The sequence below is a fragment of the Nannobrachium achirus genome, assembly GCF_963921795.1.
Source record: "Nannobrachium achirus genome assembly, chromosome: 10".
Classification (NCBI taxonomy): Eukaryota; Metazoa; Chordata; class Actinopteri; order Myctophiformes; family Myctophidae; genus Nannobrachium; species Nannobrachium achirus.
In genome coordinates, this window is record NC_137819.1 from 67405433 (window position 1) to 67477521 (window position 72089).

Sequence of the window (72089 nt, forward strand, 5' to 3'; positions counted from 1 at the left end):
CAGCACAATCATCAGTGTATTTTGGATTCATGTCAATTTGTGTTTTCAGATATTTAACCACTGAATCGTCAATACTTCTCCCCTCTACTCCAAACCTCTTTGCCGAAAATAGCAGATCTACAAGCTCACAACGCCTCGCAGTGTGAGGCGTTGTGAGCTTGTAGATCTGCTATTTTTGGCTAAAGTTCTCAGAATCTGATTAAGAATCTGGCTAAAAAGGAGATTTGTTTTCTTCTTTCTATCACTCAAAGATTTGGAGGACCCCCTGTAGTAACTCCGAGGACCCCCTAGGGGTCCCGGACCCCCTGTTGAAGACCCCTGCTGTAAACAAACTGCTGTTGGTGTTTATGAATGGCATGAACACATCGTTCACAATATCTTTAATAAGTATTATTATTATTATAAGTTATAATAACTGTAAATGATCAAGCAGAGAAAGCAGTGAGTCTCATTCATTCTGATATCTTTTAAAAATAAGTATAAGTATTATAATGTTAATGATGAAGCAGTGAACGTCGATGCGACGCGTTGTGAGCTTGTAGATCGGCTATTTATTTTCCACTATTTCTGACATTTTTCAACATTCACGATTATGACAATTATGGCAATAATTGCGATATAGCCTGGGCTGGCTTCCAATTTCGGGCTTTTGATCCGGTCGGGAGCGGAAGAGCTCCTACGTTTTTCTGTAGTCCAAAACGGACTACACTTTGGCCGGAAACAACGACCGGAAACAGTTTTAACCAGGTTTTAACCCGTACTTACGCATGCGCTAACTACTTGCGCATGCGCTTGTCTGGTTTGAAACTGTTTCCGGTCGTTGTTTCCGGCCAAAGTGTAGTCCGTTTTGGACTACAGAAAAACGTAGGAGATCTTCCTGTCTAGACCGGATCAAACGACCTGTTTAGTAAACGCAGACCAGGCTTTCTCCCGGGCGAGAAAGCCTGGTGGGCGAGGTTAATTGCGATAATGTCAAATAATCACGATTAGACGATTATGTAATAATTGTGACAGCCCTACGTCTCATTCATTCTATAATAATAATTATAATAAATATTATAATATTAATGATGAAGCAGAGAGTCTCATTCATTCTGATATTTTTATAATAATAATTTATAAATATAATATTAATGATGAAGCAGAGACAGTCTGTTCATTCCAATATATAATAATAATTATAATTGTAAATATTACAATATTAATGATGGTTCATTCCATTGCTGTGCATCATAACGTGTCGGAGCTTACAGTTCATGTAAGTTCACCAAAGAATGTGCGCGTGAGTGTGCGTGTCTCAATCAGAGCGCGCGCGCACACACACACACACACACGCACGCACGCACGCACGCACACACACGCACAGCGACCACTTCCTATTAAATGTAAAGTCAGATTCCTTCCATAATGATCGCTGGGTAACAAGCAGATCAAACCAGTTGTTGCAACAATGTAACAACACATCATGTTGTAACAACACACACACACACACACACACACACACACACACACACACACACACACACACACAAATCATGTTGTAACAACACACACATCATGTCGTCGCCACGAGGAGAGAAAAACTCCTTCAGAAAACAATAAAAACACGAGCAACAAAAAGCAACAAACAGCAACAAAAAGCAACATTTCCACGCCTCGTGTTTCCACTGTAACTACAGTTATTAAACTACAACAACAACAAGCCATCCAAACTACAAGGCCTCAGATCAGATCAGATCAGATCAGATCAGATCAGATCAGATCAGCAGATCAGATCAAACTCCCAGAACTCTTCATAAAAACAAGCTAAAAATGACAGATCTTTGCAACAACGCAGCGCTGAAACATCATGACGGTCTGACTGTTGGTCAGGACCGTCATGGATCCTTCTCAACGTGGTGTAGAGCAGCTCAGTTCATTTACCAGCTTCCTCTACAGGAACGGTTACAATTAAAGACTAAAGTTCTTACTGAAGGCAGAATGATGTCACAATACGATCCGCTCCAGCAGAATTACCCGTATTTAACGTATTGTTTAATACAAAGCATTTTAATCCGATCGGTGGCCATTTTCTCGGATTTTTCAACCACGCGACCCTATCGGTTAGGAGGTTGTACTGCAGTATGATACATTAAAACGTTTTTCGAAAATGGCCACGGATCGGATTAAAATGCTTCTTATTAAACAATAAGGAAAATATGGGTAATTCTGCTGAAGCGGAACATATTGAGACATCTGGGAGCCTTCAGGAAGAACTTTATTTTTTAAATGTGAAGGATTGTGTAGAAGTACGGGGAAAATTAGCGAAACTGCTTAACACCAGGTTGAGGTGGATCCATGACGGTTACTTAAGATACAACCGTCATGTTTCAGAGCTGCCAAACGTCAATGTTTGCAACACAACGCAAAACGACAACAACATCGTTTCTCTGAATCATAATTTATGATCAGATGTGTTGAGATTGACAGCTGTCAGTCAGACGTGATGTTGTTTTAAGCCTAATGATAAACAAACAACAACAACATGACCGTACCTCATAAGCTCCGCTCCGGAGGGGGAAGAGCGGGGTTGAGTCTCTCTTCAGTCCGGCTCAGAGACGCATTCCTGCGGGGAGAAGCGGAGCGACGAGCCGCTGCTCGCTGGGAGCTCCGTTTGTTCTGTTTGTGTTTAAACTGTCAATAAACACACTTATAGATCTGGTTATTATAGATGTACAAGTCCTCACATGAACCCAGAGAGAGAGAGAGAGAGAGAGAGAGAGAGAGAGAGAGAGAGAGAGAGAGAGAGAGAGAGAGAGAGAGAGAGAGAGAGAGACGGCACTGTGTGTGTGTGTGTGTGTGTGTGTGTGTGTGCGTGTGCGTGTGGGTGTGTGTGTGTGCGCGCGTGCGTGCGCGAACGCCTGGAAAAAAAGTCAGAAGTTTCACTTCAACCAACATGGAGGACACACACACACACACACACACACACACACACACACACACACACACACACACACACACACACACACACACACACACACAGACAGACAGACAGACAGACAGACAGACAGACAGACAGACAGTTGTAGTTGCAGGTCTTGGTAGCTAGGGGGAATCAGAGAGCCAACATGTCAGCCTCGCCCTGTCAGATAAACTACAAATGAACTACAACTATGGAGGAGAGAGAGAAGCAGCAGCAGAGGACTGCTGTATGGCTCAGAACACTGCATGACTCTGACTGCAACAAGTGGAACAATGAGATCTATATCAGGGACGTGCTGGCCATTGGGAAAAGCGGGACGACTCCCGAACGGCCGGTTCATTCCCGGCCGGTCCAGGCCGGCCATTAGGAAAAAAATAAAATAAAATGTCGGCCTTCGTTCCATTTTGGGGGCTGGGCGGCCAACAAAGTAAATCGTCACTGTCGGGCAGAAACCTCGTATCTCCAAGTTTCAAATTTATATATTTATTTTTTCGCAAAGCAAAGCCCTGCTTCATCATACAAGGCCGCCGCACAAAAGTAGTGAAAACAGCAGATCGGCGCTGTGTGCTTGTAGATCGGCTGTTTTCACTAGTTTAAATCATTTTTAAAATGGTTTTGGACATACAAGGTTTCTACCCGACAATGACGAAATATAACTCATGTAATTGGCCCACTGGCTTGTCACTTGTCATGATCTGAAATGGTAAATCTTTGAGTAGCAGCAGCGCTATAGAGAGAGATCTCTCTCTATAGCGCGCAATGAGGGCCTCTCCAAACATTTTTCCCGGGCTGAATCAGGGACCCAGCACGTCCCTTATGGAACTATTTCATCATCCTTCCTGCTGTTGGTTTTTCATAGTGCCAGACGCCTCCATGTCAGGTGAATCGGCCTGTTATAGCGCCACCATGAGGCCGATGTTAAAAATGCAGGGTGGCATTTCTTCCTTGGCCTAGTCAGTCAGTGTGACCTTCACACAGACATGAACTAAGAGCCTGGTGGAACTTGTAGATCTGCTATTTGTAGAGCTTGTATATCAGCTATTTTCACAGAATCAGAGGTGTTGTGTTAATGATTCACCAGGATCTGGGATGACTTGATTCAAGGCTTAGAATAATTGATATCAACATGTTAGTAAATCTCTGTGGGAAAATGAATGGAGGATTTTATTTCGTGGCACCAGACAGTTAAACCACGCCCACTACAGTGACCTATGACCTATGACCTATGACCTATAGCCTATAGCGACTGATGCCTTATCCATGATGGTATTAAATTAATAATTATTATTTTCTACAATCAGTTCTATGAATGAATGAATGAATGCATGGATGGATGGATGGATGGATGGATGGATGAATGAATGAATGAATTAAACTTTATTCGTATAGCACCCTGCATACAAAAATGCAGCCCAGAGTGCTTCACACAACAAGATATATAAAAAAACAAAACAGCAATAATTACAATACAGCAAAACAAAAGTAAATAAAACGTTAACACAGAAGATAACAGCAATAACAATAGAATAGCAACAAGCAAAGACAGTTAGGCTGGGGTAGGAGTAGGATTATCTAAAAGCAATAGAAAAGAGATGAGTCTTAAGTTGAGACTTAAAGCTGTCCACCGAGGTAGACTGCCTTTGATATGTGGAGGACTCAGTTAACCATTAACCCTTCATGAACCCTGATGACACTTGGACTCATGTGTGATTTGGTCCAACTCCCAGTGAGCTACAGTTCACTCATAGCTATCAGCTTAACTCTGACATAAAGCTTCAACAAACAGGGGGTCCGGGGACCCCTAGGGGTCCTCAGGGTTACTACAGAGAAACTCTTTGTGTGATGGGAACTTTTATTTTTAACCACATTAAAGGGATATTACACTTTAAAAAAAAATACTTTTGGTCATTTTATCGTCTAATCAGGCTTTTATGAACACCCTGAACAGTTTTTAATTTGCTTGATTGAATATTTAGATATTTGATGTAAATGTTACCAGGCCCTCCAGGCCCAGGGCCTCTCCCCATACACACCCATTGAAACTTCAAACTCCATTTTAACCATGATAGATTCATTAAAAACACCAATTTCTTTTTTCTGGTGACTCATAATACCATCCTAATACATGATCAGGCCATGTTTTTTCAATAACTTGTATTAATTATATTTAATTTAATATTTAATTTGTATGGTATTACATTGTTCCATTTCCCCCAAAAAATGAATACAAATAATTGAAAGAAGTTATTGAAAAAACATGGCCTGCTCACGTATTAGGAGGGTATATGAGTCACCATAAAAAATAACTGGTGTATTTAATGAATCTATCATGGTTAAAATGGAGTTTGAAGTTACAATGGGTTTGTGTGGGGAGAGGCCCTGAGCCTGGAGGGCCTGGTAACATTTACATCAAATATCTAAATATTGAATCAAGCAACTTAACAACTATTCAGGGTGTTCATAAAAGCCTGATTAGACGATAAAATGACCAAAAGTAATTTTTGAAAGTGGAATATCCCTTTAACAATTTACAGTCTATGCATTTAGCCGACCCTCTTAATACAGACAGATTTACAATAAGCCTCAGCTCATCAAATGCATAGCAATAGAAGGCCTAATGTAGAATATAAACCCAGAACAAATAATCAGTCTAACAGTAGAATTTAAAACCAATAATCTATAGCAGACCTGGGCAATGTGCGGCCCGGGGGCCGTATGTGGCCCTTTGGTTCACTCTGACCGGCCCTTGTAGGGTTAATGGCAAATGACAAAATAAACACATTTTATAATTTTACCTCATGCGTGGACTAAAGCTGCATTTATTTTATTTTGAAGTGTTTTCTTCACATACATATGGACGCAATGCGCACATCAGCACGTGTGTGATCATTGGATGTTGTCTCAATAACAAGCAGGTGGTCAGACTGGTCACACGTCAAGATGAACTGCCTTACCTTAACCATCAAAAAAAGGCTAAAAAAATTAAAAATGAATTGGACTGTGGGAGGTAAAGCCGTGTGTTTAGTTTTCAGGGAGCACTGCCTTTTGGCCCGGCCCTCCATATTTTCTGTTGTTCATGTGGCCCTGTGGAAAACATAATTGACCATCCCTGATCTATAGTCTGTAGGCTACATTGAATCTATAGGATGTCAGGTCTACAATGACCTGCCATCAGTCTAACATGATATCTAAATGTCATTCTAGCCGTTGCATGAAGCCTACAAGGTCGTCTACGGGCAAAGTCAAGGTACACTTTATTGTCCACAAGGGAAATGTTACTTGGGCTTTCACCCCTACTGCAGCCACACATAAAACATCAATGAGAAAATACACACTAGAGATACAAACAGAGGGGGGGACACAACATTACACAAGTGCACAGAAGTAGTTAATCAAATCACACAGTCAATGCCATTTCAGAGCCTCGTTCAACATTTTAGTTGACACAGGGACAAAGGAGGGAAAAGCTACGGCAGGGACGTGCTGGGCCCCTGATTCAGCCCGGGAAAAAGAGTAGAGGCCCTCATTGCACGCTATAGAGAGAGATCTCTCTCTATAGCGCTGCTGCTACTCAAAGACTTGCCATTTCAGATCATGGCAAGTGACAAGCCAGTGGGCCAATTACATGAGTTATATTTCGTCATTGTCGGGTGGAAACCGACAATGTCCAAAACCGTTTGTTTTGTATTTATCATTTTAAAAATGATTTAAACTAGTGAAAACAGCCGATCTACAAGCACACAACGCCTCGCGGTGTGAGGCGTTGTGTGCTTGTAGATCTTCTGTTTTCACTACTTTTGTGCGACGGCATTGTATGATGAAGCAGGGCTTTGCTTTGCGAAAAAATGTACAAATTTGAAACTTGGAGATACAAGGTTTCTTTTTTTCCTAATGGCCGGCCTGGACCGGCCGGGAATGAACCTGCCACCTTCGCAACGCTCAACACGACGACGGACTCGCTCGTTTTAGCTCGCTCCGTGGTGTCTCGGGGACTGCCCATAAGTCCGAAGGTTCATTAATCCGAATTTAGTTAGGGTTACTGAGGTTAAGGTTAAGGTTAGGGTTAGAGTTAGAGTTAGGCATAGTATTCTTAACAAATTCTGACTAATGAACCTTCGGACCAATGCTATGGCACCGGTGTCTCACATGGCTCAAAGTTGCGTGAGACGACGCGTCCACCGAAAACAAGCGCTCCTTTACAAGGCATCGTGAAAACAATAGCAAACCTGCAACAGGCAGAAGCGCGTCGCTTTGTTTTGCCCCCCCTGTTTGTTTCCCCAATCCCTGTTTGAAATATCAAATCCAGATGTGTCAGTAGGCTGACATCTCTGGTCATCAAGCGTTGATTAACTTAGTTAGTTACTATTGGAGTCTTTTCATATACTAAATGCATTACCATAAATAGTATAATATGAGTTACATTTAGTTCATTCAAAGTCAATTAGATTAACTTCATATGTATTCAGTATAATGTGGTGTATTGTTTAACAGGACTACGCTACTGTATGTCACACATAACCATAAACAAACCAAATATGTCCATATATAAACATTCTATACATTCTACTAATGTCCACAAAAAGAGATTGATTGATTGATTGATTGATTGATTGATTGATTGATTGATTGAAGAGTTTATTAAGGAGGAACTTAATTCTGTCAAGTTCTCTTTGATGTCAGTTTGTTTTGTTATAATTGTGTATAATTCATTATAGTGTCTTTTGTGTTGCATCAACTGTGTGAAAGAATCAATCAATGTCTCCATTCATTTATTAAATATACTGTAGGCCTATAGACTGGTTAATAAATCTGCCTTGTGGTCTTGCACTGCCATCTGCTGGACATTATGGAGATCTAAGTGCATTAGAATTAGAATACAGTGCTGAAGTACTTACAGTTTTTCACGATTGTTAACATACAAAAATCTAAAATTCTGCACAATTTTCACAACCAATAACTTGACCTGTTTTGGCACTACTTCACACTCCCTTTTCTGCATTAGACTTGTATTTTCCTTCTTTACACTTTGATGTCATGTTGTTGCACACACTTTTCATGTAAAATCTCAAAGCATCAACACACAACTATTCAAAACTCTACACATTAAAGTCTGATGTCACTTACACAAGCACCTTGTTGTCTAAACACTACACACAATGTTCAGTTGTGCAACAACTGAACATTGAGAGGAACCAGAGGCAGAGAGATGGGCACAAAATACAAAAATTATTTGAAATACAAAGATACAAATACCAGGATGTTGTCACCATGATAGTATCCTGGTGACAACATCCTGGTCAATATTAGACCAAGTACTGACCAAGTATTTCGATTTTTTTCAAAATACTTTCTTGTATTTTGTGCCCATCTCTGACCGGAGGCATGATGCCTAAATCTACTGTAAATCATGCACCCAAAAACAACTTTTTGGATGCATATTTGTGTGCTGTTTTATTTTTGACTATAAAAAAGGTAGGCCAACACTGAATAATTTCACAAAAGGAGAAACAGCTCATTCTCCACAGTCAATGTCATTCATATGTGTGTTCCAATTCAATGGTGTGTTTTCAATAATGCTTAGTTGTGTGTACTCAATGAATGATGTGTCATTTGAAAATATGGTGTGTGTACCAAATGAAAACACAAGTTCCATTTTGTGAACACAGTTAAGTGATTTGATGGCAAAAGTGTCATCTTGGGAAGGGAGTGTGAGGTTTACCAAATTGTGTGAGGTTTTCAGTTTTGTGTGTGCAGTTTTTAAAAAGCTGTTAATGTAGTGAAAAACGTGTGTTAACAATCGTGAAAAACTGTAGATGGAAGAAGTATGCTATTTTACTCAAGTAAAAGTATCAACACAATATTATTATACATGACCAATGAGATCCAACCTAGTTACCAGGAAGACTCCCTAATCGTGAGATAAGCGACCGCCAGGTCCCAGCGTGATTTTAGGCCAAAAGTGTGTTCGAAAAAATCAGCCTGATGGTGGCGCTATTTGGGACAGATCCATGTTGATGACATGAGTGTAGACCTACTGTGTACCACTTTGCATGATTTTAGGGCAAAAAATTGTAGGCGCAGTGTCCAAAAATGTGTTTTGCAAGAATCGGCCTCATGGTGGTGCTAGAAGAGGGCCATGTGAGAATGGAGGTTGGAGGTTGTGGTTTGGTAGGCAAGGAGTATGTCTGCAAAATTTGGCATGGATCGGGGCAACTGTTGCGGAGATATGAGCAGGGCAAAAGTGTGACGTGTGACGTGTGACTGACTGACTGACTGACTGACTGACTGACTGACGGACAGCCGGTGGAGGTTTTGATAGTAAATGCGACCTGACGGTCGCAATTATACATGACCAATGAGATCCAACCTAGTTATTATACATGACCAATGAGATCCAACCTAGTTATTATACATGACCAATGAGATCCACCCTAGATATTATACATGACCAATGAGATCCAACCTAGTTATTATACATGACCAATGAGATCCAACCTAGTTATTATACATGACCAATGAGATCCAACCTAGTTATTATACATGACCAATGAGATCCAACCTAGTTATTATACTATACATGACCAATGAGATCCAACCTAGTTATTATACATGACCAATGAGATCCAACCTAGTTATTATACATGACCAATGAGATCCAACCTAGTTATTATACATGACCAATGAGATCCAAAATAGTTATTATACATGACCAATGAGATCCAACCTAGTTATTATACATGACCAATGAGATCCAACCTAGTTATTATACACTAGAAGCTCGGCCGCCCTTCGGGCGGCCGAGCGTCTAGTCGGCGCCCTGGCCAACTCGGGAACAATGTAAATAGGGGATGAATGCCCCGCCCTTTAATGCAAACCCCATTATACCTGTTGTCATAGGATCTGTTTTGACCATCTGTTTGCGTGTGTCCATTTATGCCCATGGCTTGTGAGATGCGTCGGTTATCTCCATATATAGAGATTCAACACGTGCAAAGTACAGGAGTGATGTCAGAATGAGTCAGCAGAAGTGATGTCAGAATGCCCATATGCCCATATATGGAGATCTCTGTATCTGTGTCCCCTTTATGCCCATATACGGAGATTGCGTCCATTTTATGTCACAATGAGTCAGCGCTTGCGCCGATACATCCATTTATGCCCATATATGGAGATGTGCGGCCGAGCATCTAGTCGGCGCCCTAGCCAACTCGGGAACAATGTAAATATGCCCATATATGGAGATCTCTGTAGGACCCGTTATGCCCATATATGGAGATGCGCGGCCGAGCGTCTAGTCGGCGCCCTAGCCAACTCGGGAACAATGTAAATATGCCCATATATGGAGATCTCTGTAGGACCCGTTTTGACCATCTGTTTGCCTGTTTGTCTTTGAGTCAGCAGAAGTGATGTCAGAATGCCCATATGCCCATATATGGAGATCACTGTATCTGTGTCCCCTTTATGCCCATATACGGAGATTGCGTCCATTGTATGTCACAATGAGTCAGCGCTTGCGCCGATACGTCCATTTATGCCCATATATGGAAATGGGCGGCCGAGCGTCTAGTCGGCGCCCTGGCCAACTCGGGAACAATGTAAATATGTCCGTGTTGTCATAGGAGTGTGGGGTCATGTGGTGTACGTGATGTCAGAGCCTTTTATGAAGTGATGTCACAATGACATGATTTCCTCCGGAACAGCCTGATGTCAACAATCAGCTCCGCATAAGGAGATTCCGAACCTTTTGCGCCGTTTCGGAAAAAACGCGCGTCGGGTCGGGTCGAGGCCGGGCACTGCACTCCGCGCCGCGGCGGAGAACGTGCGTGCCGAATCTGAAGCCGGTGGGACGAACGGTTCTCGAGATACGCGGATTACATACACGCAGACAGACAGACAGACAGACACGCAGAGACTTCTCGCATTTATAGATAGTTGTATCACTGTAGGAGCATTTATATATTTAATGATTCCTCTTACACAACATTGACATTGTATATATTAATTCAATTCAACTTATTTGGCTATAATGGTTAATAACAACAACAATAGGCCAAATAGGCCCTTAAGATTTTCTGTACACTATATTACATATTTGGGGTCCTTGCTCTTGGCATGAAAATGTTTGAGAACCACTGTTCTTAAACAATATCAGACAACAACGTTTCTGTTTGACTGACCTTCCCCAGTTTTTTATTTTTATAGACCTGTTTGCTGGCAAAAACAGGATATGGCAACACTTTTTTATAGACCTGTTTGCTTGTTTCTGTCGCAGAAACTAAATGGCAACGCTTCATCCTCCTTGCCGCTCTCTCAGAGAGCGAGAGAGAGAGAGAGAGAGAGAGAGAGAGAGAGAGAGAGAGACGCACACACACGTGCATTCTAACGAGCCTCGTTAAGCCGCACACAGCTGGCTGGCTGGCTGATTGTTGAAAACGCATTCATCTGATCACTTCTCTGGATTCTAATCCAAAAGAATGAAATCGTGGATTTTACTTTGAGATGACAACAGCTACAAAGAAGTAGGCTACTTATATTCTGATCTATCATGAATTATTCCAATGGTGTATCCAATATGTTTAAAACAAACAACTTTCAGCTCTCTCTGTCCCCCTCTCTTCTCTGGTGCGTGTGTGTGTGGTGTGGGAGGGAGGGAGGGAGGGAGGAGAGGGGGGGGGGGGATTACGTGGCTCACAGAGACAAGTGAACATGGAGCCGCACGCACACACACACACACACACACACACACACACACACACAAGAGAGAGAGGAGAACAGAGCTCTCCTTCGTCAGAAGCACGCATGCACAACGCGCACGTGAATCGAACGTCAACGTCTTTTTTTGCTTCAATGCCTTGATCGGCTCGCTTTGATCCAATTATGGAAACACCGATCAAAACCGATAGGGCTTTGATCGGCCGATCTGATATCTGCGCCGATCAATCGGAGCACCACTAGTCCCCAGACAGGTGGAGGTTGCCGTCAACTACTACTAAATGACGCGCTGTGAGCTTGTAGATCTGCTATTTTTGAAAAAGCATGAACATTTGTGCAAATCTTTGAATGGTATATTTCTCAAAGCCAACTTTTCTTCCGGGGGTCCCTGCAACAACACATTTTGAGATGGGGGTCCGTGGCCAAATCCATGTAATTTTGGGGGTCCGTGACATGAAAAGGTTCGAGGACCACTGATTTAGAAGAACGGTTTAGAATGGAATCGGGTCAAAGATATTCAAAGGCCTGCACAAACGTTCACGATAAAAAAAAAATAGCAGATCTCAGATCGCAGCACGGCACCACGAGCTTGTTGATCTGCTATTTTTCACACATGCACTCATGTAACCTTTCTTCTAGTGTTGATTTCGTTGACTAAAACTATGACGAAAAAATTTCGTCGACTCGCTTTTTTCAAAACGAAAACTAGATAAAAACATTTGTCAACAAATAAAAACTAGACTAAAATGTCAGGGAGAGACTAGTGGAGAAGAGATGCAGTAGAAATAAAAATAAATGTTGCTGAAAATAGCAGATCTACAAGCTCACAACGTGTCATGCTGCAGCACGTTGTGAGCTTGTAGATCTGCTCTTTTCAGCATGCAGCCAAGTGTAAAATCAGCCATTATGATACCAAGGTCGATCAAAATACATTTTAGTCGACTAAAACAACTGAAGATTTAGTGAAATAAATCATATGATGTTTAGTCGACTAAAACTACAACATTTCAGAGACTAAAATATGACTAAAACTAAATGGAGTTTTATTCAAACCACTATGACTAAAACTAAATGGAGTTTTATTCAAACCACTATGACTAAAACTAAATAAAATCTGCTGTCAAAATCAACACTACTTTCTTCCCTGCAGTTCCCTGCACACACACACACGCACGCACGCACGCACGCACGCACGCACGCGCAGGCGCACGCAGGCACGCACGCGCACACACACACACACACACACACACACACACACACACACACACACATTCTGAATCAGAGTAATTGATGTAATCATCAGCAGCTGTGTGACGTTCCTGTGCTTGGAAGCAGGGGCGTCACAAGGGGGGGGGGGGGGGGGATGGGTCTGAGTTACCAGGGCCCAAGGTGGAGGGGCCCTAGTAACTTAAGCTATTGAAAAAATAGCAGATATACAAGCTCACAGCGCGGCAACGAGTGTCGTGCTGTGAGCTTGTAGATCTGCCATTTTTGAAAAGTCGTGAAAACGTAGTCTTGCTGGTGTTAAGGACCAGGCCAAGAGCAGAGAAACCTGAATTCCCTGGAAGCTCTCCTGAAGAGTTTTCAGAACAGCATCTGGGGAGGAGCCAACCAAGCATACAACAGTGTATAAAATGTTAATGTGTGATATTGACACAGACAGACAGATACTTTGCTGAATCCCACTGCTCTCTGTCCCACAGTTCCACTGTGTTCCACTGTGTTCCAATGTGGCTGGGAGGGCCTGCCGGTTGCATAGGCTGCCCATTGGCCCGTTCCACTTGGATGGGAGGGCTCTGTCCCACTGAACTTCTTCGCCCTAAAGCGTCCGATTGGCCCAGAAGCATTCCAACTGACCCACTTTCGCCCTGCAGCATCTGATTGGCTCGTGTTCCACTGAGCCCAGCACAGCAGTGCTGCAGTGGCAGTCAGACAGACAGTGTGTGCACAGTGTTGGGAGAACTATACAGGAGGATTATAATCGTGGTCAATTGCAGAGTGCATTAAGGAATATAACTTTTACATCTTTTATCTGCTGAGGGTTAGATAAAGACTGGAGGAAACTGACGTTTTGGTGCTTTTTTCATGGAGTTCTCTCATCTTTTGTGTACTCAGAGGATTAACACATTGGTAAGTGCTTCCAAATCAACAAAGTTAACATTTTTCATTAGCCAAGGCTTAGTTAGGAAATCGAAGTGAGTTTGGAGTGCATGTGTTGCTTATTTTAATTTATTTTTATTTAATTATGGCCCAAGTGACAGGGCACACAAAGAGAGGAGAATTCATAAAATCATATAATATTGGCCAGTGCCCTAAACACATCAAAGTTTACTGTCTTTATCAGCCAGGTATTAGATGAAGCCCTGACAATTATAAATAAATCATTTGGTGCAGTTTCCACTTTGCTGTCATAAAGTTTGTCTGTTAGCCTCCGTTAGCATGTTTGGCTAGCGCCTATGTATATGTACCTTAAATGGAGTCATACAGGCTTCTGGTTAGCCATTTACATCCCCAAAATGCCTCGGTTAGAGAGTCATTGATGTTGTAAATAAATGGGACAGTAGGTGACACATTTAATGTCCATTTGGAGTGGGGATAAGTGAGGTTGTAATGTATGATGTGGTATCAGAAACAAGCCTATAGATTCAGCCTGCCTGTCTGCAGCTCAGAGTCAGTTGCAAAAGGGCATAAAGCATAACATGATTTAATTTCCATCTCTGCCCATGCAATGCAAGACGTGTATTGTTTTGAAAATAGCAGATCTACAAGCTCACAACAATGTGAGAATGGCAAATCTACAAGCTCACATTGTTTTGAGCTTGTAGATCAGCTATTTTCAAATGGCTGAATAGGGTTAATGTTATTGTGTTCATTCTTTGTATGTGAGGGACCGTACCTGTTCCCCAGGTTCTATACATAATGGGGAGAAATTACAAATACTAGTGGGTGGGTCAGGGGGGAACTAAGGACATCTGGGCACCATATTTGTGTTATGACTGGGCACCTGGACATCTGGGCACTAGGTAGGGACATGTGGGCATTTGGATGAGTGGGCACTTGGAAAAGTAGGCACTGTGGGTTAATCCTAATTTAGGTGCCCAGTTGCCCAGGTGACATTTTTGGATGAGTGGGGGAACATAGAACCTTTTTTAAGTCTTGTTTACAGCGTGCCTGCATTGTTCAACCCATGCCAACTGTCACCTAATGTCCTGTTTTTTTTCTTTACTTTGTTTTTATTTCAGAGATTTTGCCCCTTCCACCGACAAAGGCTTCTAGCCTCATGCTGAGGCTGCGCTGTCCATGATGCCACTGGTCCCATTCATGCCCCACTGTCCACGCTGCCCATGTTCAACACCATACTGGCTGTCCTCTCACGGCTGCTCCAGCAGGCTAATGCCACCGCACAACTCCATGCAACGCTGCTGGCCATCTCAACTCTCAACTGCTCAAGACCACTGCGGGCTATAGCCTAAATTATATTTCTATTATTATTCAGATTTCAGATTTTAAACTATTTCACTTTTTACAATCATTAAATGTTCAGTAGCCTAGGCTATGATGTTCTAAACAAGTGACTGAAGTGAATAAAATGAAGTGAACATTTTATTTCATATCTGGACCTCCATTTTATTTCATTGTCTCTGCCCATGCAAGATGTGTATAGTTTTGAAAATAGCAGATCTACAAGCTCACAACGTTGTGAAAATGGCAGATCTACAATCTCACAATGCTATTCTCTAATGGCTGAAGAGGCTTAATGTTATAGGCTTATTAATTGTATGTGAGACTTGTGTCTTACTGTTACTGTACATTTCTGTATGTTCAGGGTGTCACAAGGCAACCACAACAATGGCAGTAGTACAGCCAGATTAATAATGTGAACAATTATATCACCCAGATAGTGCTGTGATTACACCGTTATCATCCTTTTGTAAAATGACAATACCGTAATAAAAGATAATAAACCTTTCTGTTTTCATTTTTCCACTTCATTGGGAGAGAGGTTGATGTAGTGATGGCTTGATGGCTCACTTGATTAAAGACATTAAGTCTGCTAAATCATTGGTTCTCAAACTTTCAAGACACCCCAAAATAATCATGTGAACTGTGGTCCCTCACACTGACAAACAGGTTTGGAGGAACTCGTGGAGTTGCTGGAGTTGAGCCATTACATTTTGTCTTGATTCAACAGATGAATATTGTGAAAATAGCCGATCTACAAGCTCACAATGCATAATAATAATAAACTAGCTTTTGTTATATCTATATTAAATCTATTGCTGATTACTGGAACACTTGATTCCCCCGATTGAAATAACTAAACTCAACAGACAAATATTGTGAAAATAGCCAATATACAAGCTCACAATGTATAATAATAATAAACTAGCTTTTGCATTATGCAGATTACTGAAACACATTTGATTCCCCAGTCTATAGTTCTGGCCACAGATTATATTTCACTGGGAAAGTCACAATACACAATCTTTACATCTTGTCACTCATTCAATAAAGTTCACAGACAATGATTTGTATGTAAATAACACATTTTAATTTTATTACAAAGTGCACATGTAAAAAATAATAAAAGGGCAGCACAGGTCATGTTCTACTTAAAACAAATAGGAAGGAATTGATTAGGTGATTTTTGATGCTGGAGGGAGGGAGGGATGGGGAGAAAGACAGACAGACAGACAGAGTGAGTGAGTGAGTGAAAAAGGTTTTGAGCAATTTGTGCACGTTTGGGAACACATGGCTAATTAGAATAAAAAGCACATGGCTCATTTGCATATGCCATGCCCTCAAGACACGTTCTCTGGAGGTCATTTGGAGTTCAACTCTCCATTTCGGCAACTTTTTGGTTCCGCTGTTCCCGGACACGAAAAAGGACGGGGTTTGTTCCGTGGGAATTGGGGGGTCCCAGGGAGCATGCCTGGGAAAAATCAGGACGGGGGGCGTCCAATTTGGTGTTTAAATTGCGTGAAGCAAAACAGAAAAGATCCGCTGGGTTCTTGATACTTTGCTGAATCCCACTGCTCTCTGTCCCACAGTTCCACTGTGTTCCACTGTGTTCCAATGTGGCTGGGAGGGCCTGCCGGTTGCATAGGCTGCCCATTGGCCCGTTCCACTTGGATGGGAGGGCTCTGTCCCACTGAACTTCTTCGCCCTAAAGCGTCCGATTGGCCCAGAAGCATTCCAACTGACCCACTTTCGCCCTGCAGCATCTGATTGGCTCGTGTTCCACTGAGCCCAGCACAGCAGTGCTGCAGTGGCAGTCAGACAGACAGTGTGTGCACAGTGTTGGGAGAACTATACAGGAGGATTATAATCGTGGTCAATTGCAGAGTGCATTAAGGAATATAACTTTTACATCTTTTATCTGCTGAGGGTTAGATAAAGACTGGAGGAAACTGACGTTTTGGTGCTTTTTTCATGGAGTTCTCTCATCTTTTGTGTACTCAGAGGATTAACACATTGGTAAGTGCTTCCAAATCAACAAAGTTAACATTTTTCATTAGCCAAGGCTTAGTTAGGAAATCGAAGTGAGTTTGGAGTGCATGTGTTGCTTATTTTAATTTATTTTTATTTAATTATGGCCCAAGTGACAGGGCACACAAAGAGAGGAGAATTCATAAAATCATATAATATTGGCCAGTGCCCTAAACACATCAAAGTTTACTGTCTTTATCAGCCAGGTATTAGATGAAGCCCTGACAATTATAAATAAATCATTTGGTGCAGTTTCCACTTTGCTGTCATAAAGTTTGTCTGTTAGCCTCCGTTAGCATGTTTGGCTAGCGCCTATGTATATGTACCTTAAATGGAGTCATACAGGCTTCTGGTTAGCCATTTACATCCCCAAAATGCCTCGGTTAGAGAGTCATTGATGTTGTAAATAAATGGGACAGTAGGTGACACATTTAATGTCCATTTGGAGTGGGGATAAGTGAGGTTGTAATGTATGATGTGGTATCAGAAACAAGCCTATAGATTCAGCCTGCCTGTCTGCAGCTCAGAGTCAGTTGCAAAAGGGCATAAAGCATAACATGATTTAATTTCCATCTCTGCCCATGCAATGCAAGACGTGTATTGTTTTGAAAATAGCAGATCTACAAGCTCACAACAATGTGAGAATGGCAAATCTACAAGCTCACATTGTTTTGAGCTTGTAGATCAGCTATTTTCAAATGGCTGAATAGGGTTAATGTTATTGTGTTCATTCTTTGTATGTGAGGGACCGTACCTGTTCCCCAGGTTCTATACATAATGGGGAGAAATTACAAATACTAGTGGGTGGGTCAGGGGGGAACTAAGGACATCTGGGCACCATATTTGTGTTATGACTGGGCACCTGGACATCTGGGCACTAGGTAGGGACATGTGGGCATTTGGATGAGTGGGCACTTGGAAAAGTAGGCACTGTGGGTTAATCCTAATTTAGGTGCCCAGTTGCCCAGGTGACATTTTTGGATGAGTGGGGGAACATAGAACCTTTTTTAAGTCTTGTTTACAGCGTGCCTGCATTGTTCAACCCATGCCAACTGTCACCTAATGTCCTGTTTTTTTTCTTTACTTTGTTTTTATTTCAGAGATTTTGCCCCTTCCACCGACAAAGGCTTCTAGCCTCATGCTGAGGCTGCGCTGTCCATGATGCCACTGGTCCCATTCATGCCCCACTGTCCACGCTGCCCATGTTCAACACCATACTGGCTGTCCTCTCACGGCTGCTCCAGCAGGCTAATGCCACCGCACAACTCCATGCAACGCTGCTGGCCATCTCAACTCTCAACTGCTCAAGACCACTGCGGGCTATAGCCTAAATTATATTTCTATTATTATTCAGATTTCAGATTTTAAACTATTTCACTTTTTACAATCATTAAATGTTCAGTAGCCTAGGCTATGATGTTCTAAACAAGTGACTGAAGTGAATAAAATGAAGTGAACATTTTATTTCATATCTGGACCTCCATTTTATTTCATTGTCTCTGCCCATGCAAGATGTGTATAGTTTTGAAAATAGCAGATCTACAAGCTCACAACGTTGTGAAAATGGCAGATCTACAATCTCACAATGCTATTCTCTAATGGCTGAAGAGGCTTAATGTTATAGGCTTATTAATTGTATGTGAGACTTGTGTCTTACTGTTACTGTACATTTCTGTATGTTCAGGGTGTCACAAGGCAACCACAACAATGGCAGTAGTACAGCCAGATTAATAATGTGAACAATTATATCACCCAGATAGTGCTGTGATTACACCGTTATCATCCTTTTGTAAAATGACAATACCGTAATAAAAGATAATAAACCTTTCTGTTTTCATTTTTCCACTTCATTGGGAGAGAGGTTGATGTAGTGATGGCTTGATGGCTCACTTGATTAAAGACATTAAGTCTGCTAAATCATTGGTTCTCAAACTTTCAAGACACCCCAAAATAATCATGTGAACTGTGGTCCCTCACACTGACAAACAGGTTTGGAGGAACTCGTGGAGTTGCTGGAGTTGAGCCATTACATTTTGTCTTGATTCAACAGATGAATATTGTGAAAATAGCCGATCTACAAGCTCACAATGCATAATAATAATAAACTAGCTTTTGTTATATCTATATTAAATCTATTGCTGATTACTGGAACACTTGATTCCCCCGATTGAAATAACTAAACTCAACAGACAAATATTGTGAAAATAGCCAATATACAAGCTCACAATGTATAATAATAATAAACTAGCTTTTGCATTATGCAGATTACTGAAACACATTTGATTCCCCAGTCTATAGTTCTGGCCACAGATTATATTTCACTGGGAAAGTCACAATACACAATCTTTACATCTTGTCACTCATTCAATAAAGTTCACAGACAATGATTTGTATGTAAATAACACATTTTAATTTTATTACAAAGTGCACATGTAAAAAATAATAAAAGGGCAGCACAGGTCATGTTCTACTTAAAACAAATAGGAAGGAATTGATTAGGTGATTTTTGATGCTGGAGGGAGGGAGGGATGGGGAGAAAGACAGACAGACAGACAGAGTGAGTGAGTGAGTGAAAAAGGTTTTGAGCAATTTGTGCACGTTTGGGAACACATGGCTAATTAGAATAAAAAGCACATGGCTCATTTGCATATGCCATGCCCTCAAGACACGTTCTCTGGAGGTCATTTGGAGTTCAACTCTCCATTTCGGCAACTTTTTGGTTCCGCTGTTCCCGGACACGAAAAAGGACGGGGTTTGTTCCGTGGGAATTGGGGGGTCCCAGGGAGCATGCCTGGGAAAAATCAGGACGGGGGGCGTCCAATTTGGTGTTTAAATTGCGTGAAGCAAAACAGAAAAGATCCGCTGGGTTCTTGTGCGCTGAGGATTAAGCCAGTCTTCTCCTCCATGTTTCACTCTGTAGGAAGTAGAACAACAATGCATCAATGTCTCAGTGTCTAACACAACGTCTCCACTAGCTGACACTACAGTGTTTCTCCTATCATTATCTAGCTGACACTACAGTGTTTCTCAACAATACAGTACAGCATGTTATAGTAGGATAGTAGGTTCATTGTTTCTTTAAAGAATGTATTTAAATAGCATGTTGTTTAGACAGATGTTAGTTCACTGTTTAGCTGGTATTCTAGTTAAGTTTTCGTGTGTGTAAAATAGCCGATCTGCAAGCTCACAACGTGACAAGGATGCAATGTGTTGTGAGCAGCTATTTTTGGCATGCAACACGTCTTACGACCAAGTCTAAGGCAGGCTTTATTTGGGATATAATAATCTATATGAGCTTTTTCTGTGGCATGTTATGTTTAATCAATTAATTAATAAGCTAAATAAACATTTACTGTAAGGGACATTAGGTGGGCAACACAGTGTTAATAAGCTATGAACATTTTTTATGTGGCAAATTTAATCAAACCTACAACATGTTTACCTCAGCGCTTGGAGTGGAAATCGCTGACACTAAAAGGTGTTAACTGGTTATTATCACGTTAACTTTGACAGCCCTATTAAATACACTAATATGTACACATCTATTAGTGACTTTGTGTCAGAGTGAATACTCTGTTCAGAGACACATGAGGGAAACACTGCACATTCAGGGCACTAACATGGACACAGCTCAAGTCTACTCACTTGCAGTTCTCCAGGACTGGAACATTCACCATCATGTTGGAGCTCAGGTCCAGCTCTCTTAGGGAGGGATGAGAGCTTACAGCTGAGACCAGAAGTTCACAGCTTCTCTCTGACAAGTTGCAGCGAGCCAGTCTGAATGAAGAATGAAACACCACATTGATTGATTGATTGATTGATTGATAATCATATTTGAACTGGGGACCCCCACCCTGACAAGCACTTGGAACAATGCCTCACAGTGAGCTTGTAGATCCATTATTTTCACAATGTTTTCCTCTTCCTTCCGCAATATTTGACAATTTGGCCAATTTAGTTTTAAAAAGGTATTAAAGGAGTAGTTCACCCCCAAAATGACTTTTTTTCTATTGATTAGTCACGCCATGGAGACTAGAGTTCAATAATATTTTTAGTTTTTTGTCGCATTCCTAAGACAAAAATGTGATAACAATAAATTTACCACCATTCGTTCCGGATGGGGATCCGTTTCGAAACGGGTCCCCATCCGGAATGAATGGGGGTAAATTTACTCAAATCACATTTTTGTCTTAGGAATGCGACAAAAAAAATATTATTGAACTCTATGGCGTCCATGGCGTGACTAATCAATAGAAAAAAAGTCATTTTGGAGGTGAACTACTCCTTTAAGTCATTAACCTTTATAAATGTGCAGATACCCTGTTAACACTTGTACGGTATGTTGCACATTAAGGTAATCAACTGGGGACCCCCCAACATAATTAGGGGACCCAGGCCCGGATGTATATGACATGAGGCCCCTGGGCAAGGGGAAATAAAGAGGCCCTCGTGCGCGCGCAAAAATTCCACCTCCGGTCCACCTGAGGTGGACAAGGAGCTGTATGTACGTAATCAACGGGAGTCACACAGCAAACAAACCCCCGAATTTCAGTGAAAACAGGCGCTCCTTGTTTGCTTTTCTTCTGTTACTTTGTGGTGATGTGGAACGTAACCCAGGCCCGGTACTGACGAGGCAAGCAGCTGCTCGCCTTGCACGAGAACAAGAGTTGGACGCCGCCGTGTACAACTCGCCGCCGCGAGCCACGGACCTACGGATCTTCGAGGGTCACTCGGCCGCCGCACACGACATCTCCGCGGAAACAGCTCGGCGTGAGGTCAGCCGTGTCGCCGAGCCCGAGACACTGGCCATCGACCGTGACGCCCTTGACTCACGGACCCCCGGCGAACACTCGGCGATCACACCCGCGACCGAGTCTCTGGACCCAGGCTGCAACATTACCGCGGAAACAGGTCGACGCGAGGTAAACAGCAGCAACACGACACTAGACCTGGGCGTGCAGACCACCCAGCAGCCCACCACGGCGGCACCCTGCACCGAGGCTTCGGATCAGAGGGTCAACAGGGATCGTAACCATTCATGGCTGGCTACATTTTTAGGATGGAAACCATTCTGTGCCACTTTCCCCATCCCCCGCACCGAGGAATTATCCTGGATATCTCACTGTCTAGGGTCTCAGACAACAAAGGAACTTGACCTCCCCCCCACCCCCAGCGCCCCCCGGCCCCCCCCACCCCCACTACAGACGGACACTCCAGCTGTGGACGTGAACAAAGGGGAACCCTCCTCCCCCAGCCCTGACAATGGTTATTTGGACACCTCCAACATGAAAAGTACTTTTGTGAAAAGAGGACTGAAAATGATTCATCTCAACGTCAACAGTTTGAAACCCAAACTGGAACAAATCCAAGCTATGTTTCTTGATGGTAAGGTCCAAATTTTAACCTTCTCAGAAACTAAACTCGATGACTCATTCTCAGATGCTAGCATTGAAATAGCCAATTACACTGTCATTCGGAATGATAGGAACAGGAAGGGAGGTGGTGTTTGCATGTATATTCACAATGATTTAAATGTTATCCCTCGCCCAGACCTACACCACAGCTCTCTTGAAACTGTATGGGTCGAGATAATTTTTGAACATGCTAAAAATATACTAATATGCGCTGTCTATAGACCCCCTGACCAGAATGACTTCTTTGAGCTGTTTGAAGAGAGCTTAGCAAAGGTGGACGGTATTGAGTACTACAGTTTGGGCGACTGGAATGTCGATGTTTTGCGTAAAGAAACACCCCTGTTCAAGTCCTTTAATGGGTTATGTAATCAATATGGCCTCACTCAGCTTGTTACCGTACCCACTAGGGTGACGGAGCACTCCCAAACCCTCATAGATCTCATTGTAACCACAGACAAATCCAAAGTCACCGCTAGCGGGGCTATTGTATGCGGTCTTAGTGATCATTACATGATCTACTGTACGCGTAAAATACACAAACCCAAGGCTAGTGGCCACAAAACAGTTGTAGCTAGAAGCCTCAAAAACTACTCCAGTGAGGCTTTAAATCACACTCTAGCGAATACAGACTTTTCCACTGAACTGCAGTGTACAAATGTCGAAGGAGCATGGTGTGGTTTTAAAACCAAATTGACCGATGCTCTAGACAACGTGGCCCCCTTGCAAACCACCAGGGTTAAAGCCCGCCAAGAGCCATGGTATAACTCAGATATTACCGAATCAGCTAAACTCAGAGACAAAAAGTACGATGAAAAACGTAAGTGCTGCAAAAAGCTTAGAAAAAAATTCAACCATGACCTCCAAATCCAAATCAAATATCTCACTGCTCAGTGTAAGAAGCTCAGAAACCAGACAATCGCCCTAATTAGATCCGCCAAAAAAGACTACATCGACGTCAAAATTGACGAATACAAAAACAAACCACGAGACCTATGGAAGTTGCTTAACAACCAATTAGGCTTAAAACCTAAAACCATATGCCACAGCATAAACATCAAAACAGACGCCGCTCTCATTTCTGACAAATGTGAAGTGGCTACCCATCTTAACAAAACCTTTACCACCATGGCCCATTCACTGGTTGAAAGACTGGTCGCCCCATCTGGGAGGTATGGTGTAAAATTTGTTAAGAAATTCTACAATAAACTGGGCGTCAGAAAAGACAGTTTTAAACTTGCCACAGTGACAACTGATGAAGTGTTTAAAAAACTGAGCGCCCTACCTCAACACAAGGCCACTGGCCTTGATAAAATTCCAGCTAGATTTCTCAGAGATTCAGCCGCCACCATTGCACCGATCATTACCCACATAATTAACCTTTCCATCGAACAGGGTCATGTCCCACAGGACTTCAAACTAGCAAAAGTAACCCCCCTGCATAAAAAAGGTAGCAAACTAGACCCTGGAAACTACCGTCCCGTTTCCATTCTTAGCTCCATATCCAAAGTCATGGAGAAAATAGTCTACGAACAGATAGCAAGATATCTCGATGAGAATAATCTGATTTACGAGTTCCAATCTGGATTCAGAAAATCTCATTCCACTGACACATGCCTTCTGTATTTGACTGACCAAATCAAACGCGAAGCGGATGAAGGCAAATATAGCGGCATGGTCATGATGGACCTCCAGAAGGCATTTGACACCGTAAATCATTCTATTCTGATTGAGAAACTAAAAGCCATCGGTCTTGACAGCGCAGCAGTGAGTTGGATGCAATCTTACCTGGTGGGGAGGGAACAGGTGGTGGAGATTAACGGTACCCTGTCCCCCCCCCTCCCAGTAAGCTGTGGTGTTCCTCAAGGTAGCATACTGGGACCTCTGTTGTTCCTAATATATGTGAACGACATGGCATCTGCTTGTGACTGCAACCTGTTCCTGTTCGCGGATGACTCGGCTCTCCTAGTCTCGGGCAAGGACCACTTGCAGGTTGAAAAGACACTTAACTCTGAACTAAGTAAGATCTGCACATGGCTTAATGACAACAAATTATCAATTCATCTGGGAAAAACTGAGTCCATCCTCTTTGGATCAAATCATAACCTCAAAAAAGTCGATAACTTCACAATCAAAGTGGGTGACAAGGTCATAACACGAAAAAACGAAATCTCTTACTTAGGATGTATCCTTGAAGCTAATCTTTCCAGTGAAAAGATGACTTCTAAAGTAATAAATAAAATCAACCAACGGACTCGTTTCCTACAGAGGATCGCCCCAATGGTCAATTTCAACACACTGAAGACCATAGCTGGTGCAATAATCCAGCCCCTCTTTGACTACGGAGTCCACGTATGGTATCGTGACGCCCCACAAGCCCTAAAAACTAAACTCCAAACAGCCCAAAATAAACTAATTAGGGTCCTACTTCACCTTCCCTATCAGACTCACCTCACCGCTACTCACCAGTTAAGAGTGGGGTGGCTCAGAGTAGATGACAGAGTACAGCAACTTGCAATGGGCCTGGTGTACAAGATACACTACACCACTATGATACCCAAGTACCTGTCAAAATACTTTATAAACATTAAGGATGTCCATAATTACAACACCAGAGGCAGCGCCACAGATCACTTTCAACCCAGAGTCAAAACCAACAAAGGGTCAAACTCCTTTTTCTGCTATACCACCAAAATGTGGAAAGCCTTACCGAAGGTCATAAAGGAGTGTGGATCACTAGCATCCTTTAAAATTGCCCTGAAGAATCACTTACAGGCAGCAGCCATTCGCAACTGGTAAAAAACTAACCTAGCCCAACCCTACCCTCCCCTGCCCCTTCTTTGTATATACTGTTTATTTAGACTTACTGTTTTCTATTTTGTTTTTCTTTACATATCTACTGCATAGTACTGTGTTCTATTTGTCTGTCATTCAATGTTATATGAGATACTTCAATGGTTTCCAGTGGAAATAAGCTTAGTCTTTTCATGGATCTCCTTTTAGTAGACCTTGTACCAGTGAACTGTACCGTCATGAAACTGTACCTTTTCCTATGCAAACTTCTAATAAAGTCTTCAATCAATCAATCAAAACCACACCGTGACCTCACCTTCGGACTGGCCCGTGCATAATCTGACTGTGTATCCTCATTGGCTCATTGGAAGGGTCTAAAGCGGATACAGAATTCACCGTTTGTCAGCCTTCTGATTGGTCCCTGAGACTCCCTGACTGGCCAACCAGAAAAATACATTCACTTTTTGCAAGCGGGGGTGTAGTTCTGCAGTCGGAGAAAGTGGGAGCCGTCTTTCACCGGCTGTCCGCACTGCGGAGCACGGCCAGGCCGCTCGCGACCATAGCGTTTGCGATCATTGTAATGAATAAGCTTCAACAGACTAGTTCACATGGACCTTATCAATGGTCTAACTTGTTACGTTTGGGTACATATATTTTAAATGGGCAGAATTACGAAAAGCCAGCCTATTATGTGAGGAGAACAGATTATAGTTCTCCTCTTCCTACCCAAGATGCAATGCGCGATTTCTATTCTCTCTCTGATCCAGAGGATTAAACTAATTAAAACATATATTTTCGGGGGAGAATTACTGTTTTGCTATGTAATTACTGTACCTTTTTCTTCCCTTTTTATTAATATCACGTAGATGTGTTTTTTTTGGTACTTTATATAGCTGTAATGAGGCTATGAAGGAAAAAAAATCCCATCCACTTCCACTATAAAAGAATCTGCAATAGTGATTCTGTCCCACTGGGATTAAACAAATTAAAACATATTTTCGGGGAAACCCCCTGTTTTGCAATGTAACTACTGTACCTTTGTCTTCCCTTTTTATTAATATCACCTAGATGTTTTTCCTTTGGTACTTTAAATTGCAATAATGAGGCTATGAAAAAAAAAATCCCATTCACTGCCTGTTACGCCCACAGGGCCTAGGGGTGTTTGCAGGGGTAACAAAGGCAAGGTGGTATATGCCAAGAAGTAGTTTTATTACAATAATCAATTATATTTACAGAGTATAATACAGATAAATGTAAATGTTGAAGGTTGCCTTCTTGCAGTGGTGAGACAGGGCGGGGCGGGCACCCGGCATAGGAAAACAAACAAACAGAATTCTACTCCTGAGCTAACAATGTTAATTCCCAAAACTAACTGACTTAACACCCAACACTTCCCTAACTGACTGCTCTACCTAATCTAACCAAAACGTGTACAGAGTGGTAACCCAGCCCCCTAAGTGATCTAACAGAGTGAATGCTACAACATGGAAATACTTACTAAACTTACCCCTGCTCACCACTGTTAACGTGGACTCTGAAGAACAACCTGTACACAACACCAAGGCTAACAAAGATGGCTACATTTTACACCTGCTCCGGTGGGCACGCTGTCACTAGCTACACTCAAGCTACCCAGACAAGAGTGACAGCGGCCATGACTGACTTCTTCATGGTGCCTTTATAGGGGACGGACCGAGCTCTGATTGGCTGGAGGTGGCAGAGTGACAGGAACCTTCCTCCAGCAGGAATCTGCAGACAGGGACCTAGACAGGCGTGCACACATGCAATAGAACCCAATGCAAATCCCCACTCTAATGTAGTCTTTAATAACCTTGTCCGTAACACTGCCACTATAAAAACAATCTGCCATCATAGTAACAGGGCAGAATGGGGCGGGATTTGCAAAAGCCTGAATTGGAGTTTGCGTGCATGTGTGTAGCCTATGTGTGTGGAAAGTACCGGATACATAGAGTGTGCAGGCTTTAGACTGCACTAAGCTTTCAGAGCAGCTACATGCAGTGCGGCCAGCAGAGCAGAAGCTCTCAATAATAAAACAAAATGTACTGTAACTAAACACAAATATCACTTTATTTGGATTGCAATACTTTAAAATGTCATCATTAAATTTACTCATTCAGGGTCTTTTCAAAATGGCTTCCAAGTTCCACAACGCCTCCCTCTCCATAGACTTCTATGTAATTCATAGTGCACGGATCATGCACGCCCATGCCTAGATCATGCACCACGTGTGTCCACACTGTTCACAGCTTTCAAACAAAAAAATCAGAATGGAAATCCGTTCAGGCATTCATGAGCTAGCAGCCATTATGTTTTCTTGAAATGTAAATGTTTGTTGGTATGGGGGTTAAACATGGAATTTCGCGATTGCGATCATGCCTACTAAATTCTTTGGGGTCCAAAAAATCTTTTTTGAAAAAAAATAAAAAAAAATTTTTTTTTGAGGCCCCCCTCCCCTGAGGCCCCTGGGCTCGTGCCCACCCTAGCCCAATGGTAAGTCCGGCCCTGAGGGGACCCCCTTGAGGTCAGACGTCGAAAATAGCCAATCTACAAGCTCACAAGCGATGTGTCCTCGTCGCACAGATCACCTATTTTCGAATCCTGTTGTATGACGAAGTAGCCTATACATTTGCCTTAAAGGGATATTACACTTTCAAACATGTCTGGGGTCATTTTAACGTCTACTCAGGCACATAGGCTTGGGTTACCATGATATCAAGCTTTTTAATACATTCTCACCACAGCATTCATAATATATTCACATAATACAGTACATAATAAAACAGAAGTGATAAAAATAAATCATGTAAATGTATCTTACCGTAGAATCTCCAGCCTACAGTGCAGACTCTTCAGTCCTTCACAGAGCAGCTCCACTGAGTCGTTCAGGTTGTTTTCACTGAGGTCCAATTCTCTCAAATGGGAAGGATTAGAGCTGAGAGCTGAAGCCACAACTTCAACATCTTCCTGTCCGAGTTCACAGCCAACAAGTCTGTAAATGCCGATTAAATAAGAGATTATCAAAACACATTATACATAGTTCACTGTCATGGGAGTTAAATAAAAGAAACCTATCTAGTTATCCAGACATAAACAGTATTTAGTGGAGCAGAGTGTGGAATAGACGACACCACTTGACAGCACAGAATGACTGTACGGAGGAAGATTTCACCCAGCAGTTAAAGGTGTGAAATGAAGACTGAACTACATTGCATATTTACTGTCTAAACTGTGTAAAAGCTTTCCAAACAAGCTGCTAGAGACCAGCATTCAGTCTCTCTATTTCTCATCCCTGTCTCCTCAAGCTGGGCCACAGCTGCAGGCTTTGATCTGGCTTCGAGGCGGAGCACCGACACAACGTTAGTTTGCATTTCCACCAATATTATAACATTTCATAAGCTACAATATGGAGGTTATGAGAAGAGACAAGAGACAGAACCAGGATATGCAAGTGATGCTCCCACCAGCTGGACAGTTGATTATAATAATGATGAAAACACTATATTAAATATAGTATGCCTATGCAATTTGGACCAAAGGTACAGATAGCAAATATCCAATGAGGTGCTAATAGTTTTTTTGTCAAACCCCAGAAAAGGGAAAACAGCAGTTCCAAAAAATGCTGCAAACATACAGTATGCACAGACAAAAGTGTCTTATATTATTGTTCTGTAACTGTATATAGGTTTAAAACAAGAAAAAAAGAAAAGGGTTTATGGTTTTATGTCCCTTTAACGGAGTAAAGAAGCTCAACTATTGAAGTGCGTGGAAGTTAATAAAATGATTGAATCTGAACCTTGGAAAAACATACATTGTTTACAAGTCGAACTTGTACTCCAGAGCGCTTTCACCACAGTGAAGCTAGTTTAACGTTGGATATTTCTGTTGCCTTTTATGTTGTTAAACAGGGGTGTGGAACAATGCAATTTTTTCCCAATTATTAGAAATTAATGTAAAATAAAAATTTGTTGAAAAAACATGACTTTCTCACAGAGGGCAGTTTGAGTCACCAGAACCAAGGACAGGTGTTTTCATTGAATCTAACATGGTTAACCCATTTTGACCGGGAACGCAAAATGTGTTTCTACCTTTCAGGCCGGGAACGCAAAATGCTGTTTATCCTTTCAGACCGGGAACGCAAAATGCGTTTCCTGTAGTTTTTACCCTCTTCTGGTCTCGTGGCCAATGAAATGCATCAGGAGGCGATGACGTATGCTTCCCTGACTACCGCAAAGCATTCTGTTTTTTTTGTTGTTTTTTTCGCTTTTTTTTTTTTTGTCTGAGAATCCCAGTGCAGCTTCTCATAGCGGCGAAATGGAAGACGCGTTGAGCGAAGGCAAACCAGGCCCGCTGGAATTGGCATTGTTATTGTTACGTGATATGTTTGAAAACAACGACGATGATGAAGAAGTGTTTCATGGATTTCATGAGGACTGTATAACTTTTCACAGACGCACTTTGACACGGCTAGTTTCAGAGACCTACTCTTTGCAGCACAGAGTCAACCCCAAACTCCAGAACAACAGATTCGCAGCTATCTGGAGGTAATAACACTTATAAAATGATTATGATGATATGGTTCATTCATTCACATACACAGGCGCGCACACACACGCGCGCACGCACATATAATAATAATGACAAATGTCGCTCGCCAGATTTACCGTTATATGGAGCTAAAAACAAGAATTGACACAGTCAATATAAGATCTGGTGGAATGGTGTGGTGAAAAGTCAGGGACTTTGAACAGTCTATCCATAATGAGTGGGGCATGAACACAGCAATATTAAGAAAGCGAAGAGAAGTAATGTTGCATAGTTGTGGTGAAACAACAAGAATTGAAATATTCAATATAAAGGCTGGTGGATTGTTGTTTCTTGTCAAAGTGGTGGCCTATGGTGTAAGACCTATGGTGTAAGGTCTCAAATATTTGCTAATTATGTTTCTATGTGCTACATAGGCTGAGAAATGTATTTTTTTATTAGACGTTTTATAAGATTTATTAAAATTTTTGAGTTTGCAGATTTAAAAAAAAAAAAATGATAAAGGTCTGGACCATGACAAGTAATTTCCCATGAAAGCCAAAGGTGTAAGCTATCAAACAGTTTTGAAATTTTAGTTTTAGTAGACGTTGACACCTCTGTGAAGTTTTCCATAAAATCTCAGGTTTTAGGGGTATTCTTCCAATCGGCCATAGGTTTTTAAGGCTTTTTTCCAGGCGGACTTAGGTCTAAATGGGTTAAAATTGGTGTACAATGGGTTTGTATAGGAAGGGGGCGTGTCTGATAAAATGAATATCAAATATCTTAATACTTCTTTCTTCTTCTTTTACGTTAACCTTAATTTCTAGTTATAGTGTTAATTGTAAGATGTTTCTATTCACATGACTACTAACCGAGCCTTTCTGCAGTTCCTCACAGCTGGGATGAGTCTCTGTCGCCCCCTCCAGACTTGTATGTTGTATTTGTTCGGGTCAAACTCATCCAGAACATCCTCTGACAGCATGAAGGCCAGAGCTGAACACTGGCTCTCAGACAGTTCCTCTGTTCTATCCCCTGACTCCAGGTACTGTTGGATCTCCTGAAGTACTGAGTGGTCGTTCATCTCCATCAAACAGTGGAAGATGTTGATCATTCTCTCAGGAGAGTCACCTTCTTCATCGGTCATCTTCTTCAGGTTGTTGATGACTCTCTGGATGGTCTCTGGACTGCGCTGACTCAGTAGACCTCCTAACAGACTCTGGTTGGACTCCAGTAAGAGGCCATGAAGGAAGCGGACAAAGAGGTCCAGGTGGCCATTTTTACTCTTCTGGGATTTTACCATGACTCTCCACAGGAAGTCTTCTTCTTTTTCTTCTTCTCATCCTCCCATCATCCTCCTCCGTTGCTCATTCTCCCTTTCTTCTTCTTCTCCCAGGAATGTCTCCAGTACCTTCATGTTCTTCTGTGTGTAACAGTGGAGCAGGTAGACTGCAGCCAGAAACTCCTGGATGCTCAGATGAACAAAGCTGTAGACCTTTCTCTCAGATTGAACAGTCTCTTCTTTGAAGATCTCTGTGCACACTCCTGAGTACAGCAAGGCTTCTTTCACATCAAGGCCACACTCTTCCAGGTCTTCTTGGTAGAACATGACACTGCCTTTCTCCAGATGTTCAAACGCCAGCCTGCCCAGCTTCAGAAGAACCTCCCTGTCCTTCTCCATGAGCTGCTGTTGATTCACGTCATGACGGTCATCATACTTCTTCCACTTCCTCTTTGTCTGGACCGACAGGAAGTGGCTGTACATCTGAGTCTGGGTCGTGGGCAGCTGTTCTGTCTCGTCTGTCTTCAACATGTCCTCCAGAACGGTAGCGGTGATGGAACAGAAGACTGGGATGTGACACATGATATGGAGGCTCCTTGATGTCTTCATGTGTGAGATGATTTTGCTGGCCAGCTTCTCATCACTGAATCTCTTCCTGAAGAACTCCTCCTTCTGGGGGTCTGTGAACCCTCGTACTTCTGTCTCCATGTCAACACAATCAGGAGGGATCTGATTGGCTGCTGCAGGTCTGGTGGTTATCCAGAGGAGGGCTGAGGGGAGCAGATTCCCCTCGATGAGGTTTGTCAACAGCAAGTCCACTGATGATGTCACTGTGACATCAGAAACAATGGCATTCTTTTGGAAGACATGAGAACCAATGCAAATGTTCTTGAATTTCAGCGGAAACCTGCTTTCATCCAGACCATCAAAAATGAAGCCAACCTTCCAGACAGCGAGCTGCTCTGCTGTGACCTTCTTTAATTCTGGGTGGAAACAATGGATCAGTGAGAGAAGACTGTGCTGCTCATCTCTGACCAGGTTCAGCTCCCGGAATGAGAAGGGAACCAGGAGAATGACATCTTGATTTTCCAAACCCCTTGCCCAGTCCAGAGTGAACTTACGCACAGAGAAGGTTTTTCCAATGCCAGCGATGCCCTTGGTCAGAACTCTTCTGATGGATTTGTCTCTGCCAAGGAGGAGGGGCTTAAAGATGTCACAGCATTTGATTGGTTGGTCATGGAGGATTTTCTTCTTGGAATATTTCTCAAGCTGCCAGACCTCATGTTGGGTATTAACCCCTTCACTCTCTCCCGCTGAGATGTAGAGCTCTGTGTAGATGCTGCTGAGGGAGGGCACTTCAGTGACGTATGTCACACGATCAAGACGGTTCAAACCGACCTTATAATCCTTTAGAACCTCCTGTGGACTGACACCTGCTATGAGAAGACAATGAAGACATTTTAAACATTCAGTTGAATTTATAACTTTACATCCTTACAGCTGTGTATGCACATTATTAATTTAACCACTTAAAGAGGTGGTGCCATGATTTCCCCCCCCCCCCCCCCTCTAAAACATGATTATCAGGTATTATGATTATACTAGGACGAAGTTTTTTCCAAAAAAGTGTACAGAAAGAGTTAAAATTATGTTGTTGTTATGTGGCCACACCCACCAGTTCATTGGTATGCGTGGTTGTCATGGTGGGTGGTGACCCAGCTGAAGTTAGCCACACCCACGTATGTTGGGTGAATGGTAATTGGGGGAGGGGTTGATTCTGTGATGTAATAAGTATGTGTGTTTTTGGACCGGCACAAGGTGGCAGCCTACAGCTAAAACCCAAATAGAAAGGCAATACATAATTGCTCATATCAACCACACCAGGGGGTCTAATGAAGTACTGTCAACCTCCTAGACCAGGGATGTCAAACATACGGCCCGCGGGCCGGATCTGGCCCGCGAGATGATTCAATCCGGCCCCAGGCTTGTAGAGCATACATTTCTGAGCATTTAGGGAAAAAAGTAAGTCTCTAGCCCATTCCTGTCAAGAGTTATGATTGTTTTAAGAATTAACCTAACTAATTCCTGCTCACTGCAGGCTAGATTTCAGTGGGGTGCCTGGACACTCAGTCATTTCAAATTTGTGTTAAAGTTTATTTTTCACTTCCAATTTGTAGATTATGGTCTATAAAACAATTTTGGTTCGAGTGTCAAGACAGCAGATTGAAGAAAAATATATTTTTTACCCTGTTAACACAAATAACCAAAATCGGAATTAAGATTTTTTTACATGTCTTAATTTTCCCACAATTGCTTGTGCAATATATTGTTCTATTGCTATATCAAGTCAATACTGTGTGAGGAATCAACTGGAGTCAAATATTTGTTTTGAATATTCTGATATTTCACACAAATTAGACAATAACATGGTTATTACACTCAACATCAACAATACAGTTACATTTGTTTTAACTGTACCACAATAGTACCATTGGCTTTAACAACTACTAGAACAATATTTTAACAAAGAATAAACATTCTAATCTAATATATAGTCTGTTCTGGTCTAGCAAGTTCTCACAAGTACATTTGCACAGACGTGTGCATTTAAACATTTCTTTCATGCAACTGCACTGAGTGCAGGTTGGCATACAAGCATGTTTACAAGTGCACTCCATACTTTAATATATCCTTGGCAAGGGGCAGAGTGGTCCAAATGGGACCACTAATCCCATAATCCGTGGGACTGTGGACGGTCATCATGGACCTGAATGAATGAATGACATAGTACTACAATACATTCATGCAGATACATCGTTATGTGCAGTCGCCCAGGCGCTTGCTTGGAAGATGCTTCTGTTCAGATGTTGATCCAAAGCATCAGTTGGGGGGGGAATCCTTTGCACGTCCCTAGTTTTATGTGAGAATTGTGTCATTCGAACATGATCAACATCATTGCCCACTTTTTTCAGCCTTGGAGATGCTTGTGTTGGAGTGTCAGCGAGGGTTACAAATTCTTCCATGAGGGATGGCACTTTGCGCATCACCTTGTAGCAGGATCGCTTACCCTGCCATGGATTTGAATGACGATGTGCTGTCTGAGCCAGTGAATGCATGGATAGAGCCATGCCCTTGCATGTTGTCATGCCCAGGTTTGTGGTGATGGTATTCAAGGAGATCATTCTAGTAATCTTTCCAGCTTTGAAGGAGATCCAGATTTCCGCAGCCACATTCAGAGCCTGGATGTGATTTCTGTTGAGGAGGTTTCTGTTCAGGAGGAGTTAGTTGTGCCAATTGTGTATGACTTTTGTTATTGATGGTGGAGTACCGAAATTGGCAAAAGTTTCTGGCAAACATTGACAACAAAAGGAGCTGTTAAGTAAGAATGAGCTGTACTCATTCCTTTCAAGTAAGTTAACAGATTCACAGTTTCCAGATGACAAGGATGTCTACATTACGGCAGTTGATCAAGTCCACCACGACTGTGTGTGTGTGTGTGTGTGTGTGTGTGTGTGTGTGTGTGTGTGTGTGTGTGTGTGTGTGTGTGTGTGTGTGTGTGTGTGTGTGTGTGTGTGTGTAAAAGGTACAATTATACAGAGCCTTTATCCAAGGCACTTTACAGAGAGTGTGCAGTACATTCACCCATTCACACACACATTCATTACATTCACCCATTCACACACACATTCATTACATTCACCCATTCACACACACACACACACACACATTCATTACATTCACCCATTCACACACACATTCATTACATTCACCCATTCACACACACATTCATTACATTCACCCATTCACACACACACACACACATTCATTACATTCACCCATTCACACACACATTCATTACATTCACCCATTCACACACACACACACACACACACACATTCATTACATTCACCCATTCACACACACACACATTCATTACATTCACCCATTCACACACACATTCATTACATTCACCCATTCACACACACACATTCATTACATTCACCCATTCACACACACACACACACACACACACACACACACACACACACACACACACACACACACACACACACACACACACACACACACACACATTCATTACATTCACCCATTCACACACACATTCATTACATTCACCCATTCACACACACACACACACACACACACATTCATTACATTCACCCATTCACACACACACATTCATTACATTCACCCATTCACACACACACACACACACACACACACACACACACACACACACACACACACACACACACACACACACACACACACACACACACACACACATTCATTACATTCACCCATTCACACACACATTCATTACATTCACCCATTCACACACACACACACACACACACATTCATTACATTCACCCATTCACACACACACACACACACATTCATTACATTCACCCATTCACACACACACACACACACACACACACACACACACACACACACACACACACACACACACACACACACACACACACACACACATTCATTACATTCACCCATTCATACACACATTCATACAGTGATGTCAGAGGAAACCATGCTTGGCACCAACCTGCTCATCAGGAGCAGTTAGGGGTTCAGAGGACACTTCGATACCAACTCTGGGGGAGCCCAGGATCGAACTGCCGGTTGCCAAGTGGTCGCTCTACCCCTGAGCCATGCGCCCCTCTGTTTACAGCAGATTAGACTGTTTACGGCAGATCAGACTGTTTACGGCAGATCAGACTGTTTACGGCAGATCAGACTGTTTACGGCAGATCAGACTGATCAGACTGTTTACGGCAGATCAGACTGTTTACGGCAGATCAGACTGTTTACAGCAGATCAGGACCATAAATGATGGTGACTCAACAAAGCCTGTGCAGGAGTAGGCATCCTTGGGCACGGTGCCAACCTTGGCACAGGGAGGAAGATCACTGATCACGGATCAGTGATCAGTGATCACTGATCACTGATCACTGTTCACTGATCACTGATCACTGTTCACTGATCACTGTTCACTGATCACTGATCACTGTTCACTGATCAATGTTCACTGATCACTGATCACTGTTCACTGATCAATGTTCACTGATCACTGATCACTGATCACTGATCAATGTTCACTGATCACTGTTCACTGATCACTGATCACTGATCAATGTTCACTGATCACTGATCAATGTTCACTGATCACTGATCACTGATCAATGTTCACTGATCACTGATCACTGATCAATGTTCACTGATCACTGATCACTGTTCACTGATCACTGATCAATGTTCACTGATCACTGTTCACTGATCACTGATCACTGATCAATGTTCACTGATCACTGATCAATGTTCACTGATCACTGATCACTGATCAATGTTCACTGATCACTGATCACTGATCAATGTTCACTGATCACTGATCAATGTTCACTGATCACTGATCAATGTTCACTGATCACTGATCACTGATACTGATACTGATCACTGATACTGATACTGATCACTGATACTGTTCACTGATCAATGTTCACTGATCACTGATCACTGATCAATGTTCACTGATCACTGATCACTGATCACTGATCAATGTTCACTGATCACTGATCAATGTTCACTGATCACTGATCACTGATACTGATACTGATCACTGATACTGATACTGATCACTGATACTGTTCACTGATCAATGATCACTGATCAATGATCACTGTTCACTGAGCACTGATCACTGATCACTGATCATTGATCACTGATTAATGATCACTGATCACTGGCAGAAGAATGATAAAATAAAAAAAGTTAAATAAAGTCTGCTCACATCGATATACAAATGACATCCTGTAAGATGAGAGTGTATCCTTTAAGCCTTGCTTCTCTAAACTTTATGCCAAGGACCCCCAAATGTATGTTTGGCCGAGGACCCCCATCTGAAAATGATTTTGACCAGGGACCCCCAGAAGATAGCAATTGTGTTAAACAATTATCAAAATGATTCAAAATATTCTACAAACTAAATCTGTGAGCTTGTAGATCTGCTATTTTTTTTAATAGCCAACATACAAATGGATAAAGTGGTTCAAATGATTGAGATGCTATGTTAACTACTTTTCCTGGGGACCCCCTGGAACCCCCCCCCCCCCCCCCCCCCCAAGGACCCCTGGAGGTCCCCAGACCTCACTTTGAATACCAATGGTTTAGAACATCATGTTATGCCATATACAGCGCCACAATCATTACCTATGGTATACTTCTTCGGCTATTCACAAATAGCAGATGTACAAGCTCACACCGCATCACAAGCTTCAACTATTTTTGAAAGATTAAAAACACATGCACAAACAGACAAACTAAATCTAATAAGCTATTATAATGTGTCATATAAATAATAACAGTAACATCAATAACAATTAAAGCAATGCTAAAGTGATCATACATTATTGAGTAAAACAAACACATGCACTACTGCTGTGTAAGGATAATCTTTGGCAGACATGTGTGGTGGACAGAGTCGCAGCCCCAGCCTTGAAGCCTCAAAAGTCTAGTATCTCCCTTGTTCCATAAGGATATCCCTTTGGAGTAATGGTTAAGATATTGGACTTTTGCGTGGGAGGCCCGGGTTCGAAGCCCGGGTGGGGAGGTCCGATTCACCTCTGTTACACATGTACCAACAGCGATGCTTGAAGAGAGCCACTGGCATCATGGGGGACAGCACCCACCCTCTGGTAGGAGATACAGGAGCATCATGGGGGACAGCACCCACCCTCTGGTAGGAGATACAGGAGCATCATGGGGGACAGCACCCACCCTCTGGTAGGAGATACAGGAGCATCATGGGGGACAGCACCCACCCCTCTCACGGCCTGATCTTCCTTCTACCCTAGGAGATACAGGAGCATCGGTGCCAAGACGGAAAGAATGAAAAACAGTTTCTTTCCCCAGGCAATCAGACTCTTGAACGCCAATCACCCTAGGAGACAATGCTGAACGTCATGAGGGCATGCATTGCTAAAAGAGATGAACTTGAATTCATTCAGTTTTTTATACTGTTTTTATGTGGGGCTGCTTTTTAATGACACTGGTTTTTAGGATTCATTTATATTTATTCATGTTGGTTATTTAGAGTATATTTAGGGTAGATAATTATTTCTGCACTGTTTGGTTTTATTCTTTTATGAATTATCAACTGGGAGAAACTTAATTTTGTTTGTTTTTTCTAACGCTGCTTGCAGACAGAAAAATGAATGACAAATAAAGCAATCTTGAATCTTGAATCTTGTTATGACTACTAATGATGACAAATATGCCTCTTCTACAATGAAGCTGCACTGAGATGCCACCCTATGGTCACATTGGGTAACTGCACTTCAGTGAGCACAACAATAATCAATGAATGATGAAAGTCATGCAAACAGCAACACACTGACTGAACTGAGACGCTTGGTTCTGGAGAATGAATAAATGGAAACACATGGACCTGTAAGGGTCCATTTAGAACCCACTGGAGGAACCCTGGGGGTCCCTGGACCCCAGTTTGAGAAGCACCGCACTGAGCTAATTTCAAAGGTAGAGTTGAGCTACTTTAAGAGTTTAGTAAAAGTGGAAGCCAGGCTTTGTTTATGATTCCAGGACTTCTATTGTGATCTTTGTTCTTTGTGTGTAAAAAACACTTTAGGTTAAATGTGGAACTAGAAAGGTGTAATTATAAAAGTGTTGGAGTTTGGAAGCGCTTGTAGGAAATCAACCCTAACCCTAACCCTGGTTCTAAATGTCACATGATGCAGGAGGCAGGGACAGGGCGTTATAGAAGACGAGCGCTTACGAAGTCTGCTCGGATTTGACATGAAGTAACTCTCAATGGTGGATTTTTCTGAAACACTTTGCTGATAGAAAGAGGATTATTCAAGCTTTCCATAGAGCCACAATATTACTGAGTTTGACATTGTTTAAAACAGATAGCAAAAAAGAAAAAGAAAAAAAAAACGTTTTCATGCATTGACCCTATCCCTATGGGAGGTATTGCAACCTTAGATTGCAATTTGCGGCTGGTTCTAAAAGTCATATGATGCAGGAGGCAGCGGGACGTGTTATCGAAAACGAGTGCTTCCAAACTCCAACACTTAGAAAAAAATATGAAGAAAAATAATCACCTACAGGGAATTTCTTTACAGAAAGTAGCTCAGTCATAATATGTCTACGCTGGATTTTTATGAAACAAACACTTTACAGAGAGAAAGGATAATTCAAAGAGGGACACAGACCACATGTAGCTGCTGGTTGTTGTGTTGTGGTAGTGTTGTTGAAAGAGTTTTCATAGTAACTCACTCCACCCTGGGTCCAGGACTCCAGGGGGTAAAATAAAACGTACTTTTTAAATATAAATCCATGAATGTCTCTTTGTCTATCTGTGCTGGTTATTATGTTGTTAAATTACAGTAAAATAACTACAAATGCAACATTTAACAAAATGGTCACTTTAACAAGGTATAATTATATTCTCCACACTTGTATTCTCCCCATCTTGACAAAATGGTATATTCCCAGCCGGGTTAGGGTTAGTACTCAAGTAAATGTACTTATTTACTGTATGAAAGTGGAAATATCCCTCCAAGTAGATAGTTAGTACTCAGGTAAATGAACTGTATGAAAGTGAAATATCCACCTAAGTACATAGTACTCAAGTAAAGGATCTTATTTACTGTCAACCACTGCAATCAAGAGACATGAGACCAGTTATGATGCTTTAAGGATGATGTAATCATTCATAGTGTATAATCATCATCAACGTAATCATTAATGTAATCATTAATAGTGTATAATCATTAATGTAATCATTCATAGTGTATAATCATCATCAACGTAATCATTAATAGTGTGTAATCATTAACAACGTAATCATCATGTAATCAAACCTCCAACACTGAACACAGTCAAGCCACAGGCATCACGGGAGAAACATGTATAATAATAAATAATAAATGCAACAGAAAATATCACATCATCGATGTGATTCATCGTTCTCTTTAGAAGCCACTGACTGTCGTACAGTGAATGAAACATTAAAGTAGGAGGTTTACTTCATGATGTTCTGAGTGACTGACGCGTCGTACAGTAGAGGTTTTCTTCATGACGGAGTGTAGGAGGGATAGGGTCGTCATTAAGGTTGTTGTGTTGGAGTGTTGTAGGAGGACTTGTAATGTCCTTCATCCACGGTGGTGAAGATGTGTCCTTCTCTGAGGAGAAACCTCACAGCGTCTCTGTTCACAGGAAGAGTCACAACGTTATGTTACCATGAAGAGTCACAACGTTATGTTACCATGAAGAGTCACAACGTTATGTTACCATGAAGAGTCACAACGTTATGTTACCATGAAGAGTCACAACGTTATGTTACCATGAAGAGTCACAACGTTATGTTACCATGAAGAGTCACAACGTTATGTTACCATGAAGAGTCACAACGTTATGTTACCAGGAAGAGTCACAACGTTATGTTACCATGAAGAGTCACAACGTTATGTTACCATGAAGAGTCACAACGTTATGTTACCATGAAGAGTCACAACGTTATGTTACCATGAAGAGTCACAACGTTATGTTACCATGAAGAGTCACAACGTTATGTTACCATGAAGAGTCACAACGTTATGTTACCATGAAGAGTCACAACGTTATGTTACCATGAAGAGTCACAACGTTATGTTACCATGAAGAGTCACAACGTTACATTCTACAGATGACAGCTTTTGTATATTTCTGGGTACAGGGCTGGATTATCACCTCTGAGGGCCCCTGGGCACTGGAACTCCAAGCATCATCACTTTAACCAAATGCACCTAGGAGGTTTTTATATTATCATCACTTTACCCACATACAGCTCAATGGAGTTAGGGGTTTTTATATTATCATCACTTTAACCAAATGCACCTCGATGGAGTTAAGAGGTTTTGAACTTTAATGTTCAAAAACTTGGTCATTCTAATCAACAACTCCCTCCACAAGTCAGAGTTTGACTGACAGATTGTCACTGACCTTTGAAACATTTTAAGAACATAAATCTGTGTGGAGGTTCCTGGCACCACATATTTTCAGATGGGGTCTGCGACTGTGGACAAATATGTTTATCTGGGGTCCTTGATATGAAAAGATTTGGGAACCACTTGTTTAAAAAAATATTAGAAAGTAAGCCCAATAAGCAACTACATTATTTTTTTTAAAGACACAAATTGCTTATTACAAGCAGACATGGCAACCCAGGTACATACAGAGCCCAGAGCGCCAACTACTGACACTTTAATGCAAGGACAACAGGAAACCAAATGCTGTTTTTCAGGCCAGCTTTTTCAGCCTCCGCCTCTTTCAGGATATGAACAGGAAGCCGGGGGCGGGGCCAGGAATAACGTGAATAGAGTTAGGAGGTTCAGTCAGAAGAGTCTTTTAAGACTTCTCATTGGTTGAATATTAGTAAAACCCACACACAGACGTAAAGGATGTTCAATAGCACCGATTCATTAAACAACTCAACTTTCCAGAGTGTTTACTGTAGTTCCAGGATGAGTTTAACTTGTATTTAATATGATGTTTGGTTCCTAAGTGTCCCCCCCAAAAAATGCTTCCCGTTTCTACCAGAAGTGGAAATATATAATATTAGATCTACAAACCTGATGGATGGAGACTGAAGTTTTATAGTAATATTAGATCTATATAATAATATTAGATCTACAAACCTGATGGATGGAGACTGAAGTTTTCTATTAATATTAGATCTATATAATAATATTAGATCTACAAACCTGATGGATGGAGACTGAAGCTTTATAGTAATATTAGATCTATATAATAATATTAGATCTACAAACCTGATGGATGGAGACTGAAGCTTTATAGTAATATTAGATCTATATAATAATATTAGATCTACAAACCTGATGGATGGAGACTGAAGCTTTATAGTAATATTAGATCTATATAATAATATTAGATCTACAAACCTGATGGATGGAGACTGAAGCTTTATAGTAATATTAGATCTATATAATAATATTAGATCTACAAACCTGATGGATGGAGACTGAAGCTTTATAGTAATATTAGATCTATATAATAATATTAGATCTACAAACCTGATGGATGGAGACTGAAGCTTTATAGTAATATTAGATCTATATAATAATATTAGATCTACAAACCTGATGGATGGAGACTGAAGCTTTATAGTAATATTAGATCTATATAATAATATTAGATCTACAAACCTGATGGATGGAGACTGAAGCTTTATAGTAATATTAGATCTATATAATAATATTAGATCTACAAACCTGATGGATGGAGACTGAAGCTTTATAGTAATATTAGATCTATATAATAATATTAGATCTACAAACCTGATGGATGGAGACTGAAGCTTTATAGTAATATTAGATCTATATAATAATATTAGATCTACAAACCTGATGGATGGAGACTGAAGCTTTATAGTAATATTAGATCTATATAATAATATTAGATCTACAAACCTGATGGATGGAGACTGAAGCTTTATAGTAATATTAGATCTATATAATAATATTAGATCTACAAACCTGATGGATGGAGACTGAAGCTTTATAGTAATATTAGATCTATATAATAATATTAGATCTACAAACCTGATGGATGGAGACTGAAGCTTTATAGTAATATTAGATCTATATAATAATATTAGATCTACAAACCTGATGGATGGAGACTGAAGCTTTATAGTAATATTAGATCTATATAATAATATTAGATCTACAAACCTGATGGATGGAGACTGAAGCTTTATAGTAATATTAGATCTATATAATAATATTAGATCTACAAACCTGATGGATGGAGACTGAAGTTTTATATTAATATTAGATCTATATACTATTAGATCTACAAACCTGATGGATGGAGACTGAAGCTTTCCCAGTTTGATGCAGAGCTCTTTGAAGCTGATGCCTTCAGTCACATGACCTCCGGTCACATGACCTCCGGTCACATGACCTCCAGTCACATGACCACGGTGTGTGGGTGGTCTCCATGTATGGATCACATTCATCACCTACAAATACAATAAACATCACATTCATCACCTACTAACACAATAAACCATCACATTCATCACCTACAAACACAATAAACCATCACATTCATCACCTACAAATACAATAAACATCACATTCATCTCCTACTAACACAATAAACCATCTGTCATGCACCAGGAGTAATGCACCACAAAAGAGGGAGTCCACACAAGTCAAAAACGTTTAAATTATTATTTATTACTTAAATTAAATGATATAAAGCAATAGTCAAACATAAAGGCAAGTGAGGTGTGAGCAAGTCAGTAGTCAGTGGTGTCTGCAGTGTATGCGTGTGTGTAGTGTGCCGTGTGCGTGTTGTAGTAAGGTGTGTAAAAGAGAACTAAACAAAAGGCTTAGGCCACAAACCAGCCATGTGGCTCCCTGAGCATGACCTGCTCCTGGGAAGAGAGAGAGAGAGAGAGTGTGAGCTGGGGAGGAGGCCTTCCTTTTATACTCCCCAGACCACACCCCTCCAAGGTGTGCGCAAATGAGCTGACGGCCTGCTCCTCCCTGCCATGACACCGAGGCAGGCGCCTAGCCAACAGTGAGGCAGAGAGGGGCAGGGCCGTCACACCCCCCCCCCATAAGAATGGGGTTCCACCACATTTATCTATGAAAAAAGCAAAACAAAAATTAGCAACAAAGCCAAAACACAACTAGGGTTTTCCAAACACTTTCTTAATAAAGTTGAATATTCAATTGAAATAGACACTGTCTTTAATTCACAAATCCAAGCCCCTACAGCCCAAGCAATCCAAAATGTTCACCTGTATCCTATGCTACTGTATACCTCTACCTCTCAGTTCCTCCATTTCGCCACGCCGTCCTGCCTCCGGCCTCAGCAACCTCGTGCACAGGAGCAATCTAAGAGAGCCAGAGACAGGACGGCCTATAATGGAGCATACAAGAAAGGTTAGTATACATAGCAAAACCAGGTCAACCAAATTTAATATGCACGTGACAGTGCATCTGCCATCACATTAGCTGTACCTTTGATATGGCGGATATCCAAATTGTATGGCTGTAAAAATAATGCCCACCGCATTAACCTCTGATTTGGATTTTGCAGAGACTTCAAAAACGTCAGTGGGTTGTGGTCTGTGTAGACCACCAGTGGAGTCAACCCAGAACCTAAATACACATCAAAGTGTTGCAATGCCATCAGGAGCGCTAAAGCTTCCTTTTCAATGACGGAATAGTTAAGTTGATAGCTATTGAACTTTCGAGAAAAGAAAGCCACCACTCTATCAACCCCCTGTTCATCTGCCTGCAAAAGAGCAGCTCCTGCCCCCACATTGGAAGCATCCACCTGTAGTGAAAAGGACTCCCCCAAACGTGGAGCAGCCAACACAGGAGTTGAACACAACAGAGCCTTGAGATTCTTAAATGCCAACTGGCAATTAGTTGACCAGACAAATTTAGCATCCTTTTTAAACAGCCTGGTTAATGGCTCAGCCACGGACGAAAAGTTTCGACAGAAACTTCTATAATATCCCACACAGCCCATAAACCGAAGTAACTCTTTCTTTGTAGTGGGAGGAGGATATTCAAGTATTGCCTTAACCTTATCCTGAACCATGCGAACACTTCCTTGCCCGACCACCTTGCCCAAATACTTTACAGTGGCTCTTCCGAACTCACATTTAGCCAAATTAATTGTCAATCTTGCCCAGACCAACCTCTCAAAGAGAGCCTTAGTACGTTGCACGTGCTCAGACCATGTGTCACTGTAGATGACTACGTCATCAAGGTATACGGCGCATCCCTCCAAACCAGCCACCACCATGTTCATGAGGCGCTGAAAAGTAGCGGGCGCATTTCGCAAACCAAATGGCATAACGGTGTATTTGTATAGCCCAGATGGTGTAATGAATGCGCAGATGTCCTGTGCCCGCTTTGACAGAGGGACTTGCCAGTATCCTTTTAAAAGGTCGTACGTGCTCACATAAGTCGCTGATCCCACCTCATCAATGCAATCTTCCATTCTTGGAAGGGGAAAAGCGTCTGACTTTGTGATGTTATTGACCTTTCGATAGTCTGTACACAGTCTGTAGGTCTTGTCAGGCTTACCAACCAATAGGCAAGGTGATGCCCAGCTCGAGTTGCATGGTTCAGCAATATGGTTTTCCAACATGTACTCAACCTCCTTGTTCAAACTCTTACGTTTCTCAGGGGATACCCTATAGAAACGCTGCCTTATGGGCACTGTATCATCAACGTCCACATCATGTTCAATCAGATGTGTACGTGTGGGCACATCATTAAACAAAGTGGGATATCCGTTAATAAGAGCCACCAACTCAGATCGTTTTTCATTATCCAAATAGGCCAAATTAGACTCTAACTTTCTCAAGGACTCTGAATTGTTCAACCTACCTTGTAAAATGACCTCAGGCGTTTCACCTTCCTCTGGAGCAGATACCACCGTTGAAGACCCATCTACATTGGTTGTACAAAGACAGGCATTAACAGACTGGTTCGAATAATAGGGCTTTAGTAGATTCACATGACAAAGTTTAGTCTTCTTCCTATTGTCTGGAGTATCTATGACGTAATTCTGCTCTGTCTGTTGTTTCACAACGGTGTAAGGCCCAGTGAATTTTGCCTGGAAAGGAGAACTCACAACAGGCTGAAGGAGCAAAACCTGATCTCCAGCCTTAAACTGCCTAGGCTCTGTACGCCTGTCATAAAGAGACTTCATTTTTCTCTGAGACTTTCCCAAATTCTCCTTTGCACTTTCTACTGCCAAAGTCAATCGGTGTTTAAAACCATTGACATAATCCAGGAGACTTTTTGGGGTTTCAGCTACTTTCCAGCTGTCCTCTAAAATAGCCATAGGACCTCGAACTTTGTGACCAAACACCAAGTCATTAGGACTGAAACCAGTGCTCTCCTGGACTACTTCTCTAGAAGCCAACAAAAGCCATGGTAATCCCTCCTCCCAATCTCGCCCCAGTTCTGTACAGTAAGAGCGCAACATGCATTTAAGAAATTGATGGAATCTTTCAAGAGCACCCTGGGACTGAGCATGATACGCTGAAGCAATGTTATGCTTAACATTAAGCTGCTTGAGAACTTCAGCAAACATACGGGAGGTGAAATTTGAACCCTGGTCACTTTGGCAAATTTTCGGTATTCCAAAGACTGACATGAACTGTGTTAGAGCTTTCACAACTGACCTAGTGGTTATGGTTCGAAGTGGATAAGCTGCTGGGTAACGGGTTACTTGGCACATAACTGTGAGCAAATATAAGTGGCCCTGCTTTGAACGAGGCAATGGCCCAACACAGTCAATAATGAGATGCTCAAAAGGTTTCTCCACTGCAGGGATTGGACTCAGTGGAGCTGGCTTAATTGACTGGTTTGGCTTACTCGTTAACTGACAGGTATGACACTCTTTGATGTAAGCGGAAATGTCACGCTTCAAACGTGGCCAAAAACAATATCGCAGGACACGATCGTAAGTTTTCCTTACACCCTGATGCCCAGCAATATTGTTATGACACGTTTGTAACACCAATGTCCGAAATTTCTTTGGAACCACAAACTGAAAAATTGGATCCCCTCCCAGAGCTTCAGCTTGAGGACTAAACTTGCGAAACAGCAAACCATCTTGCAGAAAATACCCACATACACTGCTGTTTGCTTTGTCGAGAGACATGGATTTGTCAAACAACTCTTGCAAACTCGGATCATGTTTCTGTTCAACAGCCAAATCAGCGTGTGACATGGATTTAAACTGCTGATTTAAACTGCTCAGGTTTTCTCCAGTTACGGAAGCGCTGCCTGTAGGCTTCTGGCACCAACTCGTATATCTTTAAGACTGCTGCCTTGACTTTTGCGTAACTTCTGCTATCAGCAGGCGTTAAGGCGGCAAACGCCTCTTGTGCCTTGCCTGTGAAAACTGACTGTAACATAAGAGTGCGCTCCACATCAGGCCAATTTCTTGCCTCAGCCACTCTTTCAAAAAGTAGAAAGAATGTATCCGGATCCCTTTCATTGAACCGGGGTATAAGCCTCATGTTACTGCCCAAGTCAAAATTTTGTCATGCACCAGGAATAATGCACCACAAAAGAGGGAGTCCACACAAGTCAAAATGTTTGGCCCCACCCCTTTCAACAGTGCCAGGGAACAATGCCTCAGGTGTTAACACCCCTTGCTGGATCATCTCCAATTTTTTGTACTCTACATCTAATTTTGCCATCTCAACCTGTTGTTTGACTCTTTCTAACTCTACTACATGCTGTTGTTTTAACAGTAAGAGTTCCCTTTTTTGCTGGAAGCCAATCGAGCTTGTCTGAGCCTCTTCTTCCTCCTCATCTTCCTCATCATCTTCCTCCTCAACTTCATTCTTACCCTGAACCTCCTCAGCCTGAAGAACACCATTTTCCACCAATTTTTGAAGAAGGCAAGCCCTTTTTGCATCCTTAAGCGTTCCAGTCACTGTGATCCCAAATTTTTCCCCAATTACCAACAGTTGATCAACAGTGCATTTATTAAGCAATTCCACTGATGGAGCTTTACCAAAGTCTTCTACCACTGAAGACATTGTGCAGAAAGAAACTGACCAAAAAATAAGGAAGTGTTGGGGATGCATACAAGGGTGTAGTTTACCTTTAACCAAACTGAAACAAATCCCACCCTAACTAACTTATAACCTTAATCTACCTACCTTTTCCTACGGCCGACACCCGGGTATGAGGAATGGTCCCCTACATCACTTATTGTGAAACCCAAGATCCGTCGCTAACAAAATCACCACTAAGGGGAAATAAAAACTTAACAAAACAACCAGTACCCTATTGGCACTGGTGACTGAGGGATTTGCTCCACAAAAAACCTACTACCCCCCTGTATTAACAATCCCAACACTTACCTGAAAAACTGCACAACAGCTCTGGGGCGCAATGCTCCCTCTCTCCGGCCTAACAAAAACAGACACTTGTGTGAAACTCCCAAAAACAAATTCCAAACAACTTACATAACTGACAAACTAAATTTCAATTTTCCAACAAAACTAAACAAAACTAAATGGTTTGACGAGCCCCCATTTTGTCATGCACCAGGAGTAATGCACCACAAAAGAGGGAGTCCACACAAGTCAAAAACGTTTAAATTATTATTTATTACTTAAATTAAATGATATAAAGCAATAGTCAAACATAAAGGCAAGTGAGGTGTGAGCAAGTCAGTAGTCAGTGGTGTCTGCAGTGTATGCGTGTGTGTAGTGTGCCGTGTGCGTGTTGTAGTAAGGTGTGTAAAAGAGAACTAAACAAAAGGCTTAGGCCACAAACCAGCCATGTGGCTCCCTGAGCATGACCTGCTCCTGGGAAGAGAGAGAGAGAGAGAGTGTGAGCTGGGGAGGAGGCCTTCCTTTTATACTCCCCAGACCACACCCCTCCAAGGTGTGCGCAAATGAGCTGACGGCCTGCTCCTCCCTGCCATGACACCGAGGCAGGCGCCTAGCCAACAGTGAGGCAGAGAGGGGCAGGGCCGTCACACATCACATCCATCTATACTATAATTTTGCGAATGTCTGAGTGAGTGTCTGTCTGTCACAGCATTTCTCCTCAGTGGCTGGAGCAATTGATCTGAAATCGCATCACAATTAGCATATGAACACACCTAACATAACTGTGAAGCCCGTTTGTCACTTTCACAAATCGTATGCTGTATATTAGCATTTTTATGGCGTATCTACTATCTATTCTGCATCTAGCTTGAGGCTCATCTATTCTGCATCTAGCATGAGGCAACATGTTTAACCAGCTCTCTCTCTCTGTGTGTGTGTGTGTGTGTGTGTGTGTGTGTGTGTGTGTGTGTGTGTGTGTGTGTGTGTGTGTGTGTGTGTGCAGGCAGGCGGGTGTGTGCGTGGGCAGGTGGGCGGACGGGCTGGGGGAGGGGGGGGGGGGGGGTAGCCATTAAACAAAACGGGTATTTCTTACATTGATGCTCCTACATATTATCATGCAAGCACCAGTTAAAGTTACTTTCCATTAGAGGTCTTCGGACCTGCCCGAGATCCGAAATTACCCGCGATCCGAACCGCCCCGAGCCGGGTAACGGGGCCGTTTTCGAGCTTTTACCGCGGGGCGGGCCGGGGCCGGGGCCGTCTGCCCCGGTTCCCCGGGTATCTCCTGTTACCCGAGTGGAGCCGAGACAGGCCGAGATTGAAGTGAAAGCGAACGCAACAACTGCACCAAATAGATAACGCCACACGATGGCACTAAAGATGCAGCATGTAATCTGTTGCATTGGTTGTGAGAACTGACTCACTCAGTCACAACAACACTGACTGTATCAGTTGGATTGTTATTATTATCAAAGATATTAACGTAACGTTTTGGTTATCGGTTTACAATGGAGTTGTCATTGCGTGTTGTCATGCTCTGCAGAGCAAAATGGACACTCAAAGCAGAAAGATATAATGAACAACACATGCGACAGAAAACGATAGCATTAGCATTGGCTTGCCAAAGAAGAAGGAATAAAAACATGGATTTATTTGTATTTACAAACTGTCCGCATTGACTTACTGGTCTGGGAAAAGATCATCTTTTGGCGAGAGGCACAGCGCCGCTGACAGCAACAGCAGCACCGTGGCGACGTTAGGTAAGAAATATGTCTGATACAACTCTTAATATAATAACGTTGGCATTCTTTCATTTCGGGGCGACAGGTTCGGGTCTCGGATCTCCCGTTCTGCTCGGGTTTCGGATCCAATTTTTCTAATAACAGGCGGGGCCGTTCGGATCGGATCCATCACGTCTCGGGGCTGATCGGGTAACGGTTCTCAAATTCCAAATGATAGACGGGGCCATATGGGTCCGGGTCCATTTCCCCCGGGTCCTTTTGGGTTCGGGTAGTTCAAATTGGACCCGTGAAGACCTCTACTTTCCATCCCTCATATACTGTATGCACAGTGCACATCCCATAACCCACACACTGCACATCATTTTGGAGCTCATATCTTTGAACGGGTAATGTCACTTTCACAAATCATATGCTGTATATTAGCATTTTTATGGTGTAACTACTATCTATTCTGCATCTAGCATGAGGCATATCTATTCTGCATCTAGCATGGGGCAACATGTTTAACCAGCTCTGTGTGTGTGCGTGCGCGTGTGCGTGTGCGTGTGTGTGTGTGTGTGTGTGTGTGTGTGTGTGTGTGTGTGTGTAGGCAGGCGGGTGTGTGTGCAGGCGGGTGGGCGGGCGGGACAGTATCTCTGTAGCCATTAAACGAAACGGGTATTTCTTACATTGATGCTCCTACATATTATCATGCAAGCACCAGTTAAAGTTACTTTCCATCCCTCATATACTGTGTGCACAGTGCACATCCCATAACCCACACACTGCACATCATTTTGGAGCTCATATCTTTGAACGGGTAAGAGCTATCACTTACAAATACAATAAACCATCACATTCATCACCTACAAATACAATAAACCATCACATTCATCACCTACTAACACAATAAACCATCACATTCATCACCTACTAACACAATAAACCATCACATTCATCACCTACAAATACAATACAGACCTGCCAACCCTGGCAAATTTTTTTGAGTACTCATGCGCGGGCACGAAGTGCCCGCAGCGCCCGCGCAGCGCCCGCGGTGCAATTTTTGTTGTTTTCCCGCACAAAACAGCGTATATTTTGGGGGGTTCCATGCACCTTTTTGGGTGGGACCTTTACAGTTATGTTAACAAAATTTCACACCAGAAATGTAGCACATTGCATGTCTTGACTTACACTAATAGGAGGAGGCAAGATGTTAGAACAACCTCTTAAATAAAAATGCCATTTGGTCTGGAGGCTAGTATTACCAGGCAATACAGTAATGTTGCTTTGGCAATATTGTTGACAAATCTTTAATAAAATATACTAACTGCACTTGCTCAGAGTTAGTTAACAATAGACTCGCAAAACAGTCACCAGTGACTTCAGGAATGAACATACATCAATATAATCCTGTTATTCAAATTGCAAAATAGCTTTTCATTGTAGGCTATTTACATAAACCTGTGTCTTTGTTAATTGAGCAGCCTAAATAAAACCATATGTCTGTGCATGATTTGCATGAAGTTGAAGGTATTCAACTCATGTAGGTTTCTATTCCATCCATGATATATAGGCCTACATTGTGTATAGATCACATACAGCCTAGTCTGTATATTCATTCATATAGGCTGCAGGCTACTCATTGTTGATAGACCATTAATGTCTTCATATATTCAAAGGTGATAAATAATTTGTTCACTGTTAATGTGTTTGACAATACACATGGGCCTAATTCATTCATTCATACTCATTTAGAGATAAAGTGGAACAGGCAGCCCAGTATGTTATCCAATCATGGCCAATGTATATCAGTTCATTGTACTAAGCCCTGGGTCACACGTTTTGACTGGTTGCTCGCTGCAACACCGTCGTATGACGAATTACAACACTTCATACACAACACCACAGCTCCAGGCGGACCGCAGCCGCTCGTTGTTTTGTTTCACCAGCGTCGCAAGATAGGTTTAGGTTAGGCATAGTACGAGATTTCACCAATTCTCACCCTCGTGGCTGCTATGACATGTGAATTCACCTCAGAGGAGGGTTTTAAAAGTTTATTATTAGCCTACCTGTTAAGACTCGTTGGCAGCACACCACGGCCATTCTCCGTAGTATCTTCTTTATAAATTAATCTGATTAATATCGCCGCTATGTGAAATCCGAGCGATAACGCGTCGCTGTGAGATGTGTGCATGCTGAAACTAAACCAAAACCTTCTTCTTATAACTCTATGACCAAAACAAAACAAACTCCGTCCGCGTTAAATTCTTCTTCTACCGACAAAACGAGCATCGCTTCCGTTCTAGTGCTCCGCAGCGCCATGCACCCCATTCACACACCTGGGAGTGGTGCCTGGGAGAACTACACGGCATGGAGCAAAAATGTTGGCCTCACAACACAACGCAGAATGTGTTATGTGTTACCATGGTTCCCCCGAACCAAAATGCGTAGCCGTTAGAGGAGTTTGCGTACCTGCGTACAGAGCCTTAAAATGCGTGCTTAGTACGCAAAATGCGTACGGGTTGGCAGGTCTGACAATAAACCATCACATTCATCACCTACAAATACAATAAACCATCACATTCATCACCTACTAACACAATAAACCATCACATTCATCACCTACAAATACAATAAACCATCACATTCATCACCTACTAACACAATAAACCATCACATCCATCACCTACAAATACAATAAACCATCACATTCATCAGTCCATATCTCAGAGTGATGTCATAGTGATGTCACTGACCTGACTGTGAACACTGGACAGTCCATCAGTGTGATGTCATAGAGTCACTGACCTGGCTGTGAACACTGGACAGTCCATCATAGTGATGTCATAGAGTCACTGACCTGACTGTGAACAGTGGACAGTCCATATCTCAGTGTGATGTCATAGCCTTCATCACTGCTCCTGGTCAGCTGACCCACTGATGATGTCATCATGGAGGTGTCGCCTACTGATGATGTCATTGAGGAGGTGTCGCCCACTGATGATGTCATCGAGGAGGTGTGGCCCGCCTGGTGACACAAAGGTCAGAGGTCAACAGAGTTCAAGTTAAAAGGACAACATGAGATGATGTCACGGATGATGTCATCATACCTTTCCAAACATGGTCATGTGGGCGTAAACCACCTCCAGCATGTGGGAGGTGACCTGGTTGTGGTCGTCGATGCGCCGCACGCGATTGGCCAGGATTCTCATTTCACCCTGAGAGAGACAATAAATACCCTTATGCAAGAATAAATACCCTTATGCAAGAGAAATATCCTTATAGAAAACATATAGAAAATAGAGAAAATATAGAAAATGCAAGAGAAAATACCCAAATAAAAAATACCGTTATGAAAGAGAAAATACCGGAGGATATAAATACCCTTAAAAAACTAAACACATTTCTTTATGATGACACTGAGCCACGACGGTCGGCGGTGGTTATAATTTTTCGTTTCCGTGTGAAAGTAAACATCCTGGTCAACATCTGGAGTTAGTGAAGTTCCACAACATGGACACGATCATGGCTTCCAGGGCTCTTCAAAATAAAGCGCAGTGAATGCCGGCACTCTGTAGACAAATAATTACAAAAATAATGGCATCCATCACAAGTGTTAACTAACACTAATCCCATAGCTGGGAGGTCTACACAGTTCTTTAACATACCATAGGTTCATCTATCGCATATCTGGGAGGTCTCACAGTTATTTAACATACCATAGGTTCATCTATCCCATATCTGGGAGGTCTGCACAGTTCTTTAACATACCATAGGTTCATCTATCCCATAGCTGGGAGGTCTACACAGTTATTTAACATACCATAGGTTCATCTATCCCATACCTGGAAGGTCTGCAGGGTTCCTGATACTTTCACATAGGTTCCAGGACTGGCCAGACTCTTCTCCTTCTCCACACTCTGAAGACAGAACATTATGCGAAAAAAAGCTAATGCGCATTAAGGCTTTTTTTCGTTTCCACAGTTTCCAAAACACCACTAGTGTTCCAGGGTATAGTGTATTTAAGGCATAGTGTCATAGTGGCAGTGGTTAGGGTATAGTGTATAGTATATAGGGTAGTACATAGGGTTAGGGTATAGTGTATTTAAGGCATAGTGCAATAGTGGTAGTGGTTAGGGTATAGTGTATAGTATATAGGGTATTTCATAGGGTATACTACTGTATAGGGTACCTCAGAGTCCATCCAGTGCTTGACGGTCAGAGGAGCAGCTGTCATGTATAGAGTATAGTAGTGGTATAGTGTATAGGGTAGTATATAGGGTATAGGGTATCATAGGGTACCTCAGAGTCCATCCAGTGCTTGACGGTCAGAGGAGCAGCTGTCATGTATAGTGTTCTAGTGGTATAGTGGTATAGTGTATAGGGTATATTATAGGGTACTATAGGGTATAGTAGGGTATCATAGGGTACCTCAGAGTCCATCCAGTGCTTCACAGTGAGAGGAGCAGCTGTCATGTCGTCCACTTGGTACAGGATGTTGTTGACCTGGACTTCCTGTCTGGTGACCACACCCACAATAGATACCTACATAAACACCAACACACACACATGGCAGATTGATGCACTGTGAGCTTGTAGATCTGCAGTGAATCTGTCTGAACCCCGGCCCTAACTGCTCCTTGCATGGTTTCCTCTGCCATCGCTGTGTGAATGTGAGTGAATGTAATGAATGTGTGTGTGTTTGGGTTTGTGAGATGTCACAGTGATGTCACGGTGACGTCACAGTGATGTCATTTACCTGGCTGACATCGGTGAGGTCATCAGTAGCAGACAGGATGTGAGACACTGTGACCGGCAGGATCTGAACCGATGACCACTAGACCAAAGGGACATTACATTAATAACATGATGACCACTAGACCACAGGGACATTAATCTATTACAACAATAACAGCAGCAAGCAGCAACCTTTTTTTAAATGAAATTCCATGTTTTTATTTTCTACATAGTCAGTGTGCCATGTCATTGTCAACATACTGTATTCATTGGAGGATGGATCGCACACAGTGGCAAGAGTTGTTTTTTCTTTCTTTATTTTTACATGGATGAGAAACATCAGCCTTCTTCAGTGTATCTGACCAGATACACTGAAGAAGCCTGATTGCCCAAACTCTTGCCACTGTGTGAGATCCATCCTCCAATGAATACATGTTGATCTAAAGGGACACCGCACCACTGTGTGAGATCCATCCTCCAATGAATACATGTTGATCTAAAGGGACACCGCACCACTGTGTGAGATCCATCCTCCAATGAATACATGTTGATCTAAAGGGACACCGCACCACTGTGTGAGATCCATCCTCCAATGAATACATGTTGATCTAAAGGGACACCGCACCACTGTGTGAGATCCATCCTCCAATGAATACATGTTGATCTAAAGGGACACCGCACCACTGTGTGAGATCCATCCTCCAATGAATATCCAATGTTGATCTAAAGGGACACCGCACCACTGTGTGCGATCCATCCTCCAATGAATACATGTTGATCTAAAGGGACACCGCACCACTGTGTGAGATCCATCCTCCAATGAATACATGTTGATCTAAAGGGACACCACACCACTGTGTGAGATCCATCCTCCAATGAATACATGTTGATCTAAAGGGACACCACACCACTGTGTGAGATCCATCCTCCAATGAATACATGTTGATCTAAAGGGACACCGCACCACTGTGTGAGATCCATCCTCCAATGAATACATGTTGATCTAAAGGGACACTGTGTGAGATCCATCCTCCAATGAATATCCAATGTTGATCTAAAGGGACACCGCACCACTGTGTGCGATCCATCCTCCAATGAATACATGTTGATCTAAAGGGACACCGCACCACTGTGTGTGATCCATCCTCCAATGAATACATGTTGATCTAAAGGGACACCACACCACTGTGTGTGATCCATCCTCCAATGAATACATGTTGATCTAAAGGGACACCGCACCACTGTGTGAGATCCATCCTCCAATGAATACATGTTGATCTAAAGGGACACCGCACCACTGTGTGAGATCCATCCTCCAATGAATACATGTTGATCTAAAGGGACACCGCACCACTGTGTGAGATCCATCCTCCAATGAATACATGTTGATCTAAAGGGACACCGCACCACTGTGTGAGATCCATCCTCCAATGAATACATGTTGATCTAAAGGGACACCGCACCACTGTGTGAGATCCATCCTCCAATGAATACATGTTGATCTAAAGGGACACCACACCAGATCCATCCTCCAATGAATACATGTTGATCTAAAGGGACACCGCACCACTGTGTGAGATCCATCCTCCAATGAATACATGTTGATCTAAAGGGACACCGCACCACTGTGTGAGATCCATCCTCCAATGAATACATGTTGATCTAAAGGGACACCACACCAGATCCATCCTCCAATGAATACATGTTGATCTAAAGGGACACCACACCAGATCCATCCTCCAATGAATACATGTTGATCTAAAGGGACACTGTGTGAGATCCATCCTCCAATGAATACATGTTGATCTAAAGGGACACCGCACCAGTCCAGTCAGAGCGCGGTGGGAACCAAAAAGTCTATTCATCAATATATGTATGTCTACATACTGTACATTTTAATGACACCTCATCAAAATTATGACATATTTTGATTGTCAGGACATTGCTAAAACGGTCAAATTATCCCAGACTCCCTCCCCAGTCAGAGTTCACAGTTTTAATGAAGGTAGAATGATGTGCAGGATGTCATGTGTTGTAAATTAGGTGACTTCATAATTGACCACATTTAAAACAATGTATTCAACGACAATCGATCAGACATGCTGTGAGCTTGTAGATCAGCTATTTTTGGATGGGGGGGGGGGGGATCTGGCACAAACTCTTTCTGCATATCAGTCTGGTGGTCCTGCAGACCCTTTACAGCAGGGGTTTTCAAAGTGGGTGCCAGGGGTGCCACGAGATAATTTGATAATATTTGGAATTTATTTGGACACTTGAAAAAATATTTAGTATCATTTTACACTTGAAGTACAAAGTTATTTTCAGTCAGTTCTAACCAAAATGGCTGTTATCTCAACGTTTTCCTCACAACATAATCACTAAAATATCGTCACTGTCGGGCAGAAACCTCGTATCTCCAAGTTTCAAATGTGTACGTCTTTTGGTAAAGCAAAGCCCTGCTTCATCATACAAGACTGTCGCACAAAACTAGTGAAAACAGCAGATCTACAAGCACACAACGCCTCGCATTATAGTACATTTTATAGATGATAAATACAAAACGAACGGTTTTGGACATACAAGGTTTCCACCCGACAACGACAATATGCTATAAATATAAGGTGCTGAACATTATAATGTAGGGGTGCCTCGGATTAAAACAATATTTATGGGGTGACCTGATCTACACCAGGGGTTCTCAACCTGTGGGTCTGAAAAGGTTGAGAACCTCAGCTCTGCATGAACATGAACTCTGTTAGTGTTAGACATCTCGTATGGCCTATGGACTCTCTAATCATGTTGTTTACCTTGTTGGTCCTGTGTGGAGTACGACCACCTGATGCTTCTCCATACCTGCTGCCCATGGTTACTATGGTTACTGTCTGTAATCTGTAAACATGTTACTATGGTTACCACCTGTAATCTGTAAACAACATGTTACTATGGTTACCAGTTAAGAGTGGGGTGGCTCAGAGTAGATGACAGAGTACAGCAACTTGCAATGGGCCTGGTGTACAAGATACACTACACCACTAAGATACCCATGTACCTGACTAAATACTGGTCTACAAGATACACTACACCACTAAGATACCCATGTACCTGACTAAACACTGGTCTACAAGATACACTACACCACTACCTGTCAAAATACTTTATAAACGTTAAGGATGTCCATAATTACAACACCAGAGGCAGCGCCACAGATCACGTTCAACCCAGAGTCAAATCAAGCAAAGGGTCAAACTATGAAAAACCACTTACAGGCGGCAGCCATTCGCAACTGGCAATAGCAAACCTAGCCCATACCTACTGTATATATTTTTTGCATTGTTAATTAATTTTTATTTATTTACTTTTTTTTTCTGTCATCATCTGTCATTCAATGTTATGAGATACTTCAATGGTTTCCTATGGAAATAAGCTTAGTCTTTTCTAGGATCTCTTTTTAGTAGACCTTGTACCAGTGAACTGTACCGTCATGTCTTCAATCAATCGATCAATCAATCAATCAAGCGCCTGTAATCTGTAAATGTTTACTATCTACTGGTACGTTGTAAACACCAACAGCATGTTTCCAGCAGTTAATCTCCTAATCTCAGTGGTTCCACATGAACAACTATTAATGATGGAACCCTTCATTTGTTGTTTATGTTGTTACTGTATTCACCCCCCCCCCCCCCATCATGCATTATTTCAATAAATAGCATATAATGAAAATCTTTCAACCAGGCATCCAACTCTAAATGATATTTTTAATTTGTTGAATCCAGAGTTGCAACACCAACCATTAACAGCCATACAAACTGAAAAGCCCTTATGATTGCAGCCCAGATTGAAACTCTAGATTAGTTTTATTTGTTGAATCCAGAGTTGCAACATCAACCATTAACATCCATACATACAAACTGTAAAGCCCTTATGATTGTAGCCCAGAATGAAACTCTAGATTAGTTTTATTTGTTGAATCCAGAGTTGCAACATCAACCATTAACATCCATACATACAAACTGTAAAGCCCTTATGATTGTAGCCCAGAATGAAACTCTAGATTAGTTTTATTTGTTGAATCCAGAGTTGCAACATCAAGAGTTGTACCAATCCTGTTGAGATTGGTACATTTCACCCAGGTTTTTTCATCTCTGACCTTCACTCAGCAACAAAATAAACAGAACATAAACTAACATAAAAATAAAACAATTCACAGGAGGCAAGCAGTGATCACCCCATGATGTGCACTGCAATGTAGTTTCAAATGCACTGCATTGCAGGTGCTTTTTGAGAGTGAAAAAATAAGAACACGTGTGACATGTGTGATCTGGACAGCTTGTCCCAGGAAATGTGCCAATCTCAACAAGAAACATGTTAGGCTACAAACTGAAAAGCCCTCTGTGATTGTAGACCAGATTGAAACTCTAGATTGGTTTTATGTGTTGAACATTTACAGCCCCTACAACAGAAATCTGACTGTATTAAACAACATTAAACCACCAACATTGCAGCTCCTATGAAGAGCTTGTATTTTCCTCTTTCTGTCTGCAAAGTGTTTGTTTCATTACTCTGCTGCCATGTTGGTGAGTTTAATGTTGTAAAGTATGCAATACAATCAGGTAGGACTTTTCTGTGTGGATATTATGGGCTGGCACTTTGGTGTTGCAAGATTGAGATTTGGGCATTTCAAAACAACAACAAAAAGCTGATCTACAAGCTCACATGTTGCTTAATAATAATAATATATGCAGGGTTTGGTTTTCACTCACCTGCAGATCAGATGGTAGACATGTGGAAACAACAACAAGTCTGTCAGTTGTTTCTACAAGGTTTAACCAGCAGCTGTTCTGGATCACATTAATGAGCTGCTGCCCCCTCTAGTGGCCAATGAATGAATGACTCCAATGGGAAAACATTTATAAATAAATAAAATCCTCCTAAGATTGGAATCCTTTGTGATTCTTCTTGAGCAGAGCTTTTATCTTCTTGAATAATAATCTATTCAACCACAGTTTAACCTAATTCCTGTGGTTCACATGTGTTCACAGGTGTGCACATCTAACCCTAACCCAACCACATGTATCTTCTTGAATAATAATCTATTCAACCACAGTTTAACCCTAACAACCACAGGGTTAGGGTTAGACAGTTTAACCAACCCTCAATACTTGTACTTTGTCTGCTTTTTTCCCTCTTCACCAAACCTCTGAAAAATAGCAGATCTACAAGCTCACAATGCCTCGCATTACTACTAGGTGGTCAAATATTTAAGTCCCCCCTGTAGCAACTCTGAGGACCCCCTAGGGGTCCCGGACCCCCTGTTGAAGACCTAAGTATCTCAAAATTAGCTTCATAAACAAATTTAATAAAATAATTAACTGGGCTAATTAACGAGGTTAATATGGTATTAAATCAATGGATCAATGCTGGCCTGACATCACAAACACAAACCAATGGTTTCTTTCTTTAAAAAGGGTTTCTTTTCTGTTATGTTCATATGGTTTATGTTCTCTATGTTATGTTCATATGGTTTATGTTCTCTATGTTATGTTCATATGGTTTATGTTCTCTATGTTATGTTCATATGGTTTATGTTCTCTATGTTATGTTCATATGGTTTATGTTCTCTATGTTATGTTCATATGGTTTATGTTCTCTATGTTATGTTCATATGGTTTATGTTCTCTATGTTATGTTCATATGGTTTATGTTCTCTATGTTATGTTCATATGGTTTATGTTCTCTATGTTATGTTCATAATTATGGTTTATGTTATGTTCATATGGTTTATTATGTTCTCTATGTTATGTTCATATGGTTTCTGTTGTTCCAATCCTTGGAGGTAAAAATGACAATTCAAAACCCACCATCAATGATTGACAGCAACTCTTTTTTGTGATAAATTTGATTTATTGTCTTCAAAATATTTTACATGACATAAGAGAAAAAAAACACCTCATAGAAAAGTCTTTAAGAGAAGTTGAACCTGAATTATGAATTATTTACAAGGATGTTTTAACAAGTTACTGTACACTGTACATCAGTGGTTCTCAAAGTGGGGTCCAGGGACCCCCAGCGGTCCTTGGGGGGTTCCAGGGGGTCCCTAGCAAAAGTACTTATTTAGCATCACAATCATTTTAACCACTTGTTGGCTATTTCTTTGAAATTTGAAGTTCGGTCTTGTTGAATTTTCACACAAATCTTGAATCTGAGGTTTGACTCTTGGCCGGACCCTTTCCACAGTTGAGAACCACTGGTACAGAGTAGTTACTGTACGTACAGTAACATTATGGATGACATTTATTGTCACTTCTTTTTGGAGCAACAAAATCGGTTGAGCCGTGTTTTAAACCTGAACGCAAATCTGTGAACCACTTTAACCTTTAACCTTTGTGTAACGCTTTAACTGTTGGAAGATAGCAGATATACAAGCTCACAGCACTGTGAGCTTGTTAAAGCATAACATCATTCTAGGCCTAAATCAGGGGTCTTCAATGTTTTCAGGCCAAGGACCCCTTAGTTGAGAGAGAGATGAAGCAGGGACCCCTTAGTTGAGAGAGAGATGAAGCAGGGACCCCTTAGTTGAGAGAGAGATGAAGCAGGGACCCCTTAGTTGAGAGAGAGATGAAGCAGGGACCCCTTAATTGAGAGAGAGATGATGCAGGGACCCCTTAATTGAGAGAGAGATGAAGCAGGGACCCCTTAATTGAGAGAGAGATGAAGCAGGGACCTCTTAGTTGAGAGAGAGATGAAGCAGGGACCTCTTAGTTGAGAGAGAGATGAAGCAGGGACCCCTTAGTTGAGAGAGAGATGAAGCAGGGACCCCTTAGTTGAGAGAGAGATGAAGCAGGGACCTCTTAGTTGAGAGAGAGATGAAGCAGGGACCCCTTAGTTGAGAGAGAGAGAGATGAAGCAGGGACCCCTTAGTTGAGAGAGAGATGAAGCAGGGACCTCTTAGCTGAGAGAGAGATGAAGCAGGGACCCCTTAGTTGAGAGAGAGATGAAGCAGGGACCCCCACAGCCTGATCATAGATTCCATATAGTTCCATTGTTTGACAGCACAATCATCAGTGTATTTTGGATTCATGTCAATTTGTGTTTTCAGATATTTAACCACTTGAACCGTCAATACTTGATAAACTTGACCTTTCTCTCTGTACTCTCTCTTTTTCCCCTCTTTGCCAGAAATAGCCGATCTACAAGCTCACAACGCCTCACAGCGCGAGGCGTTGTGAGCTTGTAGATCTGCTATTTTTGGCTAAAGTTCTCAGAATATGGATGCTAGGGTTCAAGTGGTTAAACAGAACAGAGAAAAAAAAGTTTCTATCACTCAAAGATTTGGAGGACCCCCTGTATTAACTCTGGGGACCCCCTAGAGGTCCCGGACCCACTGTTGAAGACCCCTGCTTTAACTATTGAAAAATAGCAGATGTACAAGCTCACAGCCGCGAGCCCAAATGTTCTGTTCCTTCAAAAGCAAAAACAACCCCATGAAAAATATACAATTATCATCATCTTCATCATCTTCATCACACCAACTGTAATTACACTGTAAAGGCCCTTTTCCACCGGCAGCGATAACGATGACGATAGCCATAAAATATCACAGCGATAATTATGCCTTCACATTGATGTCCGATAAAGTTATCGGACATCAATGTGAAGAGGCGCCAATTAACAGCCGCTCGCGCAGAGCGCACCTCGAGCTGTTTGTCAGAGACCCAGTTCCATATCACTGTGATCTTAACCACATCGTTGTTGATCCTAACGATGTAGTTGTCGGCTATCGTTGTCTTTATCGGTGTTGGGTGGATGCTGCCGATCCACTTCAATTGAAAACCCACTTTTTTAAATCGTTATCGTCATCGCTGCCGGTGGAAAAGAGCCTTAAATCACACGTCTGTTTCAACCACTGAAGAAAACATAATGGAAGCTGAACCAGAAACGGTTCAAGAGAAAGATTACATCATCACAGCACTTTTTTTACTTTTTGTTTTTCATTTTACATCTCAAACCCACACACACACACACACACACACACACACACACACACACCAGAGGCTCTTAAAAACAGAGCTCCAAATCCACCGTCAAAATACCTGTCAATCATCAACCACCTGTCAATCAATCACGTGTCCCCTGGGTGCTCCTGTACAGTATGTACAGTAAGTACAGTAATATGTACACTAACAACAACATGTGCAAAACAACTGAAAAACTACACATCTGCCCTGGAATCCTTGCCTAAAATAGCAGATCTACAAGCTCACACCGTTGTGAGCTTGTAGATCTGTAGTTGTAGGCCAACTCTGAGGGGGACCTCCAGGGGTCCCTGGACCCCCTGTTGAAGACCTCTGGTCTACACAGCATAATGAGGGGTCCCTGGACCCCCTGTTGAAGACCCCTGGTCTACAACATAATGTTTGAATCAATCTAATCACCAAATACCAACATGTTCATATTGTGACCATGAAAAAAGAAAAGGGTCACAATAGGACACATTATCAGCTAGGGCTTGATCACATGACTATAGAGATTAGGGCATTCACAAATAGTGATTTTTTGTATTCGAATTATTCAACCTCAAAGTATTCGAATAGTGGAATATTGGACAGGACTGGCCAAACTGTCAAATGTTAAGTAAGCAAGAGGAGAGGCGTTGTGAGCATGTAGATCTGCTATTTTCACAATATTTATCTGCGGAACCGAGTCACATTAAATGTAATACCTACAATTCCAAGTGCTTGTCAGGGTGGGGGTCCCCAGTTCAAATATGTTTATTTTGGGGGTCACGACCTAAAAAGGTTTGAGAACCCCTGGTATAGAGCATTAACACATTCATCCACCAGGGGCATTGACAACTCATTCTTAACTCATACCTCGCGATCCCCGTAGAGACCGTAGATTTCCCGCTGTACCGCGCTGCCATGCCCGTAGAGCCCGCAAAGTTTAATTAGCTTTAATCATTATGAAAGGATTAAAAGTATTAGCGCAGATTTTCGCTGATTCTGGCTCTTTAGGCCCGCCCCCCTAACTGTATCCGGTCATTTCCGGTCTGGACCGGATCCAGCTTTCCGTATCCAGTCTGAGCCTGGGCCATAGTCCCGCCTCCATTGGTTTACTGTGTAACAGAAGTGGAAGCTACTGGGCGATGGAACGCTCGTTTTTCAATCGGATTCTTGCGTTTGGAAACTTTGATCCAGTCTCTACACGCCTGGATTATGATCCCCGCACATATCGTGCGTTTTGTGCGCGAACGTGTCCACGTGTTACCATAGCGCACAGTTGGCTTTTTTCAATGCTTTTTCATGTAAACACTGGCTGATAAGCAGAGATACAGCGTGGCAACGGATATGTCTTTTTCAATGGGGTTTTTTGTATTCGAAAGCTTGTCACCGAGTCTACACGTCTACTAGATGAGTCGCGCACAGATTGTGCACGATGCGTGAGCGTGCCCACGTTAAAAGGTAAGGACAATTTGGCAGCTGCTTACTACAGCTATGTTTAAAATGGCAGAGAAAAAGTTAAGACTTCCTATCTAGCCAAGCTTTATAAACTATATTATTGTTTTAAAGAGAAAACTAAACAAAAAATAAAAATAAGCGAATAGTCTAATATTTGGTGAATGCCCTGCTATGAGCTTGTAGATCTATTTGTTAAAAGGCCTCCGAGTCCCAGTTAAAACCTACAAATATTCTCTCTTCATCAAACATTGTCCAAAACTGATCAGGTGTAAAAATAATAATAAAAAATGTAAAATAGGATGAGAAACTATTTAAAAAAAAAGGCAGTCAGAGTGGTCTTGCAGATCTCTTCTCTATACATGTTTTTGGAGCTTGTAGATCTGCTACTTTGGATGCTTTTGTTGTGATCAATTAGGACCTTAATTTGCCGGACAAGGCCAGATCTAGGAGCTCAAAAACAACTAAAAGTTACAATGTGGAGATGGTTTAACACTCACAGTAAACACACCCAAAGCATAGCATTCACCCAATATTCCAATATCAAAGTCACTAATCGACGTTGTTCACCGAAGTCGAAAGTCACTTATTTTTTAGTTTTTGTAATTGTTTTCTCTTTTAAAAAGCTATAGTTTATAAAGCTTGGCTAGATAGGAAGTCATAAGAATGAGTTGTCAATGCCCCTGGTGGATGAATGTGTTAATGCTCTATACCAGGGGTTCTCAAACCTTTTTAGGCTGTGACCCCCAAAATAAACATATTTGAACTGGGGACCCCCACCCTGACAAGCACTTGGAATTGTAGGTATTACATTTAATGTGACTCGGTTCCACAGATAAATATTGTGAAAATAGCAGATCTACATGCTCACAACGCCTCAGGTTGCGAGGCGTTGTGAACTTGTAGATCTGCTATTTTCACTGAGTGCCGGGCGAGAGTTGGACTGAAAGGACTTTCTGGATCTGGGCTTTCCTTGTACAGTAGAACAGATCCCTTTAACCAACCAATCAGCAGAATGGATCCTTTAACCAACCAATCAGCAGAGGCCCTGAACAACCGACCAATCACATCAAAGGTTAACAGGCTGAGATCCAGTGGGTCTGAAGGAAGCATGGAGCAAAGGATTGTGTAAAACCCTAACAATTTTTTCACCATTTTTCAAAGCAAAGCAGCAGTGTTGCCTTGTTTTTATTTTTTTAAAGATGAATTACTGTACATGATGATGTAATGACATCATTATGGTGTAATGACATCATAATGTCATTACACCCCCCCACCACACACACATCATTACTGTACATACCCCCCCCCCCCCTCTCTATACACACAGACCCCCCATAGACAAACACATCCCACCCTCCCACACACATCATTACTGTCATTACTGTACACCCCCCCCTCCTCCCCCAGTATTTGAAACTCAAACATTTCTCAAACAAAGCATCAAATAAAAGAAAAACTGTAGTTCTGGACCCTGGCTGATAAGTAGCCTGACACACGCACACACGTGTGGAAACAAAACAAAGCTTATCTGGAGGACTGAAGCCTGGCCCCACCCAACAGTACACCTCCACCCAACACAACACAACACCACCTTATTTTACACTAGCAGATATGGGGGGAACAACAGACCTGTACACTGGGGGAAGTTTGGATGCAGAAATTGTGAAAAACTTGTGTAATGAAGACATTTTGGTTAATGTGCTAATAGAAACACAGGTTATAAATGTGTTAGGATTTAAAAGACGTTTATAGAATGTGGTGTTCAGGTGTAAATGAGTTAATAATGTAAATATCTGTTAGTTTTTATGGTTGTGTTTGTTTGATCTCCTGAGCATTGATAAGGCATGGTCATGTTGTTAAATGACTTGTTAAAGCAGCCTGACTGAACACTGCTTCTACAGGTTGTTGTTGTTATGGAAACACATGATAAACCACACCTCCAGACAGGAAGTCACCACAGCTCGCCTCACAGCCACTTCCTGTTGGCTGTCTCACACTGAGAGCTAGGATGATAAAGGAAGGATATTGCAGAAGGGGCGTGTATCACAATGTGTGTGTGTGTGTGTGTGTGTGTGTGTGTGGGGGGGGGGGGGGGGGGGGGGTGTTGCACATAAATACGGGGGGGGAATCGAACCCAGGACCTTCTAAACTCTACCCACTGCACCACCAACATCTGTCCATCACAAGTCCCAGTCCAGCTCCCTACATGTGGTATGTATGTGTATTACTGTATGTGTGTGTACTGTATGTGGGGGGCTATAAGGGGTCCATTAGGGGTCCATATCATCATGTATCCCAGTCTAACTCCCTACATGTGGTATGTATGTGTATTACTGTATGTTTGTGTACTGTATGTGGGGGGCTATAAGGGGTCTTTTAGGGGTGTGTAATATAAGGAGTCATGTGTCACAGTCTATGCTATCCTAACCAGTCTCAGCTCCAGTTCAAAGGCGTCCGGTCGTTCCTGGGGGTTTGCAGACAGCATGTCTCTGATCAGTGGTATATATATGTATATTACTGTATGGGGGTCCTTTAGGGGTCCATAGGGGGTCCTTTAGGGGTCCATATCATCATGTATCCCAGTCTAACTCCTTACATGCTATCCTAACCAGTCTCAGCTCCATTAGGGGTCCATTAGGGGTCCATAGGGGGTCCTTTAGGGGTCCATATCATCATGTATCCCAGTCTAACTCCCTACATGCTATCCTAACCAGTCTCAGCTCCAGTTCGAAGGCATCAGGTCGTTCCTGGGGATTGGCAGACAACATGTCTCTGATCAGTGGTATGTATATGTATGTTACTGTATAGGGGTCCTTTAGGGGTCCATTAAGGGTGTATATATGTATATAAGGAGTCATGTGTCCCAGTCTAACTCCCTACATGCTATCCTGACCAGTCTCAGCTCCAGTTCGAAGGCATCAGGTCGTTCCTGGGGATTGGCAGACAACATGTCTCTGATCAGTGGTATGTATATGTATGTTACTGTATAGGGGTCCTTTAGGGGTCCATTAGGGGTGTATATATGTATATAAGGAGTCATGTGTCCCAGTCTAACTCCCTACATGCTATCCTAACCAGTCTGAGCTCCAGCTCAAAGGCGTCAGGTCGTTCCTGGGGGTTGGCAGACAGCATGTCTCTGATCAGTTGCTTCATGGAGGCCTTCATGCTCTTCTTCCTAGCAGGGATGAGAAGCTCCATCCTGGGGTTCTCTAACAACGCCTCCCCCAGAGGGACGATGTCCTCGCCCTGCTGGACGTAGGACCCCAACAGCTCCTTCTGAGTCTCCACGTCCCTGAAGGTGATGCGCTCCACCATGGCCCAGATGATCACGCCCAGGGCGAAGATGTCTGCCTTGGCCGTGTAGTGACCTTCCCACACCTCTGGGGCCATGTAGAAATCTGTTCCACACGCCGTGGACAGGAAGACTTTATTCACTGAGGCTGGTTCTTCTGGGTTCAGACCTGACGTAGAGCACACCTAAAGATAGGACACAGTTATTAATGTAACATGTAGAAATCTGTTCCACAGGCTGTGGACAGAAACACCTTGTTCACTGAGGCTGGTTCTTCTGGGTTCAGACCTGACGTAGAGCACACCTAAAGATAGGACACAGTTATTAATATAACATGTAGAAGTCTGTTCCACTGAGGCTGGTTCCTCTGGGTTCAGACCAGACGTAGAGCACACCTAAAGATAGGGAAACCGTTATTAACGTAACAACTAGGATATGATGTTACATTTATTATTGTAACACCTGGAGATGGGTCACAGTTATTAACATAACACTGTGGCATCTAGGCTTGTCACCAGAACCGATACTTCGGTACCAAGTCGACGCCAAGATTCTGAAAATGCGACGGTACTGACTTTTCTACAAAACGCAAAGTACTGTTGGTACCGAGATGCCAGATCTGGACGCTTTTTTTGTGTTGTTTTTGGGCTGTAAATGAGCGCTTATCTGGCAACCCTCTCAGGGTCTGATGCTGTGATAACGTGACGTGGACTACCCTATGGGACGACCACCGTACCACGCTTTAAGGAGAAAGACAACGCGGCGGCACACGCATCTGCGTTGCGTCGTCTCCAACCAGCAGCAACAGCTGCCCCTCCATTATTTGAAAAGCAAACCAAAAGTTGCGTATAGTACTTTGCATTTTACATTCATTTACTGAATAAATGTATGTATCTCTGTTTACATACCAAACGATCTGTCAAAAATAGCAGATCTACAAGCTCGCAGCGCGGCACCAAGCTTGTATATCTGCTATTTTTTCAATAGTTTTAAGCATAAAACAAATGGTTAAGTTAATTGTTCCACCTTGCTCAGACCGAAGTCAGCCACCTTCAGGGTGGGCTCAGGGGGTCCCTGGGGGGTCCTCGGGCCCTGGGAGATCAGGATGTTGTCTGGCTTCAGGTCTCTGTGGATGATCTGGTTCCTGTGAGGGGAGGAGAGGGGTAATAATTATTGATAACTTATTGTTTATTGATAACCTGATTAATGTTTATTGATAACCTGCTCATTGGAGATGGTTAATGTTTATTGATAACCTGATTCATGTTTATTGATAAGCTGCTTATTGAGAGGGTTAATGATTATTGATAAGCTGCTTATTGAGAGGGTTAATGATTATTGATAAAGAACACCTTATCTAACCTGCTTATCGACCAGGCTTTTATCAGCCCACTGTTGAGTGTTTTATAATGTTTTGTGGAAAGATCTGAGACGACAAATAATGAACAGAACTGGTATCTTTTTTTATTGTCCAGTTGTTGTGACTGTGAGTTTGTGGCTGACCAGCATCTATGAAGATGATAAAAGTAACAAATATTATCATTACATATCATTAGGCATGTCCAATATTATTGGCCGATATTAGCATACAAAATTATATCGGAAAATATCGGTATCGGTACCTTTTAAAATATCGGTATCGTTATCTTTTTGGAGTTGGATATTATCGGTTATCGGTAAAAAAGTCAATATCGGACATCCCTAAATATCATCATTAATTATCATTAAAACAATCATTCATCAGTGTGCAACACTGTAGCAGTAAAATAACTTCTTGATCTCCTCTTGTCTTGATTGTTTAAACATGACATCATGGGCCGCTATGCTGGATAACAGGCTTGATAAGCTCAAAGCTTATTGATTACCCAGTAATCAATACATTTGTTATCAGGTTATCGAGCTCCATAGTCCATGCCAGGGCATTCACAAATAGTGAATTTTAGTCTTCGAATTATTCGACCTCAAAGTATTCGAATAGTGGAATATTGGACAGGACTGGCCAAACTGTCAAATATTAAGTAAGCAAGAGGCCAACATTGTGAAAATAGCAGATCTACATGCTCACAACGCCTCACGTTGTGAGCATGTAGATCTGCTATTTTCACAATATTTATCTGTGGAACCGAGTCACATTAAATGTAATACCTACAATTCCAAGTGCTTGTCAGGGTGGGGGTCCCCAGTTCAAATATGTTTATTTTGGGGGTCACGGCCTAAAAAGGTTTGAGAACCCCTGGTATAGAGCATTAACACATTCATCCACCAGGGGCATTGACAACTCATTCTTATGACTTCCTATCTAGCCAAGCTTTATAAACTATGTATTAAAAAAAAGCGAATATTCGACTTCGTGAACAACATCGAATAGTGACTTTGATATTCGAATATTCTAATATTTGGTGAATGCCCTTGTATATATGTATATCTATCGATCTTTTGTGAGATACTGTATCTATCTATCTATCTATGATGGTCCAGAGGATGAACCTTGGCTCTAACATGGTCCATGCATACCTATGGAGGAAGGCCAGAGCTGAGCTCAGCTGCAGCATAAAGGATGTGTTGGTCCTCCTACTAGGCTTCCTAGACAGCAGGTAGGAGTTCATGTCTCCTCCATAGGGTTAGGGTTAGTTTTAGAGGGTTAGGGGTAGGGTCTAACCTGTGTCTCCTCCATAGGGTTAGGGTTAGGAGTTACTCTAACCTGTGTAGGAAGGCCAGAGCACTGCTCAGCTGCAGCATAAAGGATGTGTTGGTCCTCCTACTAGGCTTCCTGGACAGCAGGTAGGAGTTCATGTCTCCTCCATCACAGAAGGTTAGGGTTTAGGGTTAGGTTTAGAGGGTTAGGGTTAAGGTTAAGGTCCTACCCATGGAGGAAGGCCAGAGCTGAGCTCAGCTGTAACATAAAGGATGTGTTGGTCTTCCAACTAGGCTTCCTGGACAGCAGGTAGGAGTTCATGTCTCCTTTAGGGTTAGGGTTAGAGGGTTAGTGTTAAGGTCCTACCTATGGAGGAAGGCCAGAGCAGAGCTCAGCTGCAGCATAAAGGAGGTGTTGGTCCTCCTAGAAGGTTTCCTGGACAGCAGGTAGGAGTTCATGTCTCCTCCATCACAGAAGTCCATCACAAACCACAGGTAGTAGGAGGAGCCTCGGTCGAAGCTGATCTCACCTTTTAGAGACGTTTCTACCAGCTAGAGAGAGAGGAGAGGAGAGGAGAGGAGAGGAGAGGAGAGGAGAGGAGAGGAGAGGAGAGGATGAGAGAGGAGAGGAGAGGAGAGGAGAGGAGAGGAGAGGAGCGGAGCGGGGAGGGGAGGGGAGGGGAGGAGGAGAGGAGAGGAGAGTTAACCACAGAACACACAGCGCAGGTCCCAACCCACTGTTGAGGAAACAGCAGGTCTCAGAAGAGAAGGAACAAGTTGATCAAACTAATAGATTTATACATTTCTTTTGGTGTGTCCGTAGATCCATCCAGCACGGCTGTAGCTTTGTAAACGCTCTGTAAACACAACACGACAACAGACGCTGAGATGCTGGCCTTAAAAGCAGCCAAAGGTATGGTTCCTCCATACCTCCAAAACCTGATCAACCCCTACACCCCCACTTGTGCACTTAGATCAGCCAACACAGGGATGCTGACAGAACCCTCGCTAAAAACCCCAGGGCAAAAATCCACTTGTCCGAGACAGTTTGCCCTCCTGGCCCCCAAACTGTGGAATAAACTCCCTATCGCACTTAGAACAACGGACTCACTCGCTAGCTTTCGCCGTGGACTGAAGACTCACCTTTTCAGACTCCACCTAAACCCTTAGCACTACTGAAACACTGATTTTTTTTCTAGATTGATATTCATATGCATTTGTTATATTGTTGTTGATGTTCTGACATATTATCTTGTTTATTATGGTGATGTATTATCTGCTTATTGTAAATCGCTTTGGATTAAAAGCGTCTGCTAAATGCCTAAACTAGGGATGCCCCGATCACGTTTTTTTGCTCCCGATCCGATACCGATCAAATATTATTGCTTCCGATTCGATCCCGATCTTTCCCGATCCGATCTTTTGGCAAGGCATTAAGAAAAAAAGAATCTATTCATTCTATCACTTAGTGCAGCACTGAATCAACAAATTAAAAACAAAGCTTTTGAGTAGTGTATAGTGATATAGGCCTACTAGTGCAGTGTTTCTCAAGCATTGTGCAGCGGACCTTTGGTGTGGCCTTTGAAATTTGGCAGTGAAGTCACGATTTAAGGACTTTTAAAACCTGTTTAATACCTAAAAAAATTAAATAAAATAGACCATTACAGCATCAAAAATAATCAACAAACTATTTAAAAACTGGTAAAACATTGGCAGTGACGTCAATACGTGCGCGTCACGCGTCTCTGACGCATTCACGTTGCCTAAAGACGCATTCACGTCAGTGTCCTTGGGTCCCATGGACGCATCGCCTCCATTGGAGTCCACGTTAAAATAATTTACCACGTCGCGAAAAAAATATATTTTAAAAAGTCCAGACGCCACCATTGTTCATGGGTGAAGGCATGCTACTTAATGCTATGTTAACACAAATGAAATCCGCGTAGAAAGTCTTAAAACAGACGATAGAACTAACGACAGTGTGTTTTGAACGCCATTGTGTGTATGTGGATGGTCACAGAATTCAATGGGTGCCTGAGTTTTAGCGTAGCACCGGGCCGCTCTCTGACCATAGTGGCACAGCGTGTTAGGTGATACAC

General features: G+C 42.2%; 3 protein-coding genes and 1 pseudogene across 7 annotated transcripts in view; all 4 read right to left on the bottom strand.

Annotated features, from left to right (window-relative positions):
* The window catches only part of thrb (thyroid hormone receptor beta), a 104088-nt gene extending 101307 nt beyond the window's left edge, over window positions 1–2781 (bottom strand). For 3 of the 4 annotated variants that reach the window (XM_080735990.1, XM_080735989.1, XM_080735992.1), the window contains exon 1: window positions 2535–2781. The gene's annotated coding sequence lies outside the window, so the exon portion shown is untranslated. The remainder of the gene's footprint in view (window positions 1–2534) is intronic. The other variant, XM_080735991.1, reaches the window with a different exon arrangement.
* Window positions 2782–30766: 27985 nt separating this feature from the next.
* On the bottom strand, window positions 30767–40215 carry LOC308292337 (protein NLRC3-like; annotated as a pseudogene). The gene is made up of 3 exons: window positions 40198–40215; window positions 37852–37966; window positions 30767–32622 (listed from the first exon to the last, which is right to left on the bottom strand). The product of its transcript is annotated as a protein NLRC3-like (transcript).
* Window positions 40216–40357: 142 nt separating this feature from the next.
* Window positions 40358–57473, bottom strand: LOC308292338 (replication protein A 32 kDa subunit-like; the record flags this gene model as incomplete). Its single annotated transcript, XM_080734651.1, has 8 exons — window positions 40358–40457; window positions 43113–43273; window positions 52733–52900; window positions 52983–53111; window positions 53718–53792; window positions 54304–54417; window positions 54632–54709; window positions 57417–57473. 8 exons carry the CDS (start codon window positions 57471–57473, stop codon window positions 40358–40360), a joined length of 882 nt encoding a protein of 293 aa, XP_080590777.1.
* An 8719-nt stretch (window positions 57474–66192) lies between these two features.
* The window catches only part of pdik1l (PDLIM1 interacting kinase 1 like), a 13329-nt gene continuing 7432 nt past the window's right edge, over window positions 66193–72089 (bottom strand). The window contains exons 3-5 of the mRNA XM_080735993.1: window positions 70358–70542; window positions 68383–68500; window positions 66193–67541 (exon numbers count right to left, since the gene is read on the bottom strand). Of these exons, the coding sequence (XP_080592119.1) occupies window positions 67101–67541; window positions 68383–68500; window positions 70358–70542 (744 nt within the window). The 3' untranslated portion in view covers window positions 66193–67100. The remainder of the gene's footprint in view (window positions 67542–68382; window positions 68501–70357; window positions 70543–72089) is intronic.